The 72089-nt window shown below is 40.2% G+C and overlaps 3 protein-coding genes across 9 annotated transcripts in view; all 3 read left to right on the top strand.

The window, feature by feature from the left end:
* dlg2 (discs, large homolog 2) overlaps positions 1–16216 on the top strand; it is a 138926-nt gene extending 122710 nt beyond the window's left edge. For both annotated transcript variants that reach the window (XM_080780778.1, XM_080780777.1), the window contains 10 exons: positions 375–489; positions 1590–1766; positions 3004–3079; positions 4612–4708; positions 8595–8645; positions 11086–11187; positions 13066–13238; positions 13343–13452; positions 13551–13642; positions 14818–16216. In XM_080780778.1, coding sequence (XP_080636904.1) covers positions 375–489; positions 1590–1766; positions 3004–3079; positions 4612–4708; positions 8595–8645; positions 11086–11187; positions 13066–13238; positions 13343–13452; positions 13551–13642; positions 14818–14924 — 1100 coding nt within the window. In that variant the 3' untranslated portion in view covers positions 14925–16216. The remainder of the gene's footprint in view (positions 1–374; positions 490–1589; positions 1767–3003; positions 3080–4611; positions 4709–8594; positions 8646–11085; positions 11188–13065; positions 13239–13342; positions 13453–13550; positions 13643–14817) is intronic.
* A 9518-nt stretch (positions 16217–25734) lies between these two features.
* bbx (BBX high mobility group box domain containing) lies at positions 25735–52313 on the top strand. Of its 6 annotated transcripts, none has more exons than XM_080780586.1 (16): positions 25735–25808; positions 27935–28016; positions 35236–35407; positions 35849–36106; positions 38582–38786; positions 39069–39136; positions 40402–40479; positions 41687–41767; positions 42515–42577; positions 42666–43488; positions 44097–44226; positions 44489–44640; positions 45941–46033; positions 47078–47278; positions 47652–47844; positions 48926–52313. In XM_080780586.1, the coding sequence occupies exons 3-16, from the start codon at positions 35249–35251 to the stop codon at positions 49002–49004; spliced, it is 2583 nt and encodes an 860-aa protein (XP_080636712.1). In that variant the 5' UTR covers positions 25735–25808; positions 27935–28016; positions 35236–35248; the 3' UTR covers positions 49005–52313. The 6 variants fall into 6 exon arrangements, with proteins under 6 accessions (XP_080636712.1, XP_080636714.1, XP_080636715.1 ...); XM_080780588.1 differs by having other exon boundaries at positions 25765–25822; XM_080780589.1 differs by lacking the exon at positions 25735–25808 and adding an exon at positions 26318–26500 and having other exon boundaries at positions 35852–36106.
* A 4552-nt stretch (positions 52314–56865) lies between these two features.
* vps11 (VPS11 core subunit of CORVET and HOPS complexes) lies at positions 56866–71879 on the top strand. Its single transcript, XM_080780103.1, has 16 exons — positions 56866–57024; positions 58632–58776; positions 59096–59231; positions 59531–59694; positions 60780–61030; positions 61402–61603; positions 62129–62280; positions 63815–64001; positions 65009–65152; positions 65838–66035; positions 68019–68180; positions 68296–68429; positions 68754–68956; positions 69462–69633; positions 69795–70017; positions 71337–71879. The coding sequence occupies exons 1-16, from the start codon at positions 56879–56881 to the stop codon at positions 71499–71501; spliced, it is 2784 nt and encodes a 927-aa protein (XP_080636229.1). The 5' UTR covers positions 56866–56878; the 3' UTR covers positions 71502–71879.
* Positions 71880–72089: the final 210 nt, after the last annotated feature.

Below are 72089 nucleotides of genomic sequence, written 5' to 3'. Positions count from 1 at the left end.
CAAATAATGTCTGCTTTCTTCACCATGGACATTCATGTGTTCACCCGTGCGTGCATGCGTGCGTGCGTGCGTGCGTGCGTGTGAGTGAGTGCGTGTGCGTGTGCGTGTGCGTGTGCGTGTGCGCGTGTGTGTGTGTGTGTGTGTGTGTGTGTGTACTTTGTCCTGTGTCATCTCCTTGGTACATCATTTACGTAACAACTGCAATCATATATCACGTCAGGTTCTACGAGTTTCATTTAAATAACATTTTCGTTGAGTGTTTTCTTGCCCAGAATTTATTGTGGGAATTTGACATTGTTTTATTGTGGGTCCTGATCCAGTCTGTACCAGTCTGTACCAGTCTGTACCTGATCCAGTCTGTACCTCTCTTGCAGAGTATGGGCGTTTTGAAGCCAAAATCCATGACCTGCGGGAGCAAATGATGAACCACAGCATGAGTTCTGGGTCAGGATCGCTGCGAACCAATCAAAAGAGGTCCCTCTATGTCAGGTCAGACTTTATTATACGTTTTTGACGTATTCATTAAAAAACATATTCATGCAAACGTAATATTCACATATTCACATTTCATGTAAATGTAATGTGTCTTATATAATAACAATGATGTGACTCATCTTTATGATAAATAAATAAATAACCCCTAACCCTAAATAATGTAAATATTGTATTAAATACAAAATGTAGTTATGTCTTTTACTCTTAAATCCTATACTCTACTTAGTTGTCTGAGGTAACCCAGCACTCTATACTAAGTCTGCTCCTTTCTTCTGTCTACTTTACACAAAATCTCATCGCCAAAAATAGCCGATCTACAAGCTCACGACACGCTGCATTTTGAGATGGCATAATAGCATTTTTTGCGGAATATCTCCCCCCCCCCCCCCCCCCCAATAGGGTCTCTAGGGTTTATAATATGTTAATATAATATAATATAATATATTATAATATGCATTCTACCAGAGAAGTGACAATACTGGACTCTGAATCTCCACTATGGTTTTGTCATCACCGTTCCTCATGATGAATGACATTCAGAAGTCAAGTTTGAGGGCAATAGCTGAAAGAGCATGGCAGATATAAGGTTTAGTGGCTTAATATAGAAAGCCCCCATGGACCAATAGTAATGACCCTGTAATGCTTCTAGCTTCTCAAAAAAGAACAGTGTGTCAGGCGTAGTTTGACCTCACATGTGTCACAATGATAATATGAACAGGGAACTGGATTAGAAACTCAACAGGGAAGACAATTGTTATCGCTGTCACGCAGAAACCTTATTTTTTTTAAATACATTAATGCACTGTTTTATACTTCTACTAAAAGTAAATTGCTGATCTACAAGCTCACAACACATTGCATTGAGATGCATAATGAGCTTGTTGATCAGCTATAGAAAATTAAAATAGGTCACATGCCCAAAATAGGGACATCATATTGAAAATGGTTAAGTTTAACGAATGTAAAATATTATGAATTTGTAACAAAATAACTAATAACTAACTAATAGTTTTTTTGGACATACAATTTATAGTCTCCGCCCTAGAGCGACGATAATGACAATCCCTAATTAGTCCTTCTTGCACCCCTAACAGGGCGCTGTTTGACTATGAGAAATCAAAGGACAGCGGTCTCCCAAGTCAAGGGCTCAGTTTCAGGTATGGGGACATCCTCCACGTCATCAATGCCTCGGATGACGAATGGTGGCAGGCCCGTCGAGTGACCCCTCACGGGGACAGTGAAGAGATGGGAGTCATCCCCAGCAAGAGAAGGTGAGCTGGCAGAATGCTGCATGCTTCATGGAATATTCAAAGAACTGTCTCATAAGTCAGTGGTTCCCAAAGTGGGATCCGGGGACCCCCAGGGGTCCTTGAGGAAGTTCCAGGGGATCCCCAGCCAAATGATAGTTGGGAACCAAATGGACCTTTATGGGTCTGTAACTCTGAGAGTTTACAAATGGAACCAAATGGACCCTAACAGGTCCATTTGGTTCCATGTGTACACTCTCAGATTGTTACATTAACATTGATTTTACAATATAAATTGGGGGTCCCAGAGATAGAAATGCCATTAAATGGGGGTCTGTAGACTAACATGCATGTCAAACTGAGGGTCCTTGTAATTAAACGGGTTGATAATCACTGCTAGAGCCGTAAATATCTTCTCTTATGGGGGTCCCTGGCATATATTTTAAAATGGGGGTCCGCGGGCTAATAAATGTCAATGTGGGGGTCCTTGACATGAAAAGGTTTGGGAACCACTGCCATAAGTTGAACAAAATAGATGGCAAAATAACCCCCCACCATGAAATCATGTTACTTAATATCCATTTGTTGAACAATTAAATAGTTGAATTCTGCCTAATGTTCTGTTACAGTAATGGCTCCTGCCTCCTGGCTCAGTGTTTCAGTGTAATAAATGTTTTCGCTGCCGGAGACGCTCCCTGGGGCTGGTCGTCCCGTTACTTTTTGCTCCATTTCTCTCTTGAACTAGAAAGGGGCGCAAGACTCCGCCAGGAGGCTTGTCCTAATAATAATTCACTGTCTGACAAAGTAACGTCTCTCTCTCTCTCTCTCTCTCTCTCTCTCTCTCTCTCTCTGTGAATCTGTGCTAGCAACAGCGGCATGTATTGTTGTATCCATTTTAAATAAGGCAAATAACTAACATAAATGTGACACCTTTACTAAATGATTTAAAATTGGAGGGTCCGAGTATGTTTGCGTTTATGCCGGCTGCGATTGGTTAATAGTACCGGTACTGTACATCCTATTAACCGGCAGGACAGGAGCGTAGTTAGCAGTATATAGGGTATGCGTGTGACATCATCATCAAACCCGGAAGTTATGCGGGGACTGAATGTCCATAGCGGTCATTATCTGCTGAAATGCCATAGAAACTTGTTTATATTTCTCAAATTCCACAAGAGTTTACGATGGCTGGATGTTATGTCGGCCAACAGTGATGTCAGTGAGCTGGTGTCTGACTGCAGTCTGTCTCTGTGTTTGTCAGGGTGGAGAGGAAGGAGCGTGCACGCCTTAAGACGGTCAAGTTCAACGCAAAACCTGGCTCCTTTGATTCAAAAGCGGTAAGTTCCTTTTGGCGAGCTGGCAGGTGACAAACGATAGTGTCACACAATGAACTAATTTACAAGGATATAACGGTGACATTTCTGTGCCGTAATAAGTAGAACATCAAACTTTCCAGTATGAAAAAAAAAACTCTAGACGACTAGCTCCTCTTAACTAGTTGAACCCCAGCATCCACATTCAGCAAAAATAGCAGATCCACAAGCTCACAACACGTTGCAACTTGACACATTGTGAACTTGTAGATCGGCTATTTTTGGCGAAGTAATTTGGTATAGACTAGAGTAAAGACAATTGCGTACCAAGTACATTTGCAATTCAGGTCCGCAAGTATAGAGGGTGGTTGAATTAAATGTCACGTTTTTAGCACATTTAAATTCTTTCCATAGGTTTATGTCATCTATAACTACCTAACTGCACGCGTTAGATTTCCTAGATGTAGTTGAGTTAGATCTCACTTGCTCTATAGGTAATTTCCTCCCATTTCACACTGTATTCATGTAGGCTGCTGTATTTACTCATTTCATCTTTCATCAAAATATCACATTTCCAACCACAAAAACAAACAAACATCTAAACTATGTTCAGACAACTGTTAATAACAGAGTAACCATTTTTACTTTTATATTAAACTTTTATATATGAAACAATTTATATATATATAGATTTATTAACAGTGAATGGTGTAATTAATGAACCGTTTTCTGCTTGTAACCTTTGCCATTAGAATAGCCCTTTTTTCTTTTACACTCCCTTTACTTAGACTCATGTTCACATCAGTCTTTGAAAGCAGTCAGGGATGAGATAACCTTCTGAGGTAACGAATTGTACCGGCTTCAACTCACGTTAACGATCCACTGCCCACTCGACTCTCATGGAATGTGACAGGCTTCGAGACATAGAATCAGTTGCATCATTCATTGTTTTGTCTTCAAGGACATTGATCATTCATTACTTTAATCTCACCCTCAACCCCTAAATCTAACCTCCCATTTCTTTAACTGCATGCATTTGATATTCCTCTCTCTGACGATCTCTTCTTTTACTAAATCTCAAATGTTGCTTTTTCTCACAGCATGATCTTGGCAACTCTTGTCCTGCCTTGCTTGTATTTATTTTATTTATGTCTTGGTTGCAACTGTGGCACGTCAAGTAGTAATTCACTATATCCCCTCGCTAGCTATTTCACTCTTAAATGATACCTGGGTGTGATGCAAGATAGAGCCGTGTGAACGGTCCAGTTATTCATATAGATACACCAAATATGGGTAATGGTATGTGTCTCAAAGAATGTACTTATAGCAAAAATAGCCAATCTACAAGTCCTCAATGCGTCACAATATGTGACACGGTGATCTCGTAAAGCCACTATTCTTGCTATTTTGGAACATTATTTTTGGCAATATAATGACATGAAGTACACCATAGTGAAAGTTGTTAACTTCTTGACGTCCCACTGTTTGCAAGGTGTGCATGAATGTGACAACAGTCAGAAACACCTGTTTGCCCCCATGCTCTCTCTCCTCCACAGTCATTCAATGACAAACGTAAAAAGAGTTTCATCTTTACACGAAAGTTCCCTTTCTACAAGAACAAAGAGGGTGAGCAAGATGGCAGTGATTCAGACCGTAAGTAAGCTGCAGTGCACACACATGTAGAGTAAATATTCTATAGACATAGTACAGTGTAGGTTACATGTAGGGCCTATAGGTTAGACAGGTGAACGTGTGTGAGGACAGGGGTTTCATGGAGCATCTCTCTAGCTTCCTCTCTTTTCCTTGTTCTGTCTTTTTCTCTCTCCCGCGTTGTCCTTAGTTTCTTTTGATTGTACGGCGACTAAATGGTTGGAATCGGTCTGCGTGTCTCGAATGCTTCTTGGTCACCACCGAGAGGAAATGCTGGAGGAAAGTAAATGCAGTCCCAAAACAGTGGTTTTGGCATTGAATTCCCCCTTCCGCTCGATTCGGTCCAAAAAACCAGCAGCCCACACAATCAATCCACCCTGTGAAATTGGACAGTGTGGGTCTGCCCTACTTGTCCAGACTCCAGCTAGAGCGTTTGGCACCCTCTGGTGGCTTTTTAATGTCAGGGCAGAGACAGATGGTCACTGACCTTGCCCGTGGGCTCGCTGCATACTCCGACAGCTCCTTCCTTTGTGTCTCTCACCTCTTCCTCATTTGCGGCTGTTCCTCTTCCTCTCTCTCCTTCATCGTGGCTCTCTTTGGACGCTGGTTTAGGACTTCCTGGGGATGGGTGATGATGGGTATGGGACAAAGACATTCAGTAAGTTGACCCAGGAGTGGTCCCTCATCTTTACCTTATATTTCCCCATAACATTATAATCTCCTTTTGAAAAGATTCCTCGGTTTAGTTTATGTTTTTGGAATATCAGCATTGTTGCATGCTTTATCTGGTCGGTTTGTCTTGTTTCTTTTGGTTTGCTGTGTCTAAAACCTCTCTCTGTCCGTTGACACTTGGGGTGACATGGTTCATCAAACTCTTTTGGGAGGGTAACATCAGCATCATGCTGGAAATCTTACCACCTAGTAATGACTGAATGATTAATAAGTAAAACCGTAACAGCAATTTGAACATCTCTAATATCTAAACCAGATGAGGCTGTGATTTGTTACACGTTAATACGTTATAAATAAAAGGAAGTTGTTCCAGATATAGTAAGTCTTTGTTGTAGACTTTCTCTGTAGTGCGCATGCTGCACTATACTGTATTTGCACCAAATTGTCAGCCATATGCTAACCTGTTGTGTACCAACACAGTTTGTATGTTTTTTTGTAACTAGTGGTGAAGGCTCACTGAATTATCTGAGCAACTAACTGCATACAAACCTCTAACATTCACATTTAACATTTGGAGTACAAATCATATAAACTTTGTAGCCAAACATTAGAGCTTGCAGAATTATGTTCCCTGAGATTAATCTAAATGTCTTTTTTGTCCCCGCTTGTGTAGTTTCTGAATCAAGGGTGGCATGCTGAATATTGTTTGTACCAAATGGCCCCACATCTCCAACTGATCATATTCATGCGGTTGCCATGTTTGCGAATGATGGAATGGCCACCATGTGAATATGGTTAATGATGTTTGAAGCATGGTTGCATGACACACACAGATAGAACTATCCTCTTATTTAGTTGGCCCTAAGTGGATGTCACCTATATGCCATTGCATCCTTACAGATCATAATTCTGATATTTGTGCGAATTGTGCTTTGCATGAACAATTTTGTACACAGTGTCCTTCCTCTGTTGGATTGGATTATTTAATAATACCTAATACATAATGATACAAATAACCACTACATTGTGATGCGTGTTGCCCCTATAGATTGAAATCATAAGGACATGGACAGGATGACGTGCTGTTTTCTTTTACATTTGAACAATTTCCAGAATTTCATGGATACATATTAATTGATCCCTTGTATCTTACATTCCGGTTACTACATTTAGTTATTTTCAGCACCCTAAAATATGTTAGCATTGCTAACTTTTCTGTCTAACATTAAAGCCAATAGGCAGTGGTAACCATCTGCAAACACAACTGTTAGATTTTATTTATTTATTTACATATTTTAGTTAGTTACTTAGTTATAGCCAGTAGCCCTGGCTGGCTATAATGTGTTCTGTTGCTATGCTAGGCCACATTGGTGCTGATGATGCAGTATTTGTACTGCTACATAATCACAGAGATTTGGACAGCTCTGCAATCCATTCCTGACCTAATCACAGTCATTCAGTTCATTACGTCACTGGTTCCCAAACCGTGTGCCGAAGCATACTGGTGTGCTGTGAGACGTGAATCCCAGGGAATTTGTTTCGTTTTTTATTTCCATTTCCGCTAAGCAACAAGCTATATATGTTTACATGATTTATATTTATATTAGGATAAATTTGCCCGACTGTAAAGTGTAAAGACTAAACGGAAGTGGGGAGGAGGCTTCACTAGCGCTTTATATTTTACTCATGATAGAGCTTCCGTTGCTCCAGACTGTATGATGGAAGCATTTTAAAATTGCCAGAGGCAAGTACAGCCTGGCAACACGAGACTAGGCCTACAAGAAAAACATAAAACATGATTATTGTATTACTAATCTTGTTAAAAATCACAAAAAGATGTACAAGCTCACTACGCATTGTCATGCGACGCCTTGTGAGCTTGTATATTATCTATTTTCACCACAAATACAGGTGTGCCTTCAGATTTTGAAATATGGAAAACCACTGCTCTACATTCATTGCTTAGCTCACTATAGATACACATGGCATGATAAGGCACTCATGATACTGTAACTGATTTTATTTATTATGTCAGTCATCTTTCTTTATAACTATTTATATCTGTATCGCATAGTGTATGACAGACAGTGTGTCAGTCTGTTAACATGATGCTGCAGTTATTAACATAGATTGGAAGTTGTTTTGAACACAAGATGTGTAAACAACATATGTATATGTTTTAATTTGTATTATAAAACAGACTGATTGATCTACAGTATATATAGCACCAATGTGTAATGAGGACCACTTGGTAAAAAGAGCAACATATACATTACATATTACGTATTTTGGTCTTTCCATTGCAAGTAAAACTTGGACTCATCATTATACCTTAAACCATATAGTATACCTACAGTACACCATATATTTATTTATCAGCTGTCGGACATATCTCCATATTAAAAAAAAATCAGGACTTTTCGTAAATTAACGGCCTACTTTGTCCTAACAGCGTCACAGAAAAGAATATTTTAAAAGTAGCAGATCCACAAGCTCAAAACATTTTGAGCTTGTAGATCTGCTGCTTTTGCTATATTATTATATTTGAATCCTGAAAAGTCACAGTTTTGGACATTTTGAGGTTTCCACCCAACAGAGATGATAAGGGTCATTCCTATTATTTGTTTTTTCTTGTCCTGCTTTTCATGTCAGTGATAGCTATTTGACCTCTGAATGCCATCTGCTACTGTTGGCCATGATGGAATTAGGGCGGTGATGATGCTTTGCTTTGTCAGTTCATCACCATTATCGTAGCTTAACTACGACAGCATTATTATAGCACTGCTTTACGCTAAATAAGTAACAGTGATTATTCAAAATCAGATGTATGATTTTTATTCATCAGCAGCCTACTGTAAGTACATTGACTACTGGTTGTAAGACTTACCAAACAACCAAACCATGCAGGCCAGGGCCAAAGACAACTAACTCTCAACTGAAAAGTTGAAAAGTCATGTCCTCTTATCATAATTCAAATTAGACATTACTGTCTGTCTTCATGGGCCACATTGGAAATAATAATTTATTGTAGTATTCACACATAACAAAATTACAAACAAATTGATCAACAAATCCAGTATGACATATTTACAATGCATGTATCCTAGTCCCTCTTGGGTTAATAAAAGAAAAACAACAACAGCATGATGTTGTTGATGTCAACTGTTAACTACTGGCCTTCACCTAATACAAGTATACATGCTATGTATCTTACCAGGGAGCCAAGAGGAAGTCATACTGTCATATGAACCTGTGATGCGACAAGAGAGTAAGTAGTCACACACACCATGAGAACATTTGATCAAATGTATTGAGATGTATATTGTCGCTGTCGGGAGAATCATCCTATTTCCATATTCTAACTGTGGGTTAATGCTCTACTTGATCATACTACAGCTCAAGTAGCAGATCCATATTCTAACTGTGGGTTAATGCTCTACTTGATCATACTACAGCTCAAGTAGCAGATCCATATTCTAACTGTGGGTTAATGCTCTACTTGATCATACTACAGCTCAAGTAGCAGATCCATATTCTAACTGTGGGTTAATGCTCTACTTGATCATACTACAGCTCAAGTAGCAGATCCACATTCTAACTGTGGGTTAATGCTCTACTTGATCATACTACAGCTCAAGTAGCAGATCCATATTCTAACTGTGGGTTAATGCTCTACTTGATCATACTACAGCTCAAGTAGCAGATCCATATTCTAACTGTGGGTTAATGCTCTACTTGATCATACTACAGCTCAAGTAGCAGATCCATATTCTAACTGTGGGTTAATGCTCTACTTGATCATACTACAGCTCAAGTAGCAGATCCATATTCTAACTGTGGGTTAATGCTCTACTTGATCATACTACAGCTCAAGTAGCAGATCCACATTCTAACTGTGGGTTAATGCTCTACTTGATCATACTACAGCTCAAGTAGCAGATCCATATTCTAACTGTGGGTTAATGCTCTACTTGATCATACTACAGCTCAAGTAGCAGATCCATATTCTAACTGTGGGTTAATGCTCTACTTGATCATACTACAGCTCAAGTAGCAGATCCACATTCTAACTGTGGGTTAATGCTCTACTTGATCATACTACAGCTCAAGTAGCAGATCCATATTCTAACTGTGGGTTAATGCTCTACTTGATCATACTACAGCTCAAGTAGCAGATCCATTCTAACTGTGGGTTAATGCTCTACTTGATCATACTACAGCTCAAGTAGCAGATCCATATTCTAACTGTGGGTTAATGCTCTACTTGATCATACTACAGCTCAAGTAGCAGATCCATATTCTAACTGTGGGTTAATGCTCTACTTGATCATACTACAGCTCAAGTAGCAGATCCATATTCTAACTGTGGGTTAATGCTCTACTTGATCATACTACAGCTCAAGTAGCAGATCCATATTCTAACTGTGGGTTAATGCTCTACTTGATCATACTACAGCTCAAGTAGCAGATCCATATTCTAACTGTGGGTTAATGCTCTACTTGATCATACTACAGCTCAAGTAGCAGATCCACATTCTAACTGTGGGTTAATGCTCTACTTGATCATACTACAGCTCAAGTAGCAGATCCATTCTAACTGTGGGTTAATGCTCTACTTGATCATACTACAGCTCAAGTAGCAGATCCATTCTAACTGTGGGTTAATGCTCTACTTGATCATACTACAGCTCAAGTAGCAGATCCATATTCTAACTGTGGGTTAATGCTCTACTTGATCATACTACAGCTCAAGTAGCAGATCCATATTCTAACTGTGGGTTAATGCTCTACTTGATCATACTACAGCTCAAGTAGCAGATCCATTCTAACTGTGGGTTAATGCTCTACTTGATCATACTACAGCTCAAGTAGCAGATCCATATTCTAACTGTGGGTTAATGCTCTACTTGATCATACTACAGCTCAAGTAGCAGATCCACATTCTAACTGTGGGTTAATGCTCTACTTGATCATACTACAGCTCAAGTAGCAGATCCATATTCTAACTGTGGGTTAATGCTCTACTTGATCATACTACAGCTCAAGTAGCAGATCCATTCTAACTGTGGGTTAATGCTCTACTTGATCATACTACAGCTCAAGTAGCAGATCCATATTCTAACTGTGGGTTAATGCTCTACTTGATCATACTACAGCTCAAGTAGCAGATCCATATTCTAACTGTGGGTTAATGCTCTACTTGATCATACTACAGCTCAAGTAGCAGATCCATTCTAACTGTGGGTTAATGCTCTACTTGATCATACTACAGCTCAAGTAGCAGATCCATATTCTAACTGTGGGTTAATGCTCTACTTGATCATACTACAGCTCAAGTAGCAGATCCACAGCCGCATTTACAGCTTGTCGATCTGCTACTTTTGCTGCTTTTGAATTAGAATCCTGGAGAGCAACAGTTTTGAACAGGTTTCCATCCGAGTCGACCCGACAGAGACGATATCAAGATGTTTGTGCACTTCTTTGCTTTCTGATATTAACGTATTGATGTTATATGGTTGACTTTGGCATGTGTGTCATTTGGTGTAACTGTTACAAGAAACACTTGCTGTTGTCTTACACACATTTATTCTCATTTGTATCCTCGGTTTCCACACAAAAAAGCTATCCACAAATTAAATTGAATTATTGTAACTTTCAGCAAGCCCACAAATTGTCCTCAGTAAGTAGAGTACATTTTTATTTTCCAGTTAATTATGCTAGACCAGTCATAATCCTTGGACCAATGAAGGATCGAATCAACGATGATCTGATATCAGAGTTTCCTGAGAAGTTTGGTTCCTGCGTGCCACGTAAGTACCTCGGAACCAAATGAACGTACTGTGCCTCGGAACCAAATGAACGTACTGTGCCTCGGAACCAAATGAACGTACTGTAACTCGGAACCAAATGAACGTACTGTGTCTCGGAACCAAATGAACGTACTGTGCCTCGGAACCAAATGAACGTACTGTAACTCGGAACCAAATGAACGTACTGTATCTCGGAACCAAATGAACGTACTGTGTCTCTGAACCAAATGAACGTACTGTGCCTCGGAACCAAATTAACGTACTGTGCCTCGGAACCAAATGAACGTACTGTGCCTCGGAACCAAATGAACGTACTGTGCCTCGGAACCAAATGAACGTACTGTGTCTCTGAACCAAATGAACGTACTGTGCCTCTGAACCAAATGAACGTACTGTATCTCTGAACCAAATGAACGTACTGTATCTCTGAACCAAATGAACGTACTGTATCTCTGAACCAAATGAACGTACTGTATCTCGGAACCAAATGAACGTACTGTATCTCTGAACCAAATTAACGTACTGTGCCTCGGAACCAAATGAACGTACTGTATCTCTGAACCAAATTAACGTACTGTGCCTCGGAACCAAATTAACGTACTGTGTCTCTGAACCAAATTAACGTACTGTGCCTCGGAACCAAATGAACGTACTGTGCCTCAGAAACCAAATGAACGTACTGTGCCTCGGAACCAAATGAACGTACTGTGCCTCGGAACCAAATGAACGTACTGTGCCTCGGAACCAAATGAACGTACTGTATCTCAGAACCAAATGAACGTACTGTATCTCGGAACCAAATGAACGTACTGTGCCTCGGAACCAAATGATCGTACTGTGCCTCGGAACCAAATGAACGTACTGAAATGGGAATCATTTTCTCTGTGACCACGTACTTTCATTTTGCCATGGTGGGTTAATGGGTACCATGACAATTAGGTTATTTCGTTTTTTTGCATTATGAAAAGCAGAATAGTACTGAACACAAAACTCAAATTGATTATAAACATGTTTTACTTTCAACTGTACTTCACTGTTATGTTGTTAATTACTCATATAATTACCTGGACTGTCATGGGAAAGTGACTTTAAAGAGATATTTCACTTTCATTTTTGGGTAATTTAATTTGATATACTCAGGCTTTTGTAGTAGGCTAGTTTTGATTAACCTTTTCTTTGTTTTCATTGTAGAATACATTGTTTTCCTTTTGCATGTTTTGATTTACCCATCTCTTTTTTTATTCTAATTTACATTTTGAACCATATAAAGCTGCTAACAATTCAGAGTCGGAAGGTAAGAGAGTCACTCGTTGTGGTTGAGTTTTCTTTTGTTTCTTTCTCCCTCTTTTCTCCCTTTTAATTGGAACATGTGTCCTTTATGTTCGATTTCTCCCCTTGTTGATTAGCACAATTATCATAAATAGTGGAGAAACCTTTAATGGGGAAGTGTGTATTTCATTGATTCATATATAATTTATACGCATACTTATTTATAGTATTCCCATCTTATTGCCGATCTTCAAGGAAACAACTAACAAACTACTGACATTGTTACTATAGTTTGTTAGTTGGTAGCGGTAGCTTGAAGATTATTTTATAAGGCAAACAATTGAACATTACATTACATATATGTTGCCAAACATCAACTCAGGAAATAGAAATAGTAGACAAATGCTATAATTGCTGGAGTTCACACACAGACAGGATAATAATGAAATGGAAACAATATACTTACTTACATACATACATACATACATCCTCTTTGAGAACCACAACCACTGCTTTAGAGGGTGTTGTTCTGTGTGAACACTTCATTGATTGTAGGAGGTCCAGAAGACACTGTTCGAAATACTAGGCTACTCTCTCCCCCTCTCATAGATACCACTCGACCAAGGCGGGACTACGAGGTTGACGGCCGTGACTACCACTTTGTAATGTCCAGAGAGCAGATGGAGAAGGACATTCAAGAGCACAAGTTCATAGAGGCGGGTCAATATAATGATAATCTCTATGGAACTAGCGTCATGTCGGTGAAATATGTGGCTGAGAGGGTGAGGCTCATTAACTGGCACTTAATACCGTATCATCAAGAGCTAAAGTGCATGTTTAGAAGCTGAGGGATTATCTTTTAAAACCCTTCCTCCCCATTTCTCAGGGTAAACACTGTATACTGGATGTGTCTGGAAACGCCATCAAGCGACTACAAGTAGCACAACTCTACCCCATCGCCATTTTCATTAAGCCTCGATCAATTGACTCATTAATGTGAGTGTTAACTTAAATACATGCAGCTTTGTGTCGTTTCAAAGTGGATAAACAGGTTTTGTGGTTGTTGTTTTTTTATTGTCACTCTCGCCCAACAGGGAGATGAATAAGCGACTGACAGAGGAGCAGGCCAAGAAGACATATGACAGGGCAATGAAGCTGGAGCAAGAGTTTGCTGAATACTTCACAGGTATGATAAAATACTTCAATAGATTCATTAGTAGCCAACTAAAGCACAACATAGACCAGGCCGACCTTCGGACGACAACAGCAAGGTCCACAGGGTCACATGGAGTATATATATTTTTATTTTCCTACGGCATCTCCACATTAGACCGATGGGTCACGTCCTCATTTGAATTATTGTATTGGTAAGACAAACTAAACTAAAACTAAACAAACTCACAGATGCCGACATTCTGCAAAATGATATAGTGCATGGTGTCCTCCCCTCGATTACAGATACAGTACCAGTCAATCTTCATTTTCTTCCATGTGATCTGACTACATTAACAGCAGCCTCTGGGCTTTTTTGGGGCTTTATTTTTGCACTGGCAAATTCGTCTGGTTTCCAGGCTTACAATTAACCACTTAGTTGGTTGGCCAGAGTCCCTCAGGGCTCTAAACTAGTGACCTTTCTGTTTTTGCACTAATTATCTTTGCTGAAAATAACTACAGTACAAGCTACAAGCGTTGCGATGCATTGTGAGATTATACCGTAGCTATTTTCTGGTTTTACCCAGAATACGGAAACTGGGTTTTAAGTGGTAAATTTCTTGAATTGACCCCATAATCATCTACGGCCTTTTTGGCGAGGACATAAAGCAGACGATCCCCAATGCTCAGAACCCCTGCTGTTTTAAGCAGGGGTTTATTTTGTGTGTTTTAGGCTTAACAGACATTCATTGAATCTAACCCCCTCGCCCATAATCTATGTTAAAATGTTCTCCATATAGAATTAAAGCATGTTCTTGCATGCATTCTTTTTGGCATTAATGTGTTGGACTTCTTGATAAATTAAGTACTTAAAAGGGGAACTCTTGATTTCCAAATAGTCTGCATAAAACTAGTTCATTATTGCCATTTGAGGAGACTTATAACTTATAATATACACAAAATACACTATGTGAGCCATTATATGGAATTCATTAAGCTTGTTTTGCGGAAAACAAATAAATCTGCATGTTGTTTAAAATCACTTCCTGTAATTGAAAGACAATTAGAAAGCTGGTGAGAGATAATATTTGACCATTGACAACTGGGATTGTTCACAGGTCAAATTAAAGCCATTATGCATGCATTATTATGTTACAATCTCTGGAGTTGTATCTTCTTGTGTCAAAATGGTTGCACTTGTCCTTGCAGCCCTGGTTCAAGGAGAGACCTTAGAGGACATTTATAACCACTGCAAAATGGTCATAGAGGAACATTCTGGACCATATATCTGGATTCCTTCAAAGGAGAAACTATAACTCAGCACCGTGGCAGGGACTTTGGACTGCTAGATACTAGTAATAATTTGTAACATATTATGATAACTGTATGGCGATGAATAGTCTTCATAAAAAAATATATTGTGAATATTGAGGTTTTTTTCCTTGGGGGGGAGGGGGTTTCGAAAAAAAGAAATCTTTTCTTTTCTTTCTTTCTTTTTTTTGTCTTATTTTTTTCCACAACACGAATGTTCCTGAATGTATACCACAAAGTGTTAGAACATTTTAGGTCTTGAAAGATTTTAACATTTGTATATTTGTTGTTTTTTATTTGCAAAAAGAAAAGAAAAAATCAATGAAAATGAAATAAACACGGCATACGTGGCCACATCAACACTGTGTGGCATTTCACATAGGAAACAAGAGGTGGAATATACAGTAGAAATGTCTTCTCCACATCAACACAGGAAGAACTTTAATTTGTGTGCAAAATCCCCTACCTCCACCCCACACACACACACAATTTAGGCATTTAGCAGAGCGACTTACAATTCACACACACACCATGCACACACATACACACAAACACACACCCGTGCGCATGTTTGTATTACTATACACAATTACACATCGACATTTTGCCATTTTTAACCGTAATCCTGAAGCCTAAAATAGCTGATCTACAAGCTCACAACACACTGCAGTGCAACGGCTTGTGAGCTTGGGGATCAGCTGTTGTCAGTGCATGTCAGCAGAACTAAGTATAAATCAGGTTTAACTGCAACCCCAACACCACTGGTTCTCAAACACTGGGTCGGGACTTTATTTTGGGTCCCTTTATTTTTTGTTTTGTTTTCAAAACCTTTTCGAAAAAAACATTCCCAAAAAACGCAAACAAGCAAACAAATTCAATGATTTTTTTTTCAGTAATTTCATGAAGAAATCATATTCTGCTATATTTACTTGTATTACTAAGTATAGTAATACAAGTACACACATACGCATGCATGCAGAAGCAATCGTGCGCACGCACGCACGCACGCACACACACACACACACACACACACACACGCACGCACGCACACACGCACGCACGCACACACGCACACACACACACACACACACACACACACACACACACACATCAGATCAGTGACTATGATCAGGACCTCACCTCATATAGTAGCTGAACCTTCATCTATGCACTCACCATTGATATCCTTCTTCATTGTTTGTTTCTTTTTTTGGTTTACCCATTCAATTATTTATTTATTCCTTTGTTGACATTGAGAAGTGTCCATGCAGGTTTGAAAATGTTGTATTTGATATAAAATTTCCAGTTAGTTGTAACCGTTTCCATAATGGAGTTTGTTTATTCAAGAGAAGATTTTTTTCTCATTTCACTGCTTTCACCACACTAAAGTGAGTAAAGGGAAATGGCTTCTATAGGTAACCGAAATCTAACACTATATTTTGCTACTTATATTGCTAGAGGGCACAAAAGCACAGAATAATTTATTATAAATAAATAAATATATATATAACTTTGATTAAATGATAATTAACAGAGCCTATTTTATTTGAGTAATATGTGTCATGATGTTTAAATGTTTGATAGTATTGGAACGGATGGGAATATTATTTCATTTTAAAACAAAAACTCTTGTCGACTCAATCAACTAGTATATTTCAACACTTTTTCTTCTGTAGTTGACAATAATGATAATCGTATATAATATTTTTACAACAAAGTATTAACATAATTACACACTGATATCAGATATACAAAGTATTAAAACATGACAAATACCTCAATTGATCATAGCTACAGTATTCTATTAGGTTTTACTGCACAGAAAAAGCCTAGTCACCATTTTAAATTGCAGTCTAGAAAAGTGGTTCTCAAAAGTATGGTTCGTTGAGGGACCATCAGGGTTCCTTGCGGGGATTCCAAATGGACGCTTTACAGGTCTGTAACTCTTGAGAGTTATGGGGGTCCTTGAAACAAACTAATACAAATAAATAAATAAAAGGTTTTAGAATAACCAGTATTGCCCAGGTCAAGCATCTCAGTCTGCACTTAACATGTCTGTGTCAAGCCTTTAAAGATGTGTAAAATGTTCTCATTGATTCCAAACACAGAACATGGAAGTTATGATGGATTGCTCCTCCTAGGTCCTGTTAACAACTTTCAACCTTGCGTCCCTATTTTGGGGATGCCACTGTAGGGGAACATTTTCAACATCTTTGTTCCCACTTTCACATTTGTGTTGAAAAAATATTGAAGATAGCAAATATGCAAACATGTAGCTGCTTTGTTCTTTTGTTTGAAAGTATAAAATAGGGCATAGGTGGTTAAAGGTTAAAGTGTGTGCAAACTGTTAACAGGAATGAAACATCCTATTGAATTAAATCCAATTTGAACATTGTAGGATTTCAAGAAATCCTATCAAATCATTGTTATACATCTGTAATGTTATCGACCAATTATAAGGGATAATCTCTGCAAATTACAGAGCTCAGGCCTAATCAAATGGAGAACAAAACCCTGTATAAGCCTGTTGCCCACAAATAAATACATTTGCACAGGACTGCTATAACCTGGGGGTATTTTTTTACAGGGCATCTAGGTTAAATATGCCAGAATCTTTACAAGCGCTGCAGCCTGTAAAGCGCGGTAGTCTGTAAACATTACAGTATATTTGACTTGGATGGGATTAAAAATCACAGAGATGCTTTGGTAATAATTACATTACCCCACCACCACCTCTATAGAACTAGTTCTGTCGGAATAGGGCATGTGACCAAAACATTTATTGTCCAAATGAGAAGAAATGAATTAAGACATGGTTGACTATAAGTGTGGTTTTAAAGGGGCCTTTGCTTTTGTGATATATTTTCATCCATACTGGTTCATGATAGCACCCTCATGCAGAAACAAAACAAGTGTTTATGAACTCTAATGACTAAAAGAGCATTCTAAACCAAATGGACGCTTATGGGACTGTAACTCAATGAGTGCACAAATGGAAACACTTAAATTAACATTGATTTTACATTATAAATTGGGGTCCCAGAGATAGAAATGCCATTAAATGGGGGTCCGTAGCCTAATGCAGGTCAAACTTCTCTTATGGGGGTGCCTGCATGGCACACGTTTACAAATGGGGGTACCGCGGGCTAATAAGTGTCAATTTGGGGGTCCTTGACATGAAACAATTCGAGAACCAATGTTCTAAACCTCATTTAGGTTTTCACACTAAGATCTGTGCAAAGGCCATTTGTTGATTGGTGTGTAAATTTGTTCCTTCTTTTGAACGGTGTAAAAGTGTAAAAAGTGTAAAAGGGTGACTAACACTAGGATTTTACTGGACACTCCAACAGGCTGTATTGAGAAAACCGAATGGGTTCTTCTAACTCAAAGGAATTAAGAGTTGATTTCTCACGCAGCTTTGCTTAGTCAGTCGTATACAATATTTATATAACATGAGTTTACTCTCCAATTGCTTGCCTTGTTTGAAAGGCATACAATATAATACCTCACTGTGTAAAGAAAAACGTTTTGTACTAAAGTTCACTTGGAATGGCTGATAAAGTCATCTTCCAGTGTGGTACTGTAGCAACCCCATTTTGTGTAACGCAGTTCTTTTTGATTCCCTTAAAATCTGTGATCAGTGTGTAATCTATCATTCTTGCAGTTGGTTTAGAAAGCATGCTTCTTCACCCAATGTTAACTGGCCTAGCAGTTAACCTACATCAATGGCAGGTGTGTGGTTTACTGGTTTTAATCAGACGTCTCAGAAGTGCACTTATAGTTGTATATTTTAGAGGAAGTATAGGCACAGCATGGTTACTACAGGTAATGACAAAACAAATATCTGTCCCTTTTTGGAAAACAAATCATCACAGAATATGCCTCCTTATAAAATAAACCATTGAAAACTGTGAGGACGGAGTTAGTGTGGACCACTTTTAGTAGAATAATAAGTTACATTACCTTTTTTGTATCTGAGTATACTGTATGTACAGATATTATTCTATTTCAACCCCTCCTCATAATTGGTTGAAATTAGTGTCTGACACCAAAACATAAATTACAAATATTTCAGCACTGATTTGTTTAGAAGAACCAATTGTATCTGGCATCATTCTTTTGCAAAGTTTCCATAACTAATTATTGGTCACCACTTGCCTTAAGTGAGTAGGATTATGTCAGAGATAAAAGCTTATAAATGTACTTTCCTTTTAACCTTTGAACAGGATCTATAACACACACACACACACACACACACACACACACACACACACACACACATTTGTTGTTATTATGATAAACATATTGAGGCCATTGTAGCCATGTGCTAATCAAGTACAAGGCAGTTTAGAGGCTGCATTAGACATTTTATATTTTGCAATTTTATCTACAAATGAGCATGGGTGAATTGCAAGACCTTAAAATATTGACATAATATAGTTTTTCCCAGAATTCCACTAATACCACATGTTACTGGTAAGCTGGTTTGGTAGTTTCCCTCAAGCAACAAGCATTGTAATTTGTGATAAATGAAGTATAAATGAAGCCTTGTTCAGTGGGTATTGTTTTACGGACACGGTAAAGATGTGTTTTGACTATGCATGCTGCTACAGTCTTCTGTTTCCTGTGGTGTTGCAGTGTTCAACACAACTGAGCCATTTGCTGTGTTAAAGACATACAAATGCAGTCAGTTTCAATCAATCAATTAATCAATCAATCAGTGTCTATTTTTAACCAAAATAAAATTCTTCTACAAGATGTTGTCCAGGTAATATGTTTTAGCTGTTGCATTTTTTCCATACATCCTTCTTTTTTTATCATTACCATAAACCTAAATTATTAATTCATAATTATGACTTGATACACCCAATGACACCCTAACAAGATTACCCCTAAATCAAAGTATGCAGATAGCAATTCGCAAACCTTCCATATGAAGGAAATATAATTTGTGTAATTGTATTTAATTGAATTTACTCGCTTTTATTTATTCTATTTTTATTTTATTTTAAATATTTTTGGAGGGATAGTATTGTTGATTGACCTTGATGGTAGCAGTTGAGACAGTGAGCCGAGGCTACTGATGACTTGATGGAGAGACTGTACTGTACGTTGGGCTGGTTCTCCATGAAGGCATGCGTTTATTTTAAAAAGGTTAAACAGGACTTTGTACAAATAAAACAGAGTGTTAAAGTGAAACTAATGAGTGAGTGAGTGAGTGAGTGAGTGAGTGAGTGAGTGAGTGAGTGAGTGGATGGATGGATGGATGGATGGATGGATGGATGGATGGATGGATGGATGGATGGATGATTGAATGAATGACTAACGGTGTTAATGATTTGTACTAAACTTAAAGGGTGGAATACTCAAGGAGATTACTGAACATAATCAATGTCAAATCACACATCCTCAGCTTTCAGAAATTCACATTATATGTTTTTCTGTGTGTATTATTTTTGTGCCACTTTACCAAATACTGTACCAAATGTTTGTGCTGCATTTAGTGTAATGCTTCTTCTTTATTTTCTTGTATTTCTTTTTTTATGATTATGCCTAAAGGCTTTGTATTTAGTTAATGGTACTGTAGCTCACAGTATGTTTTGCCACATTAGTTTGTCTTTTATAATTGTAATTCATTCAAACTAGAAGATCAGTTTGCAGACAGATTGGATCCATGCTAGTTAATACATATGCCATGCTGCCATTCAGACAGCATGAGATAATTCACAACACTAGTTATTGAACGAAGGATCTTCTTGTCCTTCGTCCTTATACTTTATCGTGCGAGACAGTGTCTTGTGCAGATCCACAAGCTCACACCTCATCAATGCGCTGCGAGCCTGTCGATGGATGTTTTGGTGGTTTTGGTGTGCTGGAGCATACAGTAGGCCTACATTTGGCATAACATGCAGGGACTATACAGTATATGGTGAGCTGTGATTTGATTATATTCACACTTACATTTTTTAACACCAGGCCAGTAAAATATCTGTTTAAAAGAAATGGGAACAAAATGCACTTGTTGGACTTTTTTGCAAGCAAAATATAGCACTTGCTTTAATTACTGTCAAAAGGATTTACACATCAAATGTTTACAGATGTTTGACAACAACAAAAAAGCAGTTGAGCAATGACGACATTTTAACAAGATGTAATAGTCGATGTAGTTTTCTTAAAGGCCAATAGTGAAAAGAATAGGCGGGTATAATTTATTGTGTTGATATGGAAATGCTGACTATAGCTTTAAAAGATATGTGGTTTTTCATGGATATTGATTCAGTGAGGATTGCTTTTTTTATATATATGCTTTTATTTGCCATAATTTTAAACCTTCACATCTATTCAATGTCAACCAAGCACTGAAAGTTAGGCACATATGTGCCAATTATTAATGATTTGGAGTAGTAAACAAATAAACAAATATCCTTGTTAGGCTGTTTTATTTATGTCAACATTGGTGTTTCTTTTTTTTTAATCTGTTTTGTTTTTAAAGTTAAAGTAATTAACAGGCAGAATTAATTATGTTATTGTATGCACTCCTGGTTGATATGTTGAACCACTTTAAGAGCATTGCTGTAATACATGCCATTACTACAGCAACTATCTTTTCAAAATAAAATAAAAATGATACTTCCTTACAGTCACTGTGTGTGTGTGTGTGTGTGTGTGTGTGTGTGTGTGTGTGTGTGTGTGTGTGTGTGTGTGTGTGTGTGTGTGTGTGTGTGTGTGTGTGTGTGTGTGTGTGTGTGTGTGGTGTGGGTGGGTGTGTGTGTGTGTGTGTGTGTGTGTGTGTGTGTGTGTGTGTGTGTGTGTGAGACGCAACTTGGCCTGTTGTAGCGCCACCATGAGGCTGATTTGAAAACTGTCAAGTGGCATTTCTTCCTCAGCCTATAGTGGGAATAGGCATGCACGGCTTGGGAAGCCGAGGATATGCTTAGTAAAGTATGTTAGTGATCAATGATCAGATGACTGTCTGTACCACTATGAAACACAAGAGGGCGCACTTACATCATACAACTAGTGCAGCCTACTGATCACCTCATGCCCCCAGCCCCCTCAGCCTGCTACTATACCACACCTCCTCAATCAACATTTTGCTAGTGTAAAACTATGAAAGTATTGGCATCAAAAATCAAAATATACGTATTAGTACCAAAAGTACAGCATTTACAAGATTTACTCAATGTAATTTACTCAATGTATGTAGTTATCAGATTCACATCTGAAATTTATTTTCATTTCCTGAAAAATGAACATTTTGGAGTTAGGTGGTTTCTTCCTGACAGCAGATATATCAGTGCATGAACTGGCATAACTCTGAATTCATAATGACATAGGTAAATAAAGACAATTAATAGGATATTGTTAATTTACAGAAAGGTTTTATACATTCTTAATAGATTGTTAGGTTATTGTGGCTATGCATTGCCTGCAATACTTGGCCTGCCGTGTATAGCGACAGCAGTTGTATACATTAAAATTGTCAGGCATAGCTACCTGAAAATCTAGATTTATACTGCCTTTAAAGTTTATAGTCTATTCTCTTGATATATGGGCATGTTATGTTTGTGACTACTGACTTCCACCCACCATGGACCCACTGTCCACTGTCCTAAAGTGTGGGACTTTGACCCATCACAGAAGATAGGGGTCTCCCCAAAGCTCTGTAGCAAAGGGACTGGGCCATGCACTGTGCTGACCAAACTATCTGCTGTAGTGGCTGTAACAGGTAACCTTTGACCTTTCTACAACTATCCATACACATAGTTTTTAACATTTTTATCCCACGATTTTGCAACCCAGTGTCAATTATCTAATGTAATCCTGGTCGCTACACTTCCTCTGGGGGACTGAACCTCATGTTTCCTTATATATGCATGAGGAGTCCAAGCTGCTTCTTTTCACCTGACAGGGGGGAGTTTCCCCGTCCAGGGGGAGGTAGTTTAGATTACTGCATGTTTTTGTGAGGGTCACCTAGGGTAGGTCATCCTACCTACCCTAGGTGACACAGGGAGAACATGCAAACTCCACACAGAAAGGCCCTTTCGCCAACCCCGCCTCGGGTATGGGCACTGATGACGCGGAGGAGAGAACACGCCCCCAGCGCCCACAGCGTCCTCAGCGGGAATCAAACCCAGGACCTTCTAGCTGTGAGGCGACAGCACTACCGACTGTGCCACCGTGCCCTTCCCATAAACATCCCATACACATCACATCTACTGTACTTCTTCTGCCTGAATTTGTAATAACACAAAAGTCAGATGATCTACGTCCACTCTCTATCTTGGGTTAGCTTCTCCACAGACCAGCACCATAGTAGATTAACAAATAAACTATATCTAGTTTATTTTCATGGATGGTCTAATAACAGTATTTTACAGCTAAATTAGTTTATTGGGTTAATGTTTGATTCATCCCCCAAACTGGAAAATAGTGAAACTTTAGGCATCTTCAAAAGTATCTCTGGAAATAATGATCAGATTGTCACCATATTTGGACTGGATGTTTACAAGGAGTTAGGCCTATTGCATAATACAAGCAATAAAGATTTCATCAATACCTTTCTCCATATTTGACAATTACACAACATTACATGATTATACACAATCATGTTAGGGCAATCTAGGTCACAGGATTCAATGCATGGAAAGCCAAGCTGCATCAAAACAAGCACATTCATATGTTGACCACATTGCCATTGTCCAGTATAGTGTGTTCTGTCTGAAATAACCACATTTGGACCCAAAGGATAGACAAGCTCCAGAACCTGTCCTGTCATAGTTACTTACTGTAGTGTCTTTTGATGGTCACCTACATTATTTGATCCAGACATGAAGCCTTATTTAAACAAAGAAAATAAAAGAAAATAAATGTCGTACTCATGATATAACCATTCTGGAGATTGGAGGAAACGTTCTGGCTCTCTCTTTGGGTCCAAGCACGGTTATAACTTATTTCAGACAGAACACATCGCTACTGCAAGGAAAGGACAAACAATTCAGTCAACAGATTAAATGTCCTTGTTTTGCAGCTGGCTTTTGAATCCTGTGACTCTCTCTAGACTGGCCTCACAGAATTTGGATGATGACATTTTTTGTGTTGTTTCAGCCCTAGGTATTAACATTTTGGGTCACAACATTGTATATCAAAACTCTACATAATTGATTGTTAATTTAGCAACACATAATATTATTACCTTTTGGTTTTTCTGAAGAATTCAGTCAAACTTGTATTTTTACTATCATGCAGCATCATCACAATATATTGCATTATTCAAAGAACACATAAAATAAATATAAAAGCGTAAAATGATAATATAAAGACATGTTGAACCTCGCTCCTTGCATTCAAATTTGGCTTTATGGTTTGTGTCCTTCTCTTTGCACCAATAGGACCCGTTGTGTTAGTGCTGCTATGTTTTCTGCAGTGCACCTGTTAGGATCTGATCACATCAGTTAACAGGCAAATAACCTACTTTTATGATAATATAACTAAGACTCTGTTCCTCCCATTCCTATTGGAACATTGGGTGACTGATGATTCCCCTCCATTTGCGCCGGTCCCTGGCGACCCTTCTTGCTCCATGCCAGCTCACACCCATCTCGCTTACTTCCTTGGCTGTCTGACTGTCTCCATGTCTTCTTTGGCCTCCCTCTCATCCTCTTTCCAAACTCTGGCATCCAGTCGATTGCCACACTACACAGTGCAAGTCTCTCTCTTCTCTTGGCAGTCAGAGTACGTGCCCAGCCATTCTCCTCCTCCTGACAGTGGTGCTACCCCTGCCCGTGATGTGGTCTCTCCATGAGATCCTCAAGATGGATCTATGGCATTGTCGGTTTGAGACAGCCAACTTGTTGGTCTTCATCCACATCTCACAGGTGTAGGTCACTGTTGGGATGACCACTGACATACTGTATAGAGGCGTAGCTAAACAATCTATAAATTAATTGTAGGCAACAACATTCAGTTCAAAATCTGCTAATTATTTCCAGACATGAGTATGGTCTGTGCAACTTGTTGAGCTACTTGTTGAGCTACTACTATACAGTAGTATACTGTATGAAGATCCTGGGGCTTGATTTGACTGTTAATGTTTTGCAGTTTTGTAAGGTGAGTTGACTTCTCCATTCATGATTATCTGTACTGACATAAATATGTATTTCCCCATACTTTATATTGCATTTCAAATGCAAATTATTTTGTTGACTACTATTGCTTTGTTCTGCCTGGTTTTGTAGCTGCTGCTGAGCTCCAACATCCATCATTAGCCTGCATTTCTAGGCCAAGCTCAAGATCAGTTGTTTGTTTCTGTAAAAGTTAAATGGCTATTTGTATTGCAATTGTTTGAAGCACGCAAATATTACAATGCAATTGTATCTGCGGCCTCTTGTCTATGTCATTGAGCTGAAGTGCATTGTTATAATAACTGGGCGAATGTTAGTCTGTTGACATGATATGACATTGTTCAGAGTCAGACAGCATTGTTATTTGTTACCTTTTATAATATGGTGATGTATTGTAAACTCGTGTTGCTGCATTTCACTTGTTCCTCTCCACCTGGCTTGTAGCCTATACAGACCTTACAGTGTGGCATAATGAACAGTGGCATACAGACAGTATACAGTAGGCTTGGGCTACACGTCCTGAACATTATTATGAAGACGTTACATTAATCTCGCTGTCTCAGAACAATACTCAATTGTAATACCACCTCTGAATGGTGGATTTTCTCTGTCCCTCAAGCGGGCGTCCAATCACGTCCCGCCTTACATGATAAGGGTATTTTCACTATGTACAGTATGTTGCAAAAACTGTTGTGATCATTTAAGTCTAAAGGGGTCCGGGTCTATCACAGCCTGAGGTCCGGCTTGAGCACCACGCTTGCTAAGGTGGGTTGTTGCGGGTGAGTGCTGGAACAGCGGTTCTATTTTCTAAACATTGTACTCCCGATTCATCAGTAGCAGCACAACACCCAGGAAGCTATAGCAAGTATCACTCAACTGCAAACTGACTGTGTGACTAACCTTCCAGTGGCATGTAATCGCTTTTATAACGAGGTGGCCCACACATTTGCAGTGACCTTTGCCTAAGTCGATCTTGCAAAAGATCAACTTTTGCGAGTGGCTCGGGGTCAGATCGTGAATGATGTTAACATGGCTGAGGCCAGTGCAATGCGTGTGGGTCTGTCTGTCTCTCTGTGAACATCAGCCAGACTGGAACACTTTGCGAACGGGGGGGAGGGTAAGATGGATAAGATGCGAAATGTGTAGTTCGACGAGGAAAGCGAAAGTGTTTCCACGTAATGTCACTGAAAACTTGTGTAATTCCACTTAAATCCGCGCATAAATTATGTGAGGTGTGTGTGTGTGTGTGTGCGTGTGCGCGGGGGGGGGTCGCGGTCGCATGCGTTGTCGATTCGCCGACGATCACATTCATCCGGCCGGGGCGAAGTGTGTTCTTCCAGGCAGGCAGGCAGTCAGTCAGTGCTGCTGAACTGTTATGTGTCAATAAGTTAAAACAAGCTGGACGCTGGTTGAGGATGAGAGGGCCCTGCTGCCACTTGGGCTGATGTACATTAGAGGTAGGTATGCCGAGGATCATTGAGACGCCTTCATGACAGAGAACCTGTAGTTCTGCAATCTTTCATTCAATCCGAGTCGCGACCTCTCAGTCAGATCACTCTGAAAATGGTATTATTATCGCTTGCTTTTGGACATGATGTCCTCCCACCCCGTGCATTTGCTGGTCTCAACCCGTAATTATTTTCCCACATCGAGATCGCATTCACAACTTGTGGCCATAACTTGCCCTCTCCTCGGATGTTGTTAAATTTCTAATTCACAGTCGCGGTGGAATCGGCGTGTAAATACGCGATATAAAGCAACTGTTTCTGTACGTGAGGTGGTATGATCCCCCCCTTAACCCCCCCCCCCACCATCCGCATCAAACGCACGGCTACAATGTATCCAAACCTAATAGTTGTGTATCGATCGGTTGCATAAACAATCACTTTGTTTTTGCAGGCGTCTGTTTGGCTACGGTGTTTGTCAGCGGCTAAATGGGTCGTGGGATTTGAAACCATTGCATGTTAATGCTGTGACACGTCCAGCAGCAGTGAGGGCTATACGTAAAGTGCTAGCAGGCTAAGTAGCTACTTTTATTCCTAGTAAACTGGTAGGACATGGAGCCAGTGTTCGGCAAACGTAGCTGGACGGATGCGTGTGGCCGGTTAGAAAATCCCCAGTTTAATTAATGAACTTGGCTTTTATCACGTTCGGGAGACATTCGACCATATTGCATCGGAGGGGGAGAGTTGGACAGACAGAGTGAAATCTCCCCTACTGTTACTGCACTTCGTTTTCTCTCTCTCTCCAAAGCAAGATGGACTCTCATTCGCCTGTCTGTCTTGTCAGACCCCAGAGATCGACGTTTTTCTCGCTCGGAAATGATAATGCGAGCTCGCCACACGCACGACAGGAGCACTAGGTAGGCGAACGACACTGTATGTCAGCGAACCCCCCCAAAAGAATGCGTTGTTATTGCACCCGAAACCCCCAATAGAGTCACTCAAGACTTCACTCTGGAGTGTGAGTGTGTGACTGTCCAATCGGGCATCAGCACTTTTACCTGAAAACAACTAAACCTCTGCGCAGCGAGCATTGACTACCGCAACTGTGCGTTTTTTAATGTACCGAGCGAGAGACGGAGCTTTGCATTGTGTTACATTTGCCGGATGATCGCGGGGCTTTGGCCTGGATGCTTTGGTTTTGACTGGAAGGGTGGATTGACTACGCGACTGAAATGGTCAGTGACAAGCAAAATGTCCCACCATAGTTTCTCGCTTAGGTCTCTGTGAGTGAGTGTGCTAATGCGGTTTCGCACTCAAATATGAAGTTGCTTTGGTCATTTAGCTGCCGACCACACGAGAGTCCGTGTTTTTGTTTTGCCATGATTGTTGCAGCATACTTAATGATCATTTAACACTTGATGAGACTAACGACTTGTATTTTTATAGGGCATCTTCATTGCATGACAAAGACTGAGTGGCAGCTTCCATCTTCATCACCCCATACAGCATTTCCATAGTTTGTTTTAAAGTAAGTATCCCCGGTTTCCCGTTCAGTATTATGGTTCTCAAACTTTTGAATTTCAAGGATCCCCATAACTCTGTGTACAAATGGAACCCATTTAATTCCATTTGTACACTCCGAGACTGCAGCAAAGGTCCATTTGGAACCCAGAGGGTCCCTGGACCCCACTTTAAGAACCACTGATTAATAACTCTTAAAGTCTGTTTTCATACATCAGTCTGATTTGGTCTCTGGAATAGGCTATGTAACCACAACAGTGTTGGTGTCTGAATCATTTGATTCAATTGGGTTGTTTGGTATTTCTACAGTGGATGCATACCAACAGAGACAAAAATAATACAAAATATATACCCTACCTATATTAACATATAATATTCGGACACACTATTTAGCATTATTAATTGTTGTAAATCAAGGTCAATATAATATAATGTAACGTTGCCATTTTGTCTTTAATACAATACAATATGTCTGGACATCTGTGCCACAAAGAGCACACAAATAAAGTCTGCATCAAGATGAGTTGAGGCAAAGTTGAACGATTCAACTTGCATTCAACTTGATTCAAGTTATTTCCTTGATTAAGTTATATTGACATTGTAGGCATTTAGCAGACCCACTTAGAATGACAATGCAACAGCAGAATGGATTAAAAGACGTGCTTGAGAATATAAGTCGGTTCCTGTCCCTAGTATTTGATGCATTTGTCCTTGTTACATTATTTAAGAGACATAATACTTACTGGTACAAAATCTATTTCAGTGTTTATTATCAGAATGACATATACCATTTTTATAGTCTACTATGTGCTTCTAGTGACATCAAGTATGTAGTAGGTTTTAATTAACAATTAATAAGAAAGTCATAAAACGGTTACCATTCAACACTTCCAGTGTGCCGCGAGGTATAATCTCTCTCTAGAAATGTTTATATTCCAAGCGAGATGATTGGTTAAGTTAGAAATGATGACAGAACATTGCCGTTTTATCAAAACCATGGAGAGCAGGCACCTAGGCCGGTAATCCAGCCTGACACCGTGTCGCGGGTTCGAGTCCCGAGCCCGTCGGCCTTTGCTGCATGTCCATCTCTCTCCCCCTTTCCTGTCCAAAAATTACTGTACCCTATCGATAAAGGCAAAAGCCAAAAAAAACAAAACATGGAGAGCGCCGTAGATTTTGAGTAAAGAGACAGTTCAGTTGGGCCGTAAACAAGGAAGTGAACGGCATGCGCAAAACATGTTTTGCATGGTCATTACTTACAGGTTTAGCAGATAAGATAAAATAGTCATGAACAAACCAACATTGCAGTTGGCAGAAAGTAGTAAATAGATGAATGAGTTATTAATGAAATTATAGTCACTAAGTGCGTTTCCATCAAGCGCATTCAGGCTTTTGCGCATAAACTTCTGAATGGAAACGACTCAAAATGCGAATAAGTCTTCATTTTTCGCAAAAACACTTTTGCACTTGAAGGGGATGGATGCTGCTATATAAATATTTGAAGTTTTTCAGGAAACTTGGGTCAGGATTTAGAGGCGTTTTTAGAATCAGCCTCAGGCCTAAATGGGTTAAAAAAAGAAATGCGCTAATGGGGTATGGAAACATTTTAGAAAAAGGTTTCCAATTAGAAAGCATTAAACTCTCATTATATTGCTTTTGAACAGTTGGAAAAGAAAAACCTCAATGGGGAGTCAGTGGAGTGAACGGAGGGTGGGTGGCCACTGGCCAGGGAGGGTGTGATGTGGATACATTTACGCACTCATTCTGGATCCTCAAAGCGCTGTTTTTGAAGTTTCACTGTCTGCAGGCTCTTGCTGTGAGTGTGTTGATGATGGAAGTTAGATCGGTGAATATATTTCTCCAAAACAACTCGGAACGGACGAGGGGAGGTTAGTAGTCAACAACAGAAGCAACACGGAAAAATGTAAATTCACGGTCATCGCGTTCAATCACAAAAGTCGGGAGGGGTCCCTGTGCTTGAAAACGAAACCTATTACTTACCAGCCCCTGTCAAGTTGACACGCCTATTTATTTAACAGGCAGCATGATTTGAAGACTGCCTCTGGACAGCATAGAGGACTTGTAGCCCAATCGCCAACCAGGCTGTGTATAATATATTTGATGTAAAGTCAAATAATATGCTTTAGTGGCAAAATAATGCCACCTACTGCTTATTTTATGAACTTATTTCATATCTCGATGAATCGCATTTCATCAGTTCTTATTTTCGCAAAAGGTTGATGAAACCGCACCTCTATAGTCAATGTCAGTCATTGTTTTTACATCTGGACTTATTCCTCCTTACTACCTAAGTCAACTGAAGAGCCTTGCTTGACATACAGTAAACAGTTAAGTCTGTTAATTGAACTCTGAGAGTTAAAAATGGACACACACATTTAGCCCAAGTTAAATTTGATTTTGCTGTGTATTTCTGTTGTTGATTTCCGTTTGATGCCGTAAGTTATTTATTTCCAATGAAAATCATCATTGCAGCGTCACAAGGAACACTACAACTCCCTATAGCCACTCCAAACATCACCATGAAATCCAATATAATTTAGCAATGAAGGACAGTAAAAATAAATCACAAATTCCCAGCCGCCAGACCACACAAACGTTACAGTGCATCGATGTATCTCTCACGTTCCCAAAGGCACAAAAAGATTAAAGAAGCCATCACCTATCACTTGGATAAAGATTTGGCTCCAATCAACACCATTCAAAATGAGGGCTTTAAAACAATGGTTCTCAACCTTTTCTGGGTCAGGGGCCAGGACCCAGTTGAAAATGTCAAAGCGTTTGTGGCCAACCCATCTGGGTGGGCCAAGATTCGGGGACCCACTTGCAATACCCTCATGGCCCACCAGTGGTCCCCAGTCAGAATAAGTGGTTTAAAAAACACGATGAAGGCGCTAGAGAAGTGCTTGTATTAAATTAATTGTCCAAAAATAACTGGGTTTATTTTCAATTATTATATTTTAATGTACAGCAGCACTTTGATTAACTGTTCTAGAGGAAAAAATACATAACTTTAATCAAGCACTTTGATAATATCATAACAGTCCCTGTCTAAACAGGGACTGTTTTTATTGACAAAATAAGAATTGTGTGAGAATCGTGATCTCAATTCTTAGGTCGTGATTCACATTTGAGCAAGAATGGTGCAGTCCTAGTGTACTTGTAGCTGTGCTGTGACAGCTATCGGTTCCTAACTTAATATAACCCATCCGACTCCTATCATGTAGGTCTTTGTTTTAGACATCATGCAGACACCCCTGCCACAGTTCAATGATCTTTTCTTTCAGCTCCACAATGCATTGTGGCATTTTTCTTTTTCTTATTAACCACTTAATCTCTCTGTCTGTACTACTATACTCTACTCACCATAATAGGGATGCTGGAGTTTGGAGTGATAATAAGGAAACATATGTTTGTTTGTTGTTGTTTTCTTTTACCGGGAGAGGCTCTGATTGACATCTTGACCCACTACTTTCACTAGAGCCACAGAGCCAACCAAACACGCTGATCATACTTCAAATCTGATTTAGTTTTCCCATATGATCTTAAAATGTTTTGCCTGGGATGGCAAAATGGAGCTAAATGCAGTTCTCAATACATATCCTGCAGTCTGAGCTCAGCTTTAGAAAGTACATAAGTTATTCATGAGTCCATGCACTTGTAGCAACCAGTAACCAATCAACAGCGGGTTCTAACCCAATGGTTTGCAGTTTGGAATATGCCACTATGACCGCATGAACGCTAGGGCCTTGCGTCTCTTGCGTACCAACATTCAGTAATGATAGCAGATCTACAAGCTCACAACCACCGCAATGTGATACAAATATTTAATGTAGAGCGGAAATGGAAAGGCCCAAGTATAGACCCCTGGGGGACAGTATAGGGTTTAACAGCAATTTAAGTGAAACACAATGTGGCGTGTTGTTTGCTTGTAGATCTGCTATTTTCACTATTTTTCAAATAGGTTTCTCACATTGCATTTCACAGTTGCATGTATCAGACTTTTCCATGGCTGAGGACCACCTGTATAGAGGTTATTAAGATCCACTGGAATGAGGAAGACATCAGCATGTGATGAAACGTCAATTAATCAAGTGTTGATCAAATGGATGCTGATTAGCCTACTTACTCATAGTCATCATCACTGGGTTCCTTTTTGATCAGTAATGCTACATCATGGGGAAATCTCATCACTATTCTCATTGATGGCCTTATGTGATACAGTGATGGTGTTCGCCACGTAAAGCCTATATCAGTTTTTCTCAAACCTTTTAATTGCAAGGACCCCTAATATGGTATGCATTAGCCCACAGACCCCCATAATTGTGGGAATATGCAAATTCGTAACCGTCCGATGATTTAGCTGGTAAGCCCTTTGAACCCCCCAAGGACCCCTGGCGGACCCTGGACCGCACTTTTGAGAACCGCTGCCCTATATTAATTTCAAGAGGTCAGCGTACGGGTCTATCCCTGGACCCCTCTCCTTTTGGTCCCTCTACACCAAATATCTTCGCCGCAAAATAGCTGATCTACAAGCTCACTTGCAATGTGATGTTGTGAGCTTGTAGATCCAAGAAGAGGTGCGCTAGGGTTCAATTGGTAAAAAAAACATCAGTGTGTTATCTTGTATCTAGGTTGCATGTAGGTAGGGTTTGTTTATTTTCAGTGTTAAGTAAAATCCAAAATGATCATAGCATATAGTGCAGTTGATATTTTATTGGATCCATCTCATTGTTCTTTCACTTGTGTGGTATACCTGCATCACAGTATAGGGGAAGTTGCGCAATGAAAGTATTGGCTTTGTGAATGACTAGATATCAAAGTCCTTAGTAAGTAAATCAGCAAAAAGAGTCAGTTTGATGTTGCACATGGCTCCTTAAATAGCTGGGATTCTCCAAGGCCATTTTTCTGTTGAGTTAAGTGAGAAAATTAGCATTGTAAATAAGAACTGATGAAATCATGGTCAGTAGGGGGTTCATTTGGGCTCTCTTAACATCCCATGGTCTTGTTCTATCAAAGTACATAAAGACGCAATCAGTAATTCTGTCTAAAGGGAAGGTAATTGACCCCGATCACACTTTGGTTATAACAAAAACATTATGCTGCTATATACTGTACATGCATGGCAACAAGAACCCCAAAAGGGGTTCCCGTCCGGAAGAGTCAAAACACCAAAAAGGGTTACTGTCCTGGACAACGGGAACGTGATGAATATACGAATATACAATCTGGAAATGTGTTGTGAATATTTCACACTAAACTATTAACTTGCTGATTCCTCAATCAGTTTTTACATTATATAGGCGTGACACAATTCTTAAATTCTAAAACTGAAATAAGTATACCATTCCTGTATCATGACCTGGAATTAGTTTGTACTTACAGTATGCATTGCAGCAGTGTTATCCCAAACATACGGTTGTGGAGAGTAAATCTTGCTTTTGTTTTAGTTTTTACCTTTCTCATACAAAAAGCCTTCAGAACATGGACGGTTAAATCCCCTTTTCATTCAGAATAAAAGTTCAATCCTATTTAAAGTTGTCATGTAAACACATGTCAACTTACAAATATCAAAAGATGTTCTGAAATATTTTCCTAGCAATGCAGTGTGAGCTTGTAGGAAGAGAGATTTTCAGAGAAGCCAAAACTTTAAAAAAAGATAAAAAATACGTAACGGCATCGGCGGTTAATGCCATTTCGTACACGTTTCCGTTGTCTCCTATAGCCGTGTTATGCATCTTTGAAACATCTCACCAACACTCAAGCGGTGCCGCGGCTCTCCGTGAACGGAGGATATGTACATCTGCATCCCATGGAGGGTTTAATAACCGATCAGGGACCCTAGGGTAGCGACGTCCAAACTTCAGAAAAGCTAATCGAGGGTTCCCGAAAGGAGCTAGGTCCTGTTCTGGGATAGACACCAAATTTCTCTTTTGTGACTTTGATTTGTATTTATTTATTAGAAGTAGCAGATTTACAAACCCAAACAAGCTTATTGATTGCTACTTTAGCCACACAACCCCATATACTGTATGATGAAGTATACGGAGCTTACGCGTTAAGAAACGACAACTATATAGAGCATTGAATTTAATGTCTTTAAACTTAATGCAATTACCTTTTTCAGTATTTTTCCCCCCACTATTTGTATTTGAGCATTTTATTTTATTTTGATAGCTGCCATGGGAACTGCCAGACTGTTCGCTAGCTCGTGATATCGACAATTACCTTTTTCAGTATTTTTCCCCCCACTATTTGTATTTGAGCATTTTATTTTATTTTGATAGCTGCCATGGGAACTGCCAGACTGTTCGCTAGCTCGTGATATCGATTGTTTCAAACTACCAAATTAGTTGCAAATTAACCTTCTGGGGTGAAATGGAACATTCATTCAGTCAGAGACTGTAGCAGAACTAATGTACCGGTATATGCATGCTCCCACCTTTTAACTTGAATATTGTCCATGCTCTGAACCCTTTCCTTCTCATATAAACACATTTTAAATGAGAAAATGTAGTGTGTAGTCAAGCCTGACACTCGCACTTTTTAGGCTACCGTGTATATATATATATATATATATATGGTATATATATATGGTGGTATATATCCACCATTCCTTTCACTCTTCTTTTTATTCCTCCATTCTGCCTGCATTGTGACCACCCACCGGCAAAGCACACTTGAATTAGCAATTCGAAGATTTGAGCCAAATCTAAAGCGCATTACAAATAAAATGTATTATTACTATAATTATTAATGGTAACGGGAGGGAATGTATTAACTTGTTTTTTAACAGGGTTGCCTACTTTAGCATGTCCTTCTCGTTCATATCTTTGCCATTTTAAAGTGCTGCCGTCATATTGCTAAATATATATGCTAAATATGTGCAGAGGAAAGACCTGATTGTCTTCTATGCCTGGTATTCACTCTCAACATGGATTAAAGTCAAATCAGAATTAATGGGGTGAAGATAGATTATCTTATAATATAATATAGCTGGTTGTGGTTACACCGTAGCTTGAAGCTCATGATGCTTAGTTCTCATTGTCTCCAATCAATCAATCAATCAATCAGAGAAACATTGGTAATGATATTAACCGTATCGTTGTGAATCATGTCAAATCCTACACTGAGTGGTAGTACCATGAAGCTGTACATTATGTCAAATTCTTTATTGATGAGTTTTCTGTATGCCTGTTTGTGTGCAGGCGTGGTAGTACCATGAAGGGTGGAGGAAGGGGTAAGGAGACACCTGCTGTGGGGGAGATTAGTGGCAAGCGCCCCAAGCGGAAGTGTCTTCAGTGGCACCCACTTCTCTCCAAAAAGGCCCTGGACTTTTCAGAGGAGGAAGAAGAGGAAGATGAAGAGGAATTGGACAAGGTAATAATGAAGTTTGTATTGTATGACTGCTAGTTTTCTTGATTTGGCCCACTGACCCTTCTATCAAAGGGTGATATAGGAATTTTCATCATGGAAGAGTTACATTAGCAGTGCATACATGTATCCAAGTTTATTGGAGATGGGTAAGACTAAAGAGCTTATTAGTTGTTAGGCTTACATAATCGCCTAATCGCAATTATTTGCGATAAACTTTCCATGTTGGATTTAAAAAAATAAAGGAAATGGCAGATCTACAAGCTTGAGCTTGTAGATCCACAGATTTCCACTATTCATATAAAGTATTAAGTTATTAAATCATCTAAGTTATGTGTCACATCTGCCCTGTGCACCTTTTGTTTACTAAGCCTTAATCGCAATTATTGACGGTTAATCGTCAAGTAAAATGTCACAATTGTAACGGGCCTATGCATTGTGTGTTAGCAGCCAGAGCTGTGCAGCCAGGGCCAGGGCCCAGCGGTCCAGTGTGGAGTCCAGACAGAGGAAGTAGAGGAGGACGCGTCTGAACAGCGCGCTCGCCGACCCATGAATGCGTTCCTCCTCTTTTGTAAACGCCACCGCTCGCTGGTGCGGCAGGAGCACCCGCGCCTAGACAACCGCGGGGCCACCAAGATACTGGCCGACTGGTGGGCTGTCCTGGACCCCAAGGAGAAGCAGAAGTACACTGACATGGCCAAGGAGGTGAGCGTGGTCTTTTTCATGTTTGCATTCAATAGATGTTGAATTTTGGTACTGTTTATTAAGTACCAAGCCCAGAAATGGACATGGACAAAACTAATTCTTAAACGAGGGTTAGCCCCATTTACGTCTCGCCCCCCAATAGCAGGGTGATTTCACATATCGAACATAAAAGTGGGATGGCAATACGTTGTAATAAATAAGAGTAGACAAACGCACAAAGCCACACAATGGAGCGGTTAGCTCCGCTCAACAAAAAGCGATTAGGCTAAACTTTGATTGGTCCTCACCCACAGACAGGGGTGCATTAACCCTCCGTTGTACCCTGTGCTACAACCCGCCGCTAGGAGACAAAAATGAGAATTTGATAGATGATCTTGTGGTACAGCAAAATCTGTGACCCATCCTGTGATGCCAGAGGGTGCCAAATAAGATTGGTATAGCTGCATAAATAAAGCTAGTTTATTATATTATAAGTATAACATGCAATGCCCGGGCTACAGTATGGCTCCCATGTGTATCTGATTTCCTGGCCTATGATGTCAGTTACTGGATCTATGATGTATTTAGGTCTCCATATTTGGGCAAGGTTTCAGCAGGATGAAAGTATAAGGTGGTCAACCTTCTTTATATATAAAAAAAAATAGTATCTCTAGTTGAGGCCAACTAGTTGAGGCCAGGGCGGTATACTTTACCACCAATTGATGGGTTTGCAAGTTTGGCACAGCAGTAGAATCAGTACGATTCCACTGATTCGCTGAGGACTACAATGGTTGGCCTAATGATAAGGGACAACCAGCCACAAGAACACTGGCATTTATTGCACTTTATTTTACCAACTCACTCTTCGGCGCGTCGAATCCAGTCAATGTGGTTCTCTAAATAAAGGGGAAGAGGGACATCATATCTGTTTGCCGGTTAGATATGACTGTCGTTCATCAAACTTGTTCAATGTCAGTGGGATATTGCTGACAGACACACTCATTGTTACGATTTAGTAGATTCACAATACTGGCGACATTTTGGTAACACCTGCACGGAACCCAGAGTAAATACTGTGCTGTGCAATTATTGTGCAATTATATAGTGTTCCTGCCAGTATACTGTTCTTCAAATTGTGGGCCCTTGTGGGAATTTTTGTGGGCCAACAAATTCTAGAACCATACTGAAATGCAGTGGTGGTGTAGTCTATGTGATAATAAGGTTCAAGGTTGCAGTACTTTAATTGTCCTTTGGGGTAATGTATCTTTGACAAATGTGCAGGCATATGCCATATAACTACTAGGTTTTACAAAGTGCCCACTACAAAATTACTAAGTGATACATAATTCCAACACAATATTAATGTTAAATTGTGGCACGCAGTGGGACCTTGTGCAAACACCCGCTCAGATATCCCCATCTCTCGTGCCGTCATTCAACATGAATGTCACTTGTGTGCATTTCAGTGTTATTTGTTATCTATGCTGGCCGGGTGGTGCTTGTTAATGGTTGTATTTGGTTGACATGGCACCATGTATTTTTGTATTTGGCAATTGTTTTGTGTTGCATTTCATGTTGTTGGATGTAGGCCGACATGTATGTATGTATGCATTCTGTGGTTGGAATTGATGGATCCGTAGCTTTGCATTTCCAATATCTTTGTTCCAAGCACATCTGTTTGTTTCATTTTATTGATAATCATATTGACTGACCATTGCAATTAGTGTATAATACATGTCTTCTACACAAAGGGTTGACCTACTTAACCTGGTGTATATGTTAAAGGGACACTTCACCCTTTTTGCAAAAAAATATATGTTAATGACGTTTAGAAGCTTTAGAACACTTTCCTGGGGGTCTTTATGTATGTAATATGTGGTTTTAGATATTTTAGATTGTAGCAGTGAGCACAGTGTCTCTGATGTCATGGACACTGGTCTCACTACCTTCCTGGACTACAATTCCCATAATTGTTTGGTGCACTGCTCCTCCTTGTGGATAGGGGGGAGAGCTGTCTTACTGAGACAACACGTAGTCCAGGAAGGAAGTGAGCCCAGTGTCCATGACATCAGAGACAACAGGCTCACTGCTACAATCTAAAATATCTAAAACCCCATATTACACACATAAAGACCCCCAGGAAAGTGTTCTAAAGCTTCTAAACGTCATTAACATATATTTCTTTGCAAAAAGGGTGAAGTGTCCCTTTAACAGTTTATGTTAGAACATTTCTTCTCAAAGTTGGGTCTGAGGACCCCCATGGGTCCTTGAGGGGGTTCCATAGGGTCTCTACCAAACTTAGTTAATATATCATCAAAATCAGTTTAACCACTTAACCATATACAATCGCTAAGATATTTAGCCAATGCATATAAGCTGCTCAATACATTATGATATTAACTACAATGTTATGTTCTACCACAGAAAGTACAGGCTTACCTGTCTGTCATCTTTTTTTTTCTTTTAACCATATCTCTTCACCTTCTCTTATTTTAGTACAAAGATGCGTTTATGAAGGCAAACCCCGGCTACAAGTGGTGCCCCACCACCAACAAACCAGTCAAGAGCCCATCGTGTCAGCCAGTCAGCAACCCACGCAAAAAAGTTTGGTCTTTCTCTTCCAACTCTGCCAAGGACTCTGTCACTGCCAAAAAAATGCCCAAGACGGATGGCATGCCACAGCTCAATTTCGCTATGGCAGGTGTGTGAAAACAAAACACATTGTCGTGGTCAGGTGGAAACCTTGTATTGTTTAGATTTTTTAAAGTAAAATTAGCTTACAACGCACTGCGATGTGACAGGTTGTGAGCTTGTAGATCTGCTATTTTCACTACCTTTGTGCAACACTTGTATGATGAAGTAGGGCATTAAGAAAAAAACGTTTCTTCCCGACCGCAACGATGTCTTGAATGATGATTAGTGATATATATGCAATATGAGTACACATCTGGTTTCAACATGCTTATTGTGGTTTTCTCATCAGATCCAACCAAGATGGGAGGCCTGAGCATGCTGCTTCTGGCAGGGGAACATGCCCTCACCACCAGAGAGGTAGGTCACAACACCCTGCCTTGGCTAAGCTCCAAAGGGGCAGAGCCCCTTGTTGGAATAGTTTTTAAGAATTCTTATTCGTTTTATATTTATATTATGAATATTCTTCATGGGTGTCTATAAAACCCAAAGTACTGATTGGTCGACTTTATGAAACGTATTCACCTCGCCCTATGACTTTTCCTCTAGTGCCACCAGCAGACTAAACCTTTCTTATAGTTCTCTTTTAGGCCTTTTTCTCTGCCGTTATTAGACCGATGTGTAGAGCAGTAGCGTTTCAAGGAATTACATTTTGGGCAGGCAAGATGTGCTGTCGTCGTCCCCGTGAAGACCTGGTCCCGGTTCTTCTGCGTGTGTGTATAGTCAACACGCGCAGAGATGACCGATCAGAATCACACACACACACTCGCGCGTACACAACAGAGTTTTGGTATGAATATAATATAATGATTAGGCCTGCATCGCTTTGCCTAAAACACTGAATTATGAAAAGAACGCAGTTGGAAAAAGCCTGCCGCTGGCTCCCATTTGTTGAAGAGACATCTTCAAATTATATTATTATACTTAAATTATCGCTTTGGCTAAAACGCTGAATCCCGCAGATAAAGTAGGCTATAACAGCAGGCATTAATAAATCCAGACATTAATATAGTCTACCGCATATGTACAATGATATAGCCTAGATTTAACAAACAAGCTTGATTTACATTTGTAAATGGGTCAATACAAAAAATGCTACGAGGATAAAACCAGAAAAGCACTGAGGCTTCTTTACATCAGGTAAAAAGTAAAACGAAAACGTGACAACCGTAGAAGAACTGGGAGGCGGAGGCGCTGGGGGTGCGCTGCCCGGAGCAGTGTGTTAACCAGGTCTTTGCGTCCCCATCCCCCCCCACCCCCCGCACAATCGGAAGCACTAAAGGTTTTCAAAGAGATATACCTGCCAGACGAGTAGGCTACAAAGGCATGCATTTGCATTCAAATGGGTGATCTATGGTCGAGCTCTACGTAACGGCCAGTCCGCTGCCCACTAATAGTTCTCAGGTCTGGTGTTTGTCCTCTCTTTTTTTTCTCAGTGTATGGATTTTGGGCAGTCAAAAATTGATTCGGACAGGCGATACGCCTGTCCAAATCAAGGCGTATACGCCACTGGTCCTAGAGAGACGGGAAGCAGAGGCCAGGGGAGTGTCATGATAGGCTATTTCAGTGATTCTCTCCACCTTGATGTAGCCTAACTAACTGTTTCTTGTGTGTCCTGTTGTCAGATCCCCTCCAGTGCTGCTAAACCCAGTCTACCTGAAGTGTACAGTGTGGGAAAGCCCTTTGCAGGCGTTAAGAAAGAGGTGTGTTTTCAGATTACATTTCTTTTGCTTAAGCTCTCATATAGTTTGTATTATTATTTCAAGGACTCCAGCTTGGTATTAAGCCACGGACCCCCATAACTCTGGACGGTGTACAAATGGCTGCCCTATGGGAACGCACCTAATAGGATGCACAAACATGCGCCTTCAAAATAACAGTGATTTAGATTACACCGTTTTCACAATAATAAAGGTGTTGACATAATGTCATATATTATGTTTTAATCATTACAAATACATTTATTTTATATGTAAATAGTAATAGTGTCATACATAGTAATAAATAGTATTGTCTGTGACATAAATCTATTACTTCACACACCACTGCTATTTATTACTAAGTACATTTACTACTAAGTACTGTACTTAAGTAAATGTTTGAAGTATTCTTTACTCTACTGGAGCATTTTATATACTTTTACTTCTACTCCACTACATCAAAATAAAATAAAGCAAATATTATACTTTTACGCCAATACAATTTACTTACTTACTTGTTACTTTGTTGATTTTGATTATTATTACAAAACATACATTAACCACTTCAGCCCTATATACATTTCGGCCATTTGACAATAGCCGATCTTCAAGCTCACAATGCAGTGAGCTTGTAGATCTGCTATTTATTTTCAAAAGATTTGTATACATTTGAAAACTGGTGAAATGGGACATTCTGCATAATGAGTACTTTCTACTTTTGGTACTTCTAAGTACATTTTTGTACTTTTAACTCAAGTACATTTTTAATTCTGGACTTTTACTTTTAACTACATTGCAGTATTGTACTTTTACCCAAGTAAAAACACGTGAGTAAGTTCTCCACCACTGGTAAATAGTTGTAGTTTGCATGGGCTGGGAGGGGGATCTGTACCCTTTGCTAAGCCATCTTTAAGTCAGACCTTCAAACATCTCGGTATGTTTTAAGAGTTTATAATTGGCTTTTGTAAATGGGGTGAAATTAATACTATGCAAAAGCATAGCCTCAAGTGCATTGATGAAAAGGTTACAGCGTATATAGGTTTTAATTGAATGTGGTTGTGTTGTGTCATGTTATGCTGCATCTGCACTTGCTTATTGGAACATTTGGTAACAAGAGGAAGTCCTGTCCGCCATTATTGTGATTGACAGGGTATTTGGTTGATTATAGCTGAATTCATTGGCTAATAATAATTCCCATTTCTATCTATAGAGAACATCTGAAACCATACAGAAAAGAGGACCTGACATCGCTAAAAGCACAGTCAAGGCGTCACTTTCCCCACCGACAGAGGTATGATTATTATAAGTTACGTTTCAGATCCTGCACTGAATTTCATCATGTAGTTGTTTAACCCATTCTGCTGCTATATAAATATTAGATTTTGACCGCTTCAACCATTCTTTTACACTTTGGCTATTAGAAAATGGCATATGCCCGTATACCAGCTCATAGCGTGTCACTTTGTGCCACGCTACGGGCTTCTAGATCTGCTATTTTAACATGTTATACTTTTAAGTACCTTTTTGTTGGTATTATGACAACTCACTTCAAGGTGAAGAAAAACAAAAATCCATGATATTTTTTGTTTTGTTATAAATACTAATGTTATATTATCAATAAAATCATAATGCTTTGCGATATTATCTGGGGACCCAATTGCAATATCTCCATGGCCAACAGGTTGCTGACTTAGAATGTATTTCTTTTATGTCACAAGTTCAAGAGTTGCTTTCCAGGGGACTGGCCGTAAGTGACTAACGTTATTCAGTTTAGCCTTATAGCCCACATGAGTGCAATCTTAAAGCAGAGATGGCTATTCTGAATACGATAATCTACCCACATGTACAGAAAATGTCCTGTGTTGCTCTCAAAGACCAACTAATTTAAAGTTTTCAATTAATCTACGGTATATATTAATGTAACGTTGGGTTGAGTTGGCAGTAAATGTCCATTAATACAAATTGAAACTGAAATTCACGCATTTACCGTAACAGTTCTACTGTACTCTACTCGAATTGAATACATGTGTCTTCACAGTCTACATCTACGGCACCAGAGGGAAAGCAATGCCCGCAATCTGCTCTCTTCCAGCTTGCTGAGGTAAATCTAGAGTCAACACATATCCAGTAGAGTTTGAATCCATACCTTCAGATGCCATGAATAATAGTTGATTTATTTTTGTTGTTAGATGTGCTTGGCGTCGGAGGCCTGCAAGATGGAGACCACAGCCTCCCAGCCACAGGACACCACGTCTCCGTCCTCTGTCCAAGACGAAACAAGCGCGGAGGTCAAGGAAGAGGAGGAGACAGGAGACCATCCCTTGACCCCTCAAACGTCACCCCCATTGCCCTCCATCTCCTCTTCCTCTTCTACCTCGGCCGACGTTGTTCCTGCGGAACCCGGCAGCCAAAATGCACGTGTCAAAAAGAAGAGCAAGAAGAAGGAGTCAAACGCCCTCGATGGGAGCCCTTCAGCTAAGAAGAAAGGCGGTCATGTGGAGTCGGACCTGGACAGCATCTTTTGCACGATTGAGGCGGTGGCCAAAGGGGTGTGGAATGAGGCGGAGCAGAAACCCAAGAAGAGGACTCCAGTCAGTGCCGGCGCTGGGAGCTCCTCCAGCTCGCCCAAAAAGAAGAGCAAGCCCAAAGCCAAGACCCCTCCGAAGGAGAGCGAGGAAGAGATGGAGGTGGACCGCGGGCACAGCGAGCGGCTTGACTTTGCCGAGGTGGAGATGAAGGAGGAGACTATGCCCGTCTTCCCAGAGAAAGACGTGGACGAAGCAGAGACTAAAAGCACAGAAGCCCAGGGCAGCGCGGAGGAGCATGACGCCCCCTCCAGTCCTCTGCAGCACGACAAACTTGACGAGGAAGAGAAGGAGCGGGTGAAGGACGAACAGGTCGATGCAGAGGCCCGTGGTTCCAGGAAGTCAGAGAGAAGCTGCAAAGGGGCCTTGTACAAGACCCTGGTCTCTGAAGGAATGCTGACATCTCTCAGAGCCAACATAGACCGAGGTACCACATACCTAGAGTTAACCGCATAAACCCTCGCGTCACTGTTCTGGAGCAAATATTCTGAAATTATTTTTTGCAGATCTACAAGCTCACAATGTGTCTTGTAGATTATCTACTTTCAGTGAAGAGATTTGGTGTAGAGGTAAAAAAGAAATAGAAGGAGGGAACCAAGTATAGAGCAGCAACTAAGTACCGTAGATGGTAGGTTTTAATGGTTAAAGGCAAATCAGTGAAACAACGTGTGAGCTTGGTTTGCTATAATGCATAACGGGTCCTTTTGGTTCCATTTGTAGTACACTCGGAGTTAAATTAACATTGATTTTACAATATAAATAAAAAGGCTCTCGGAGATAGAAATGCCATTAAATGGGGGGTCCGTAGATTAATGCATGTCAAACTGGTGGTCCTTGAAATCATAGGGTTGAGAATCACTGCCAGAGCCGTAACAATCTTCTCTTATGGGGGTCCCTGGCATATCTCTTCAAATGGGGGTCCGCGGGCCAATAGGTGTGAATTTGGGGGTCCTTGACATGAAAACGTTTGGGAACCACTGCTATAATGAATGTAATTATCAGTGATCTACAAGGTTATTGTTCTACACCTTCTAGGTAAAAGAGGCGCTTTCCGTGGATCTGATGATGGAAACTGGACTGATGACAACTGGGCTGTTTCTCAGGTGGGGCCGAGTAACCCCAAGAAACTGAAAAAGTCCAAGTCCAAAGATGAGTCTACGCAGGGGTCAGTATTTTGTCTTATTATTTTTGCATTTGTCACTACAGTTCTATAAATCTGTTTTGGCATTTCGGACTTTCTGACATCCCAGCTTCAACTAGGGGTTGAAGCGAGGACGTTTTGAATAATTATGTAAAATGTAATTTTCTATCATGTAGTGATATTTAAAACTCAACCGTTAGACTTTTCTTTTTTTATAATTCCATTGCACTTTCATTTCATTATGTGCAAATAAATGTAGCCCTTAACTTGGAACGCCAATTTTCAGCCTTGGAAAACTGGAGGAAGAGTTTGAGAAGAAGTTCAACAGTCTGCCTCAGTACAGTCCGATGACGTTTGATAAGAAAAACTCTGCTGTTGCAAAGAAGAAGAAACCGGACGTCTCCGCAACACAAGAGGAAGCGCCCAAATCTGGCAAAGGTAAGAACCACAAGAACCGTTGTTTTTTGGACAAAGTTAAAGTTACAATCTGGGACTTATTACTTATTACCTTACACTGGTATTTTAGGGCGTGGCCAAATACACCATTACTTTGCCGGGTCAAACAACACAGCTATCACTATTAGGATTGTGTGACGGAACATATTCATTGTTAAATTTCATGGTTTGTTTTGTCCTGACTTTTGTTTAAGTATTGTTGAGCAGGGAACCTCAACAACCACAATCGTATGAAAAATAGGGATGAAAGTTCAAAAGCGATTTAATGATTTTCTCACAAGTAGCCAGCTGCTAAATGGAAGTAAATAAAAATTATGTGTGGAGAAATGGGGGCGGTTAAACAGTTTGTTGGGATAGTTTGCAATAAAACGTGTGCACGTCTTTACAACCTAGGTATGTACAGTATACAGTATGACCAACATCATTCTCAAATTTCAAACAACCCAATGGCGGTTGGTAATCAATAGCAGCGCAATAGCATCTGCAAACAATGACATATTTCAAGATAATAAGTACATTTAAGTACTACTAGGACTCTTATCAGGTAACTGAACTGATGGCCATGCTTGAGGATTATTAGTCCACACATTGGTTTGGTGACTGTCTTTTTGGACATTCTTTAAAGTGTCCATTTTGGCTTAAAGGGTGCGCCCGATGCAGGCACACTTGGCTGAATCCTGCAAATGTAGTTGGTTGACATAAAATAGGCATATAACCTAACATATCCAAGAAAGAAGCAGCTGTTTTTTCTATGATTTTGCACCAAGTTGACCCTACAAGATCATGCCGGAAGATTGATACACTGTCAGAAGAATAGTATTTGATACAAAACAACTAGTACATCTGCAATTCTTGAAGGTGGTCTTCCTACTCTCAGTCTCCACTTGGACTGGACCCTTAACCCTTATCCCTAAACTTATTTGTCATTTTTAACTATTTTTAAAACATTTGAAAATGGTGCAACTAGGCAATCTACATCGACACATTGTGAGCTGCTATTTGAACTATTTTTAAATGTTTTAAAATAGTAAGAAATGGCAAAAAGGTTTAGGTAAATGGGGTAAGGGGTGGTGCAAGATATAGCTGTATACTGTATATTTAGTTTGGAATTATTCCTATCATCCCATATGTTGCCTGCTCTACTCATTAAATGTAGTGTTGCATTTTTCATAACTTGTGTTATTCAGAACATTCTTTGTTTGTTAAATCTAAGGCACTTTGACGTCATAACACGGCACACCCATGCTCTTTTTTTTCCTTTGTTTATTTTTTGTCATATCAGGGTCATCATCTCCATCTCAGAAAAAGACATCATTCCACAAGATTGTTAGGAAGCATAAAGTCAAAAAGGAGAAACCAAGTGCTGTGGATAAAGGTGAACTAGAACATTGATGTGGTGATTGTATTTTAGTATGCAACTGTACGGATTTTGTGAGGATGTGAATGCATTCAAGACGATGAATAATGTGCTTTCAAGTGCCACTAACTGATTGTAATGTTCTCTTTATTCCATTATTTAAAGTGTATTTTTTCAAATGCTTTCTAAAAGATTTAACACAAAAACAAAGAAGACCATTTCCATCAAGTTGAAATGAGTGTGTAAATGAGTTCTTACTTTTTGCCTAACCTCATTGTGTACTTTCACAAACTGCACCGATGACATTATTGATATACAGTAAATAATAGCGTATGTAATTTCTTAATTAAGACCTAGATCTATTCATCTTTGTGCATTCAGTGGTTTTGTTTTGCATAATTAATGTATAACTGCATGAACACAGAATTTTGCCACTGAGGGCATTTTGAATAGCTTATTGTGCCATTGATGTGCATTGCCATGTGAAGTATGAACATCTGAGGAAAGGAAGGGAAGTTTGCACACTAGCTCCCATTAAAACATTTATTAAATAGTTTGTTTCAAACAACATTTCGACCACTGTGGGTCTTCATCGGGTCTGATACATTACATGAAGTAGGCGTGTTCTATACAGTACAACAAACGAGGAACGTCAATCAGTGGCAGCTGTAGTAATTAACTAAACGTCACACCCACCTGATGTATAGACCCAGGCTGAGTATGAAAGTGCCATGCTGAGAGCCTATAGATCTAGGGAAAATAAACGATTGCAGTAGACCCGACTGTCAATGAAAGAGAATAATTGTCCTATTAAAGGGGAATGCAGGGTGAGGTGGTTATATGGCCAACAGTATAGCTCACATGCAATACATTACCATTTAAAGCTAAATGTACACATAAAGATTAAAAGTAACTCCTCAATAAGAAATGCCTAGATATGAGTTAATGACCAGTTGCAGTGAAAGAAAAGTGCAGCAAATGCAATACAAACAAAATAATAGAGGGCAAAATAAATGACATAATGCAGAGCATTAACAATTGTGATGAACCTTTTCTCCATAGTTGCGGTGCAGAGTGATTCCACCATGCCAGATTCTGCTTCCAAAGCCAAATCATGTGCCCCCATAATTGCCACAATGTGCCCAGATGCCCAGGTTACCACTAGTATAGAGATGCTAGTGGGCAGCCAGAAGCGAAAGGCGAGGAAGAGCAAGATCACCCATCTGGTGCGCACAGCTGACGGCAGTGTGTCCCCAGTGGAGGGTGAGTAAACATGTTTTTGTATGTATGTAGTTGGTTAGTTAATTAGTTGGTGTGTTTATTTGATAATTAACCCACAAACCCATACATTGCAAATAATCCACAACTGATCCAACATGATGATGTATCCTCATTCAAATAATCTATGGACATTTCTGGATATCAGAAATTCAACATCCTTTCATTGAAAATGGCTCCTACGTTCTCAGAGAAAGAGAGAGGCTAAAGAATAAAGGCCTATTATTAAATGTTTCATACGTTCTCAGAGAAAGAGAGAGGCTAAAGAATAAAGGCCTTTTATTAAATGTCTCATACGTTCTCAGAGAAAGAGAGAGGCTAAAGAATAAAGGCCTTTTATTTATTGATTCCTTTACAGAAGACAAAATTAGGGACCTGAACCAGGAACAGGATGAGAAGCCATTACCCCAAAATAATTTATGCAAAGAAAAGGGGTGCCATAGTTCCCCCAGACCAGAGGAGGCAGACAGAAGCACTGTACCACAAGAGTTGCCTGCTTTCTTCAGCTTGGCTGCACTGGCTGAGGTTGCAGCCATGGAAAACGTTCACAGGTAGGTTGTCTCCTAAGTGTCAGTGTACAATGTGCATTGAAAATCCTATTCCTAGTTTTCTACATTATCCATTATTAACCACATATACTTTGTTGATCAGAGTCTCCAAGGGGTCTACACTTGGTTCCGCCATGTGAGCTTGTAGATGTGAATGTTTGCCTATTATGTGTATGCCCAGAATAGGGTTAGGGTTGGTGTGGTTAAAGATTTAACTTCTACTGGCAGTCTGGCACAGGCCCACTAGGCCCAAGAAAAAATGCTACTTGATTTTCTTTTCTTTCTTCTTTTCAAATAAGCCTCATGGTGGTGCTATGACAGGCCGATTCATGTGCTTACCTATAAACTGCACCGCTTTGTGTAAAACTTTGTATGTGTACTCCCTAGAGGCAAGGGACAAACCTTTGCCCTGCATTTTTCGCAGAAGGGTGAAAGGCTTTGTGTGGTTCCACTCAAAGTGACTACTGGGTTGGCTTTCTGGATGCATGGACCAACCCCTATATGTATGTCGGAAGCAGTTGAGGACTGATTTCACCCCGAGCACATTTTTCACATCTGACTTTTATAGTGCCACCAGGAGGCCGACTTATGCTCATTACTCCTTCAGATTTTATCAAATTTTCACACAAATCGGTACACATGATCTCTATAGTCCTGTGATCAAGACATTTCGTTAGATTTTTCTTATTCCATCCTGATTTACATCTAACGTTTATACTCCCACAACTTTTGTTGGTACACATTATCTCTATAGTCAAGTGATCAAGACTGATCAGTCCGATTTTTATTCAGCTATAGTGTAAATTTTAGTCTTACATTCACTGATAATGAATGGAGAATTTACGACATATCTGCAGACGAGCAAATTTTTCGTCCTACACAAATGGATGATGTACGATGATAAGAGCGCCCCTCACTTCACACGGGTGTGCTTTTTCATATTCCATCCTGATAGGCGAATTCCAAACATTGCTGGCCCACAATAACCTACGTGACCTGGCAGAGACCTTTGCTCCGAGGAGCACTTTTTCTCGTTCAACACTGTTTCCCCAATCTGGTGTCTTCTCCTTCCATGTCGTTTCAGAGGCCAGCGGGGCTTGGCTGAGAGTCAGAAGAAGGACCTAGCCCAGACTCCAGTCCTCATATCCTGCGCTGACCAGTGAAACGCTGCTCCGCTATGTCATGAGAAGCTAAAAACATGGACGCTAGCACCCAAGCTTCATGTTCTTTGATGTCCTAGCCCTTTGCTGATAGGGCGACTGAACAGGAATCTTTGGACAGACTTAACCTCCCCCTGTGGTGAATTAGCTTGAGCTCTGGTCCGTGGGGGAGAGAGGTCCTCCTTCCACTGCCCGCCCCCCCGCCATCTCAGTGTTCTCTTATAGCCTTCCTTTGTAGGAGGAGGGTGCCTTTCTGATTTCCTCTCTTCCCTTTAGATGCTCCAACAGTACGACTAGTGGAACCAAGCTGTCCCCCAGTGCATGGCTTCCCTTATAGAGATGGTCGTCATGGGTTTTCATGTACACTTTATTTCTTTCTCCCCCCCCCCAGTTAGAGGCCATTTTATAGGTCAGGTCTTGCAAAACAAATTGAATTTTAACAAATTCACATCATTTGTTTTCTACAAAAGCACAGCTTTTGGTCATCTTTTTTTTTTACCTCGGCTCACACACCTGCTGAAAGATTTCCCTCCACCTCCTCTAGAATACCTCTATGTTTGGATGGCTTTTGTGACTCCCTTCTGCTCCTTCCAGCTTTGACCCAAACAGAACTAACCAGGGTAAATTATCATGACAGACAGGCTTCCATCACCTACAACCTGCTTGGTGTTTCTGTGAAGTACATCTTCTGGGTGTACACATACTATGAAGGAATAATGGTCAAGTACTTGATATGTACCTTGACGTTCCTCTTATGTTAGGAAGTGCTACTGTATAAAATGTAATGTGGTAACTACATTGTAATCCGTATATAGGATGTTTAAGAGTAGACCTTTAAAACCCCTCACATTTGCACCGCAGGTGACCATAGCTGAGGGAATCTTTTCAGTTTTTTTCTTTCGTTATTTCTTCGTAGTTGATTTACAATCTCTGTTTTATCAGGTGGTAGGTCCACGTTAAAACCGTTTATTTTAGTAGAGTTGTATGAAAAAATGATGGTTTGCTATAGCCTTAACCCTCCCACCTAAACCTTCATACTACCACAAAGCCTGTAGCTCACTTTTGCTTAAAGCCGAAATCCAGGATTTCCCCAATATCTCTGGTCTTCCCCCATAGCAAGAAATACTTTTTCAGATTCTCTCTACAAACAAGGTATATCGGCCATTGGCACTCATGTGCCGTCAACTCGGCAGAAAACTGTTCCCATCCTTGTAAAAATGGCATCCTCGGACCAGGTAATTTTACTTTAAATGTTTGTATGTTTTGTCATGAAATTAGGCAATAACATCGGTTATGGTGTTGTAAATATTGTGACTTCACAGTAAAAGTAGCCTAATGTGCGTGCTGCTATTGCCACTTCTTGTGTTCAGCTATAAGTTCCTTGCTTTTGTCTTATCCGGTCAAAGATTTCAATATCGGTATACAGTATATACTATATGGAGTATCTCCAACCATGGTAAAGATGCCAATTGGCAATATGTAACCTTTTCCATGGTCCAAATGGATTAAATAGCTATTTATTAATGGAGACAAATCCCAGATTGGAGCATTGACGCCATCAAACAACAATACTTTAACTATTCCTGAACATTTTTTTAATGCTGAAATGCAGTTTGTCAATACTTGATATTGCAGTTTGAGTAGCATTTAGAAAGGCTGTTTCAATGAGTGCTATCTCTTTCCTTATTTGTTTGTTCTTAACACGAACTGCACTAATTTGTAGCTTGCATATAGAGGCGTTTAGTTGAATAATGATGCCTAATTATGCCTCTTCACTTATTTAGCCATTCTGAAGCCTATCAGACTCTGTAAGCATCTCCACTTGTTTGGGCCACAGACTTTGACTTAAAATATATCATGCAAATGTTAAATTCAGTTTTATTAGTTGGAGGTCATACATTAATATGTGAAGTAGCGATATTTTAAAGAAAAATAATCTTGTTATTTGCAATTTTGAATCAAGAGCATTTTTTTGTAAGCTGGTTATCTCACAAGCCGAAGCCTGCGATAAGAGGCCACCCACAGACAGACTGAATAGGACTAGTAGTGAGTGGTGACAGGTATTAAGTGCCCCTTAACGTTTTTCTATTAGCCTTTGGGATTTCATTGACAAGTAAGTGTCCACTCATTGGCAATCACAATTCAATAGTTTGCTGATTTAGATGCAAAGGCATCCCTTTTATTTTGTCATACGTTCAGAGTCATTCCGTTTTCCAATTCTCTCTTGTTTGTACTTCTGTTTACAGAACAGTAGTTCTGACTGAGGAAAAGGACATGCGTGTCCATGAAGCTACGTTTGTTGTTTTCCCATGGGTTGGAATTAGTTTGTATAGCTGTAGCGGGCTAGCTCAAACCTTGAGTGACTGCTTTGTATCACAGGTTAGTTTGTGTTGAGAGTCCCAGCCACAATTTGCTTTTCCATGGAAGTTATCATCATGCTACAACTATCCTTTTGTTGCTTTGTGTAACACAGCCTGATCAACCAATCAGTCATGTTGTAGGTTTTGTTTGTCTTTTTTGTTTTTAAGGTTTCATGTTTGATTCCTCTTCTCTTATCAGTTATGTTCTTAGCATTACTGATAATCTTCTTTTTTTTTTCTTTCTTTCTTTTTTTACTAGGTAGGATTTCCTCTTTCTTGTTAACTTAAATGGTTATTTTCCTGAGGTCAAGTTTACTGGATTAAGACTGTTGTCTAATAGAACAAGCTCATACAAAAATGAATGCATCTATGCTTAACTGTTAAGCAAATAGGCACTGAGATAAAATGCACCGCTTCTAGTTAAGCATTGTCACTTCACCTTTAAAGGTGTGTGTTTGATTGTGACTGCATCGTGATATCAGAGTTATGTGTTGGGTGGGTTATTCCTGACTCAAAACAGACAGAAGCAAAACGAGTAAAACAAAAGGGTCAGAGACACCCTTTTCCTCTTGAATAGTTGTATTTAGCCTAAGCCAAGGCATTGTTACATGGTTTAAAAATATATTCTGCTAATTTAGTATTGCACAACATGCATTGATGCAGTAATTAAGTGAATTGGACCTTAAATGCTAACAAATTTATCTACAAACCAGTGTTTCCCAATAATTTAAGGAAACACATTATGCTTTAAGATAATCCTAATAGTTCATATATTTTTCAAATATGAGACTAAGTTACATTAAGGATAACTTCATCCAAGCAGTAAACTGTATTGTTCTTCCACTGTTGGACACCGATGTGATTCTTTGCAGAGACAAAGAAATTGTCTTCCCCAAAAAGATAAATATATTTGCTTATAGCAAGTGAGTTTATTGACAGTTGCCAAAGAAAAGGGAAAGTCATTGTCAAATGGAAATTCTGTTAAAAGAAAGCTAGCTTAACAGTTGCACTGCATTTTATAGGTGTACAAATCTTCAGGTAACATGTATAATATCAGCACAACTAATCCTATGTATCTACGTAGTGGGGTTCTCTTGGTCTTTAAAGGGAACCCAGAGTTTGAAGGGTTTGCAACAAAAGGGCACCTCTCAATGCCTCTTTTGATATACAGTATTTGCACCTTATGATCCAAACCAAAATGATCATGATCTTTAAAGAAAAAATATATAATTTTTACCCCATCAATGAAATTATGCATTTTAACAACTATATATCTATATATGAGATCTGTCAATAACAAACACATCTACAAAACAGCCATATTATACTGTAATTTCACACTCCCCTCACTTTTTCTATCTAAAAAATGCCTCTATAAAGTTGAAATTCCTATATTAGTTACCTAAATGACTATAAATAATTCCCTTTTGTGCTAGTACTGTCTGTTGAATGTAATCATTTTGTACCTGTATTTTTCTAATTCCAATTCAGTCTTGATTGTACTGTATGTATGTGATGGTATACTGTTCCCAGGTGCATAGTTCGCTACTACCAACAGTTTTCGTAACAAGATGGCTGCTGTGTTGCGAACTCATTGGAATTGTGTGGTGTTTTAAGTCCAAAGGACTTAATTTGTGAGCAAACAGAGTGATGGTTGAGAGATTCTTGTATTTTTAATGATGGGACAATAACTCTTCCCCAGATTTTTTCTTTTTTCTTTTCTTTGCAGTAAAATTAAGACACTGTTCAGGACAGTAAAACCAGGGACACTCCTGCAAGGAAATAGAATTGAATGCTTGGTTTTCAACTTATTTATTACAATCCATTTTTTTATAGTTGTAGGCGAATAAAATTAAATATAAAACTGAATATGCATCCATTCATACATACACCTGCATTACATTATCTAATATCTACACTTTATTGGAATGTAGATTGTGGCTTCATGTTTTTGTGACGAGGTTATGCTTAGATCTTTAAGTCAATTTCCTCTGATAGTTTGTACAACATGTGCTCACTCTAAATGATGTTAATATTTAGTGTCATGACATGTTTTCTGATTGTTAAAGCCCACGTGTTAATTGCAGCCTTGCCTTACTGGAGCCCCTGCTTTGAGAGGGATCCCTTAGCCATCTCCCTCTGCCACCCACCTCACCCCAGAAGTCCTATGTCATAACACTGTTTGCTGAGGCAACTATTATTCCTTTTACACTTTCTGCTGACGCAACTATTACTCCTTGAACACCTATTAAAATAACCTAATTATATTACATCTGTGGAACTCTGAAGTCTTTATTATAAACTCTTGGCTATGTTGGTTGCTTAATGTAAATTGCTCTGGATTAAGAGTGTCTGCAAAATTATGCCTAAATTGTCTATCTGCACTTAATTTACAGGTGGGACTGCCATGGAATTTTCTATGACCCCAAGGCCTTACCAATAGAGCCACCATTAGGCCAAAATGTCCACTTGCACTGTGCACACAATCTCAAAAGTAAATGGGGGGATTACCATGAAATCTGCCGAGCACATTCATGCCCCCTGGAGGATGAACCCTGACCAAATGAGTGACCCCATTGTCTTTCCTTCAGCGTCACACTCTCCTTTGAATGGCAGGGTTCTTGGTTTGATACTGGGCACTGCCAAGTGCCAACTTGTTGTTGTTGTTATGAGACTTGGATAAAGGTGAAAACATGTACTGGGATCTGACCGGTTTGGAGCTCCATTTTAGCAATTCAACTCCCAGGGATCTAGTAATTGTGAATGGGGTAAGGATAGATGCCCTCATTGCTCAGCTGATGCCAACATTAAAGGGCCACTTCACCCCTTTTGCAACCAGATCTTATTTTAATGATGTTTAGGACACAAGACGTGACGCCATCTTCATGATCAATGAAAATGTGGTCTCACTCCCTTCCTGGAGTACAAGTCCCACCTCCTTGCACCCTCTCCACAAGGAGGGGCAGTGCACCAAAGCATTATGGTCATTGTAGGAATTCAGCTATCCAGTAAAACACACAGACTATTGTTCTGGCCATAGGGTGCAAATTTCAAATTGTGATACGGTCATCTACTACAAATACTATTAACATTGAGTGACTGCAGTTTCTTCCAGCTGTGAAATGTCCCTTTAAAGTTAAAGCCACTCGTCTCCAACCTACTTCCTCCTTATCTCATAATCTAATCCCACAGCCTTTCCCCCAGCAACATTTCTGGTTGGGTGCAATAGCGCAGTTTAGTATGATGTCTCAGGATGAAATCAATCGAGGCTGAAACAGGATGCACACGCAGATTAGACACACCAACGAACCGACATGCAGAAACAGCCAGTTGGACCGATAGTAGGCCTATGTCTAAACTAAAGCCTGTACCCCCATCTGTGCGGGCATAAGTGTGAGCAGTAAAGGACGTTCAAGACTGTAGAGTAGGGTAGTGTAGTATCACTATGTATTGTATAAACTATACTGTGCAGTACATTCAGCATTATATCTGTGCATCATACTAAACTCCTGGAAAATGTATAATAATAATTAATAAAAAGAAATGAAGAAGAAAAAAATACACGTGTGTTTAAAATATATTAATGCTTTAAAGTAATGTACATGATGTGAACATGCACAGCAAATCATTATCAGACTTTTAGTGTTTTAAGTGTTTATACCTGGGAGTCATATTTTGACCGCAGTAACTGCCTGTCATAATTTCACCCCCCCCCCCTCTCTATCTAATTATTGGACAGTATTGGCATGTTTTTTAGGATGTAATTTTGTATTTATCTTTAGGGCCTCCCTCCCTATCTAATTATTAGACTGTATGGATGTTGATTTTAATTTTGTATTCATCTTTAGGGCCCCAAATCATACCCTAGAAAGCACTAGTGTCTATTTCAAACACGTGTTTTTTACCTGGGAGTCATCATTTTGACGGCAGTAACTGCCTGTCATAATTTCACCCCCCTCCCTATCAAAGTATTGGACATTATTAGCATGTTTATATTACTTTTGTATTCATCTTTAGGGCCCCAAATCACACCTTAGAAAGCACAAAGTGATGTTTTGACTGGGGAGTCATATTATTGTGACTGCAGGTTGCATTTACTATGGAATCGTGCATTTCCCGTCAGTCAGTCACCTGTGACATCTTCAGGGTTGGAGATCCCTAACTGTGCCCTCATGTGTGCCCTCATCAAACCCTGTACACTCAAGACACTCCATATATGGCCAGTACAGAATGTTGACCCCCGTTCGTTTGTGTTTCCATTGTGGTCCTGTGACAATTAATGATTGAGAACCACTGGTTCTACATTTCGGACACAATAACTTATTTGTGTATTTATTTGTTTTGCGGGATAAACAATTACCTCAAGAACATTATACAATTAGTGTAATATCACTTATTTGCAGATATCTCTTTTGGTTGACCTGTTGAAACATTTTTAAACCCATGCAGGCTTTTTTTCTGTTACTGCACTTTAGTTGTGGAGTGGGTAGAAAAACACAATACATTTCAACCGTTTAACTCTTTCCAATAGCTAGATAGATTATTTATATGCTCCTGAGTCATGTTTAAATTACTCCTAAACATTTTGCCAAACATCACACTCTCCTATCCTCCTGGTGGAGACCTGTGCCCAGAAGGGCACTTTTTCTAGTTAATTTCTGCATCTCTGATCTCTTATAGGGCCCATTTAACCATAATGCATTTGGATGGCAAAAATGGCAGATCTGCAAGTTCAGTGTCTTGAATGAGATGTGCTGTGAGTTTGCATATCTGCTATTTTCCAGCATAGGACCGTTGCACACAATGCACAGTGAAGTATAAACAAGGCTTTAGGATTTATAAGTCGTTTTTAGAATCCTCCTCTAGAGTCTAGAATGATCTATTATGTCTTTACTAGCCTACATGCAGAGGTAATATAAAATAGGTTATCTGGCGCCAACTGCTGGCGGAACTGAAAAGAAGAAAAAAAAAACATGCATGCGCGGGGGAGTTGGATTCTGACGGGATGGGAGTCAAACATGATATAACACCTGTCCTGGCATAAGTGTGACTGTGTGAGAGAGAGGATTTTCTTTTTAAAATAACACATTCAATTAAGCTCTCTCAAATGCATGCATTGGACTGCACATCTGACTAGGGAGGTCCGAGGGAGTCTGGGAGCACTAGAGTGCATTATTTCGATGGTCATTGCCCTGATGTGAAAGAAAATAGCTAGTCCAGAAGAAGAAAGAAATGTTCTTATATTTATGGACAATCAACATCTGTTGGAATTGTTTTCATTTTTATGTGGTGTCATAATTCAACATAATGTTTACATGGCATGGCACACTAGCTGACTGACTATCAGGAGAATATAAACATGGGGTACCATTCATATCATTGGCTAATGCTATTCGCCTGTCAGTTTTCTGGACCTGCTGTCACATGATCTTTGTTAGTGTCACATGATGACATGGTCTCGGGGCAAGCTAACTCTAGCTTCTGAAGCTTCAGTGACAGTGCTACTGCTAACACAAAATGGCTGCATTCTTACAGTGGAGAAGATTCGTGTTTTTTGATAAAGAAACGGTGAAGGATCCAGGAGATAATGGGAAAAACTTCGCTCTTCCAGGTGGAATATCGGCTTGTGACTCCGGTCGTGGCCACATTGTTCTTGGGGATATCCTTCACATGACAACAACAACAAGCATACAGACAGTACATATCGGTGGCTGAGTGTGCTGAGCTTGAATGAAAGCAGAATATTATATGGCGCACCCAGCGTACTCAATGATTGCAAACTGCAAAGTGTACCTAACAAGCTAAGATAAATCGAGATTGTTAGATCTGCTTCGAAAATGACTGAAAGAATGAGAAGTTGTAGCTATAGGACGGTATTCTAATTCTAATGTGATGCATGCTTGACAAAGGTTTCCAACATGACACTAGTAGGTCTGGAAAAAAACATGTTACAGTAGCTTTGTTGTAGTATAGGCAATCTAGGAAATATATAATATGAAATATGTTAGTATTAAGTAATAACATATCAAAAGTCCTAAGAAATCCAAGTAGGGGGGAACAGTGATTTAAACCGGTTTTCTTCTTGTCTAATTTTCACACAAAAGGTTCACTGTCCACAATCAAACAAACTGTGTTGGATGCAGTACAGTGCTTCTGCAAAAAAACGTAACCCTTCACTGCCATTTCTGTATATTATGCATGTTTATGCACTGTTTCATTTCATTATGTGAAGCACTTTATGCTGAAAGTGAAATTTATAATAATTATAATAATTTATATTATTCTTTTCAAACTGCTTTTATTGGAAGATTTTTCAATGACAAAAATCTCAGGGCAAGCAAATAATGAAGACTAACTATGCTGCAACCCTAGCCCTGAAACATGACTGTCATAATCATGACGCAACTAAAGCCAGTTTCATTATTGGACTGTATTGGCAGTGCGGTCAGCGTGCCTATATCGAACACACCGAGTGCCACACTTCTCCCGACCGATAGGGGCGCGTAGTTGAAAGCCAATGACAAACAAAAAAAAACGCTCGGATAAAAATGCCATTTATTAAATGCGGAATGCAGCAGTGCTAATTGCTGTCCCAGTAAATTTCTAACACCCGTGGCCCACGTGGTGAGTACTTTATAATATAATGTTTATGTACCTGTTTACAATTAAATGTAGTGATCGCGTAAAACAGGCGGAAGTTAAGCCATGACACTTGTGAAGTACGAGCGTGATGTGAACCATGGCTACTGCAACCCATGCCCCTCCCAGACAAAAGGAAACAAGAATTGATGACTAAAAGTGTGTGGTTGCCTAGAGACGAGACAGCCAATCAGGACGATAGGTTGTCAGTACAGCCAATGAGAAACCTAGGTCTCAACTACAGCAAGCGGGCATGAAAGCACCGCAGAGAGAACATTGACCAGCTGTGCTTACACAGCTGGTAATAAAAATAAAACCCTTGAGTTGGTACCTTAGTTATGTCACCAAGAATGGTGATCCCTTATTGGCCGGTGGAGTACACCAACATACACACCCAGCCGATCACAGTACTTGCACGCTCTGCTTGCGCAAGTAAATATGATTGAAATATCTTGTCTGTGAACTGCTTCTCCATAATGTACTATTGAGTGTTTATTGCACCAAAGGGAGAAAACATTTGACATTTGTAACATCCAAACAATAACAATTGTATGCACATTCATAAATATCTTGCTTTCATCCTGATACCAACAATTTACAGAGTTCACCTTAACCCTCTTTTAATACATATGGAAGGTCAGATCTGGCTCATGACACGCTCTCTACAGTTGTCATCCTTCCAGGCCTACAAGTTGCGGGTAACACACATCTATCAGCTGAAGCAGCACAGCATCCTCGTGTCAGTGGGACAAGATGAACATGGAATAAACCCACTAGTAAGTGTCACACTCGCACTCATTACCTACACAGCTGAAATTAACTCCAAAGATGGCGGAAAAAGCAGATCAGTCACGTTGTACGCTTGTATAACGTGACCTTTTCTGCCTTTTATTTGATGGTGTATAGTTGGTTGACAGGAAATGGGGCAAGAGATGGGGAGTGACATGCAGCAAAGGTCGTTGGGATCGGGAGTCAAACCCACGACACGCTGTATTAGCAGCCTAGGTGCCCGAACCACTAGGCCGGCCCGGCGGCCCGGGCTGGCCTTCTGTTTTTGTGTCGCATGACATGAATTAATCTGATGACATCTCACAGGTCAAAGTATGGAACCTTGACAAGCGAGATAGTGGAAGTCCTCTGTGCACCAGGATATTCCCTGCAATACCTGGCAACAAACCCACTGAGGTGTCGTGCCTCAGCGTACACGAGAACCTTAACTTCATGGCCATTGGTGAGCTCCGAATATGTCTTCTTCAACCTTATTGATTAGCTCTATTGTGATTCTCCCAGTTTGGTATGCATAAGAGAGTGTACAAATGGATCTAAATGGACCCATGTCCACTTGGTTTCATTTGTACACTCTCTGAGTTACAGACCTGTACGGGTCCATTTGGTGCCGTATCAGTTATTAAGCTGCCCCCCCCCCGGAACGACCCACTTTGAGAATCACTGCTCTATTGAACCGGCTGCCACAAAATGTTTAACCTAGTTTGTGGATAGATACTGATGACTTTTGTTATTTCTTGGCAGGCTTCACGGATGGCAGTGTGGTGTTGACCAAGGGTGACATCACCAGAGATAGGCACAGTAAAACCCTGACCCTGCATGAAGGCACTTCCCCAGTTACTGGCCTTTCCTTCCGCCAAATGGGCAAGGTCACGCACCTGTTTGTTGCCACTCTGGAGAAAGTCCATGTAAGTCATAATAATTACTCTTTGTGCTGGTTCTTTTATATGACTATTTCTGGATATTTTCCTTTGTGTGGTGAAATGAATTGACTGTTTCCAATACCAAATGTATGAAATAAATGAATTAGTATCACATACCTACATATTATTACCTCCTAGCCTTTATTTGCCCTGGGTGAGGGCAAGATACATTATAGAAGGTAAGAAAGCCGTTGATGTCATGACACGCCATGACACTTTCATGGACGGAAAACCTCGCACCGGAAGTTCCATGACATACATTGCAGTAAATGGAGCCGGTTGGACCAGCTCATGAACAAACATTATTTCGGAACAATTGAGATCTTTGTCATATAATCGGTTCAGGGAAATAAAAGAAGACATATCAGGTTGTTTTCTAATCACTTGCTTTTCGATGTGAAGTACATCATTTTATTTGAGCGGCAGGTATCGTTTCTGTCTCCGAGGTATCAGAAGATTTGGCTGGCAGACAGGAAACGACGGACAGTCTCGCGATACTTGGCACATTCAGAAACATAGTTTTTGCTCTTTAGATACCTCTATAAAATTACAGTGTACACATCGAAAAGCAACACAGCAGACAATAATGTGTTCTTTTCCAGAAGCGATTACTTTACAAAGGTCTCAGTCATTCAGAAATAGCGACGAATCGTCCGTTTGGAATTGCATGATGGCGAAAATGACGTCGGTGTCTTTACCGACGTCATCTTTTTGAATGTTTTTCATATACTTTGGTGAGGGACGGTAGTCAAGCTTGTGCTGATTGGTCAGCTGCAGCTGACGAAATAGCACAGCTGAACCACAAGCTGAACTGTCATTGTGCTCAACCTGCTTAAAAATAATAATTATTATTAAAAATGGAAATATATTGTGTATCCATTTCATACGTTCAGTAATTAATCAAATGTGAACAGCCTATTATACACCTAGATTTTAAGTAGGGGAACATCACTGGTGTCAATATTACTAATACAGATTTAACGATGGGTGTCTATCTTGAGATTTCTTCAACTGCCTGTCACCCCTTGACTTAAGTTCCCCAATCCCCATCATTCTCTACTCCTGGGCAGTGCTACACCCTGTCCATCAAGGAGTACCCCAGGTTTGACCTGGACGACACACATGGCTGTGCGCTACGTTGCTCCTCCATCACTGACCCCTCCCAGGACTCTCAGTTCATTGTGGCCGGTGATGAATGTGTGTATCTGTACCAGCCTGATGAACGAGGGCCCTGCTTTGCTTTTGATGGACACAAGCTGTTGGCCCATTGGCACCGAGGCTATTTGCTCTTACTCATTCGGGACACAAAGTTACCAAACAAGTAAGGAGAATCTTAACCACTTATTTCATTTAGTCTTTTCAGAAATAGCCGATCTACAAGCTCACAGTGCGTGGCACTGCAACACGCTGTGAGAGCTGCCATTTCAAAACAACATTACGAAGATTTGTGATGCATTGTGACACATTGTGAAGATCTTTGAAAAATGTTGGAAACATTTAGACAATTTCTGCCTATAATGTCATGCTCTAAATAAAAATGGTTAAATAATAGTACTCTTCTGATATTTTATATAGTAGTAATATACTGATTTTATATCGCACTTTATAAATTACAAAGTGTTTTACATAAAACTGAAGATAATCCGTTTTGATTTGAAGATGTGACGCTAATGGCTCTGTTTCTATATCCAGGTCTGGATTTGCCAGCAGGGAGTCCTCACCATCAGAAAAACAACAACTAACCATCTATGATCTGGACAACAAGTTCATCGCCTACAGTGCCTCCTTTGACGACATCGTGGATGTGTTGGCAGAGTGGGGCTCCTTCTACATTCTGACGAGAGACGGCAAGATGTTTGTTCTCCAGGAAAAGGACACTCAGACCAAGCTAGAGGTGAGTCCCAAAGGTTGGCTAGTGCTACCTGTATTAGTCCAATAATTAAATGGCAGAGGTTGGACAAAATTGGATTATTTTGTTTCTCACCTAATTCTGACAGGACAAACATAGTTGATTCAGACAATATAGAGCTTCACCGAAACTCAAGTTTCGGTGAAGCTCTTTTTATTTTTTAAATAAAAATGTTAACTTCCTGTTTATTTTACAATTTAAAGATCCGGATCCACGGATCCAGTCCGGGTTTTCTGTCTAATAAAAATGGACCAATCAACAGGAAAAATTATGCCTAAACCGTCCTAACCCCACAAGAATTATACCTAAACTGAACTCAACCCATTTTTGTGTCTTCCTGGGACCTGAAAATAACATTCTTGGAAACGTTTTGAAATATTTTTTCTCTCTTTTTGTAAAGAAGAAAACAATGGTCGACTTGTGACCCTTTGTTTAGGATACACTGCTCTAAGGGAATGTCTATGAGGATAGTGTTTCCTGACATTGAGCTGTTTTATTTTGTCCTTCTAGATGCTATTCAAAAAGAACCTGTTTGTAATGGCCATAAACCTGGCCAAGAGCCAACACTTGGATAGTGATGGTCTGTCAGAAATCTTCAGACAGTATGGCGATCACCTATACCTAAAGGGAGACCACGACGGAGCTATTCAACAGTACATTCGGTAAGATTTCTCCTGAAGAAAAAATAGCCTACTCTTATTTTCATATAGCTGTTGCTAACCAATTTGCTGAACCAGAAGTGGTTTGCTTGGTGTGCTGTACTCTTGCAATATCAGAGGGCTAGTGGTGATATTTGTTTATCTTATCATGTATAATAGTTTATTGAAGGATCAAATGCAGGGGCCACGGTGGCACAGTTGGTAGTGCTGTCGCCTCACAGCTAGAAGGTCCTGGGTTCGATTCCCGCTCGGGACGCTGTGGGTGCTGGCGGCGTGTTTCCTCCTCCGCGTCATCAGTGCCCATACCCGAAGGCGGGGTTGGCGAAAGGGCCTTTCTGTGTGGAGTTTGCATGTTCTCCCCGTGTCCCCTAGGGTAGGTACCCTCACAAAAAACATGCAGTAATCCTGGTCACTAAACTGCCTCCCCCTGGCCAGCGCCTGATGGAGGGGAAAGGAACTGGTTGGAATAACGTGTTCCTTCCACGTGCTACGTCCAACCAGGGAAACTCCCCCCTGTCAGGTGTAGGAGCAACTTGGACACTCAGGCATGAAGGAAGCATGAGTTCAAGTCCGTTGCTCTCCACTTGTCCCCCATATATGGGGGACTAGGTTGGTGGAGGGTGTGTAGAGCCCAGGATCACATTAGATGATTGACACAGGGGCGAAAAATGGGTTACAAAATTGTGGGATAAAAAATATATTAAAAAAAAAAAAAGGATCAAATGCATCAAAGTCACATTAAAGATAATCAGCTGTATTGCAGTCACCTTAAATAAAGATATGCTTTAAGTCAACAACAAGATGAATTGTGGAATAGGAGAAAGCCACAAATTGCAGAAAATGCATATGTTGTAATTAACACTCGTCTTTTATAACCATAAGTAAGCTATGACAAATAAGCAACAAGACAGCCTGGGAAAGAAAACACATTGTTATGGTACCAAAATAGCTGTTGCATTTGAGACCATCATTCCCCAGCCTTTTAACAACTGTTGGAGACTAGAACACATTAATTGACTCCACAACTTGCTGTTAACGGTTCAAACCTATATACTGTACTTTGTTGACCAGGGCCCCCCATGGGTACTTAATCCTCACTTATTTCCCTCTACACAAAATCTCTTTGACAAATGATATACATCAGTTGGCAAATCAATCTGTTTGATGGTTGCATTCCTTATCCTCATCATATAGAACACTTTAATTACAGATGTGACTTTTTTTTGCGTCATAACGTGACGCTTTGTGAACTTGTAGATTTGCTATGTTCGACAAACATTTGCCTATTTTAACCCATTTTGACCTGAGATCAAAAATCTTCTACATCCTGACAGTTTTCTGTTTCTATGTCAGTCGTTCTTCGATTTCTCAAAAATAGTAGACCTACAAGCTCGTAGCAAGCTTGTAGATCTGCTATTTTTCAATAGCTAAAGCATAACATAATGCTAACACCAAAATGGGGTTCCCGCCCAAAATGGGAAATGATCGCTAGTGTTCGTTCAAGTGGTTAAGCCGCCGTTGTCACATTTTATTGCAGCACCATTGGAAAGCTGGAGCCCTCCTACGTGATCCGGAAGTTCCTGGACGCTCAAAGGATCCACAACCTGACTGCCTACCTGCAGGCTTTGCACCGGCAGTCCCTGGCCAACGCAGACCACACCACCCTGCTGCTCAACTGCTACACCAAGCTGAAGGACAGCTCCAAGCTGGAGGAGTTCATCAAGGTGAGGGTGACTGCTGCGAGTGAGCGTTTACTGTTGGTCAAACGATACTGTGCCTAATCTCATGCTGATTCCAGTGGATATAAATAAGTTTTACTTTGAGTAATTATTCACATGAACCCTAGCACCCCTATTTACAAACTGTTGTTTTTTATAAAATAATGTTGTAAAGCCAATCCCACTCTCAGATTCCACAGCAACCAGAAGTACTGAATTACTGGATGGTGATTTGTCCAAACAGCTTTGTGGGTACAGTACAGTACAGTACAGTACAGTACAGTACAGTACAGTACAGTACAGTACAGTACAGTACAGTACAGTACAGTACAGTACAGTACAGTACAGTACCACTCACTTCAGATGGGTCTGATTTTTGTTAAATTAAGAAAAAAGACAACTGGTTACCAATGTGCTATTTCTCTTAAAGGTGCTATTTCTCTTATTATTAAGCAGGCAAATCATGACAAAATAAAAGTGTTCTTTGTGCCTGAACACAATACCTCTCATTTGCTGTGAATTTTTGGAGGGGAATATTTGTAAAACATTTTATTTCCATACTCAGTATCATACCCCAGTATTGGATGGTTGGGAAGGGATCCGATTTGTATAAGCTTGCCTTGGTTTGACTGTACTAAACAGGCATAGAGCCCCGCTCTCCGCTGGCCATTGCGTGGCCCACGTCACACTCATGGGACCGGACCGGTCTTTAAAAAAATGATTAGTGGACCTTCAGCATTTCTAGTTGAGGACCCCCTAAATCAGTAGTTTCTAACTTTTTCTAGTCATTTGTAGATTCGGGCCTCTGGTCTTAATGGTTTAAGTTAAGTGGTTAATGGCATGTTATAGAACATGGATTTTGGCTGGTTCCTGCTGTCGTTTGGATGGGCAAGTGGACAAAATTGTAAAATAGAAAAATGTAAGTTACAGGTAATTAGTTTATGATGAGGGTGAGTGCTTGGTTCATTTTACAGTGTTCACTCATTGGTCACTTTCCCTTCTGTTTTCAACAGAGCAGTGAGTCTGAGGTCCACTTTGATGTGGAGATCGCCATCAAGGTTCTGCGGCAGGCTGGGTACCACAGCCATGCCGTTTTCCTGGCTGAGAAACACATGCACCACGAGTGGTACCTGAAGATCCAACTTGAAGACCTGAAGGTGAAAAACATAGCTTTCTGTATTAATATTAGCTGTTGGGGCAACAGTAAGAAGTGCTCTATACGAGTTAATCTACCTATCTATCTTGTTAGATAGATACCTATCTACAGTATCTTGTTAGATAGATAGGTAGATGAACTAGCTGCTTTTAAAGACGTGTTGTTTCTTTTGCACGTTCATGGCCTCTGTGATGATTGGATATTGATCCACTGCCTGTAAAAGTGTGTATTGGTTGTACAACTTCCATTTATTTTCTAATGGGTAAGAGTGGCATGCATGGCACTATAATGTATATTTACTTACAGTAACTATTTCACCTGAACAATATTCAATGTCGAAAATGTGAAAAGTTGTGTGTGTTAGTATTGGTAGTAGTACTGTAATTCAATTCCAATTAGGTTAATTTCAGCCTAGTTAGAATTGTATTATCCAAGACGAGGTGTGACTGAACAGATGGTGTGGTTAACCCATTTTGGGAGGGAACCCCATTTGGTGTTAGCTATTGAAAAATAGCAGATCTACAAGCTACACGAGCGGCGCGCTACGAGCTTGTAGGTCTGCTATTTTTGAAAAATCGAAGAGCGACTGACATAGAAACATAGCTTTTTCAGAAAACTGTCGGGATGTACAGTAGAAGACATTTTTAGAATCTGATCTCAGGTCTGTCTGCCTCTCCGTGTGACAGAACTACCAAGAGGCGCTCCGCTACATCGGACGGCTGCCCTTTGAGCAGGCCGAGAGCAACATGAAGCGCTACGGCAAGACCCTGATGCACCACGTCCCCGACGGCACCACGCTGCTGCTGAAGGGCCTGTGCACTGATTACCAGCCCAACGCAGACGCCACGGACAGAGACAGCTTGGACAAGGGTCCTACAAATAAGGTCAGCCTGTCTGACATGCAGCAGTGCGTCATGTTAAACCGTTAACCAAGTTCTTTTTTTTTATTTTTATGTGTCATACTCGATCATAGGACCACAATGGAAACAAGCCCTCAGGGCTTTTTGTGGTAAGTAAGTAACTGTGTTTTCCTTTTAGCATTGGTGATTAACTGTACCTTTTTTCTAACCGTTTAAAAGATGCATACTGGACATACGTTTTCAACTAAATTCTGTTCGTTTTTCTTAAGCGTTTCTTTAACTTTGAAGAAAAACAAACAGCTAACATGAAGTGGTGCTGGGTCCAGTTTTAGTTACAGTTTTTTCTTCCATTGTCTTTAGATTGTAGTGTAGTTTTCATTCATTTCACCTGTTATATTTTGTCCTCAAATTTTTACGCCCAAATGAGGGCGAGAGCTTGGACCTCATTTCTCCATGGCCCTGTGGTTTTCTCCATTATGCTGCTATTCCTTCTTCTATAAATGCTAACAAACAAATATAACAATCTGCAAATAAACAGTGCTGGTAGGACAGGGGGTAGGACTGACTAATCCTACCCCCAACGTCCTGTTGGGTACAGGACATGTGGGTTAAGTCCCATACATCAAATGTTTACATGCGCTTCTCAACAAAAAAACATTTAGCTTGAGCACTTGTTTTGGTTCATTCAATATCCAGCCTATGTGCAAGGTTTTACAACATGCCTTTCGAAATCACTTAGAAACGAATTAAGGCAGGCATGCCTTGTGTCGTGAGGCGTGCTTTAGTCCCAGAGCGGGTGCCCACCCTGAGCAACCGGGTTTTTTTTTGATTGATTTAAATATTTATTAACAGTTTGTAGAATTACAGTACATTTCAAGCACAAACTCAATACAGAGACTGTTAACTGTGAGTGGACGACCCAATTAAGCATTACACTTGTTTACAACAGGGTCCACATTGTTCAATTCATCAAAACATTTAGAGACATACAAATAGACACTTCTATGTAGTTAAAGAACAGAACAGGAATTCATCATATAGGAAGCAAAAAGGGAAAAGATACATGTACAGTGAGGGGAAAGGGGTGGGGGGGTGGGGGGGATTCAGATTTTACAGAGGCCAGTTTTGAATTGCAGCCATCCGTAGGTGCCCTTTGAGAGCGGTTTTGAAGGAGTCAAGGGATTCACATGTCTTAATGACTGTTGGTAGGGCGTTCCACATTTTGGTGGCATAGGAGCGAAAATAATTTAGTCCCTTGTTTGTGCCGAATCTGGGTTGTACATGGTTTGTTGCACTCCCTCTGGTGTTGTGGGTGTGGACTTCGTTTACATTTTTTTTTTTTTACTTTTTTTTTATCCCACAGTTTTTCTTATCACCCAGTGCCAATTATCTAATGTAATCCTGGGCGCTACACTTCCTCTGCCAACCTGGGGGGGCAGCGGATTTACCTCATGCCTCCTTCTATGCATGAGGAGTCCAAGCTGCTTCTTTTCACCTGACAGAGGGGAATTTCCCCGGCCGGACGTAGCGCGTGGAAGGGACACGTTATTCCGACCAGTTCCTTTCCCCTCCATCAGGCGCCCCGGCTGGCCAGGGGGAGGTGACTTCGTTTACATTAAGGAAGTATTTAGACGGGTACATGGGTATCTTAGTGGTGTATCGAATCTTGTGGACCAGACCCATTGCAAGATGGGTGCTGGTTTTCTTTGGGATTGGCATACATACACGCTATCAAAATATTCAGCAACAAGAACTCTGCGGAACTATGGAATGTTACTCCAGTACTGTAGAAATCCAGTTGATGAGGTTGAAAAGACCCTGTTGTAAGTTACAGCAAGTGATGGAATCTGTTTGACTACAAATATGTCTTACCTATCTACTTTAGTTTATCACCCCCTTTCGTATACTTGTCGTGATTTAGTTTTTTTGGTTTATGACGGTAATGCTGGTAACCATTGTTCAAATGCATAACTCGTGTCTAAATATCAATATATCTTCTGGTCCCAGGCCAATTCTGAAGAGTTCATCCCGATATTTGCCAATAACCCACGTGAGCTGAAGGCTTTCCTGGAGCACATGATCGAGGTAGAGCCCTTCTCTCCTCAGGGTGTCTACGACACACTGCTGGAGCTTCGTCTGCAGGACTGGGCACACGAACAGAACCCTGAGGTGAATGCAAAACACACGCTACTTTGTTGTCACTTGTTTTTGTTTTTCCTTGGTTTATAACACGGTTAAGTTTTACCTGACGTGAAAGATCATCTTGTATTTGTTTGTCTTGCAGAGAAAAAAGGTCCTCCAGGGGGCAGCACTGTCACTACTGAGGAGTGATAATACTGTCTTTGATAAGGCTCTTGTCCTTTGTCAGATGCATAACTTCAAAGAAGGGGTCCTCTACCTGTATGAGAAAGGAAAACTGTAAGTGTGCCTATTTGTCTTAGCTCAGACCAAACACCGGTAACACTGGTAATGTTTGGTTTACGGCATTACTTTGAATGTTGAATCTGTCAAAGTGTCAAACCCTAAAGCCCACACCAATGATTCGCCATGCAACTCCTTGCAACATGCAACTACTTGCAACCATTATCCCCAATGGCAGTTGCAATGGCAGTTGGTGAGGTTCACCTCAAAACTGTTATTGCTAGGAGTTGTGATTAGTCGCATTGGTGCGGTTTAGCCTTTAAACACTGCCATCATAATTTGAGTAAAATGATAACATCTCATCCATTTTAATCTGAACAGATATCAGCAGATTATGCACTACCATATGCAGAACGAGGAGTATGGCAAGGTGGTGGAGGCCTGCAAGCGCTATGGAGACCAGGAGGTGTGCCTGTGGGAGCAGGCGCTGGGTTACTTTGCCAGGAAAGAAGAAGACTGCAAGGCCTATATCAGTGAAGTCTTGCATCACATAGACCAAAACAACTTGATGCCCCCTCTACTTGGTGAGTTGAAACTGCTATATTCGCTCCACCGACTTCAAAATCGACACACACGTTCCACACCCCCACAGGGAGTGCAGTCCCCGGTGTTGAGTCGGTCAGACCCACGTTTGTACAGAACTACCACAAAAAAATCTGAGCATGCCTGACAAAGAACTCCATGTATGGGGATAAAAGGGACACAGACATAATAACTGGGTGGGGCATGCATTTCCAACTTCCATCGTTCCGCTATAGTGTTATAAATTAGTTAACGGATTTAAATTTTCATCCCACCCAACTTGTAGCTATGATTTCACAGTTGAATATAATGAAGTCAATTGGGTTTTTTAGGAAACGGATCTAAGCTATGAGCCACAATCTGTAGTGAAAATCATTTACAGAAGTCATTTACATTGTCAAAATATGCTTCAGACACATGGTACAGGTAAACTGTCCATTTTGACCATTGCATTTGGTAAACAACGATGTTGCTTAGTGTAGCTTGTGTATGTGTTTGCTGTCACAGTGGTGCAAACGCTGGCACACAACTCCACGGCCACGCTGTCCGTCATCAAGGACTACCTCATCAACAAGCTAGAGAGGGAGAGCACGCAGATCGAAGACGATGAGCGCAAGATCAGCCAGTACCGCGAGGAGACGGCCCACCTCCGCTCGGAGATCCTGGAGCTCCGGAGCAGGTTGGTTGTTTTCAGGGTCCTTTATAACGTTGTCTCGATATGAGCTTTTCAAGTGGGCCCTGATCCGGAAAAGGTTGGGAACCACTGCCCTAGCTCATGGTATTGTCGGATCACAGAAACAGCGTTTTGTTTTACGTTGTTTTACGGTCTTTCCCATGCAGCGCGAAGATTTTTCAGAAGACGAAGTGTAACATGTGCAACAGCCCTCTGGAGCTGCCCTCGGTTCATTTCCTGTGCAGTCACTCCTTCCATCAGCACTGCTTTGAGAGCTACGCTGAGAGCGAGGCAGAGTGTCCCACCTGCACGCCAGAGAACCGCAAGGTTATGGACATGCTGCGGGCCCAGGACCAGAAACGAGACCTGCATGACCATTTCACCAGACAGGTGACTCAGTTATCCTCAAACGTCAGGAAACGTAAACAACATAGTTACCCGTTCGCACTATAAATGTCTTTAAACACAGAGAGCGTGACGAATCAGCAATCTGAAAATGCACCATGGATATTTCATACAGGTTTTTTATATATTATTATAAAATGTTATTCACAGAGAAAAATCAACCTTGGTTCCAAAATATATATATATATGTAATATTTGTGATCTGTGCAGATGTACTCTAATCAATGTGAATTAATCAGAAATAAATGCTCCTCGTGTAAGTAAACCTGGATGTGTGAAGGGCCTTTGTACGTGAGCGCGGTCCTGTAAATTTGTTGCGCGCATGCTCGTTTCGTGCACACGCCTGCGACTCACCAGACCTGGACACTGTTTAGCTTTTTTTTCACATGCGTTGTTGCGCCCCTCTTGAGCAGACCTGGAGGAGACCTTCATCGCTTTCCGGTTGAAAGGCCCTTTAGGCATCCCTATTTTGGGGCGTGTATAGGTACAGTACAAACGATTAGGGCAACCAGACTATTGTAACACTTTCTTTATTATTATCTTTCCTCTAGAGTAACCTTTTTTTTAAAACACTACTCCCACAGTTTTGACTGTATGCACTTGAGCCATATGTCAAATCGGGAATCGTGTGCTTTCTCATTGCTAAGAGAAAAGTTGTATAGTTTAATTGATTCATTGATTCATTTAGAATTTTCTCCAAAACACACTTTTTGCTCCTCCTCTTACAGATTTGGTCAAAATCTCACAGAAATCGGTACACATGATCTCTGGACCTATCCAATTAAAACAGCACAGGCAGAATGTTGATAGTGCGTATCATTAGGCCGTAATCTGCCTATTTCACACAAAAGATCACGAACCAAACTCACATGTCGCGTGTGGTTTAATCAACCCATAGCCAAAAGCAATTCCATTTGGGCACTGCAAATGTGAAAAATGTAACCGTATGCTGCAGACAGCATTTTTTTGGGGGGATAAATCCCCTCTTACTTACACATGATCACAGGGGTGACGTGATATTGTAATTGGCTAGCACAATTTGTGGGAGGGGCCTATGTAAGCAACTGCGGCAACCACACTTTGCAATTTTTCTAAATTGAGACTTTTCTAGTTATTTTATTTATTGTAGAAATAGTGGAAAATAGCAGGTCTAAAAGTTCAGTGTTGTGATGACCAGACCTTCAGTGGTTAAGCTTGCCTTCCTTGTCTGTTTGCTGCAGCATATACATGTAGTAGGTAGCACTAGCAGATTAAAACGTCACAATGATTCATTTTTGATCTGTAATATGTCTCTTTTTTTTCAGCTGCGTTGCTCCAATGATGGTTTCTCGGTTGTGGCTGACTATTTTGGTAGAGGGGTGTTTAACAAACTGACTCTGGTCACCGACCCTCCTGGAAGCAAGAATGTGGGGAATCTAGAGGTAGATCTCCAGAGGGACCTTCTCATCCAGACCAAAAGGAACAGCTAAAACACTCACAACACACACAACAATGTCACAAACACACACACAGAAATAGAATCGTACCATGTCTCAGAGGCTGTTCTGACGACAAGCTTTGTTGCACAGGATTTCACTTTATTTTATTAGAGGATAAACATATGCCTGCCTGCTGCAGTAACTATGATGAAATGTGTTTGCATAGTTCCTGCTTGGGGACGCATAATGTATTTAAGATTGAAACATGTTTTACTGTGTCTATAAACTGCTATGAACAATGCCTTAAACTTTTTGGTTATGAGTGCTTGATTTCTTGTGCATTCTGTATTGTAAAGAAATACTGTAGTCGAACAAATTCAAATTGTCATTAGTGTCTGTTATGCTTGCAGAATAAAATTGTAAAGGACTGAGTCGAGACAACCCTTTCAATTGGTATATATTCTCTTTAGCCTTGTTTCCAGACTATGTATTTTATGGCTCCAACTCATGATTATTTTCTTAATCAATTACTCTTTATTATTTCTTCAATAATTGATTCATTTAAAGTAGACTTAAGTATTGTATGATAATTAGGGTTGTCCCGATCAGGTTTTTTGCTCCCGATCCGATTCCGATCAT

This window comes from Protomyctophum bolini (assembly GCF_963924005.1).
Source record: "Protomyctophum bolini genome assembly, chromosome: 13".
Taxonomy (NCBI): Eukaryota; Metazoa; Chordata; class Actinopteri; order Myctophiformes; family Myctophidae; genus Protomyctophum; species Protomyctophum bolini.
The sequence above is the reverse complement of the archived record's forward strand: the minus strand, read 5'-3'. Positions and strand labels throughout refer to the sequence as shown.

Coding starts and splice junctions, on each gene's coding strand:
- bbx (XM_080780586.1), top strand. CDS start 35,249: ATGAAGGGTGGAGGAAGGGGTAAGGAGACACCTGCTGTGGGGGAGATT. Junction 38,787..39,068: donor GCTCAATTTCGCTATGGCAG/GTGTGTGAAAAC, acceptor TTTTCTCATCAG/ATCCAACCAAGATGGGAGGC. Junction 42,578..42,665: donor CTCTCTTCCAGCTTGCTGAG/GTAAATCTAGAG, acceptor TTTTGTTGTTAG/ATGTGCTTGGCGTCGGAGGC.
- vps11 (XM_080780103.1), top strand. CDS start 56,879: ATGGCTGCATTCTTACAGTGGAGAAGATTCGTGTTTTTTGATAAAGAA. Junction 68,430..68,753: donor CTGTATGAGAAAGGAAAACT/GTAAGTGTGCCT, acceptor TAATCTGAACAG/ATATCAGCAGATTATGCACT. Junction 68,957..69,461: donor CTTGATGCCCCCTCTACTTG/GTGAGTTGAAAC, acceptor TTGCTGTCACAG/TGGTGCAAACGCTGGCACAC.